Below are 72,089 nucleotides of genomic sequence, written 5' to 3'. Positions count from 1 at the left end.
AATTAACCAGGTGGGTCATAAAGGGTTAGCTGGACTCCCTGGGCCTACTCTCCACAAATCTTTTAGTGCTATTTCTCTTCAGGACCCCTGAAAATGCTTTTTTTCTTTTTAAATATTTTTTGTCAGATTTTTTTTCTTTTGACTCTGAATAGAACTTGAAGAGGATTCTTATTTGAAAAATATAATCTCTCTAGAACCTGAATAACCTGAGTAGTATCTGAGCTTCTTAGTTATTGCCAGGATCTATAAAAGAGAATAATGTATTTCTCACAATTTGAAAAATATGTCCAGTTGATCTAGTTGATCTAGTCTGCATAACTCCACAGATTGGGTTGGGCATTATATTTTAGCTGGATTCATCATCCAGTTTACCTTTGACATATAAGCAACTAAGGCTCTGAACTCTTTTCGAGCTGAGAATGCCATATCATCAACTGATTTCCATTTCATGAAAATGCAAATCGTACTTGGCTGTACTTCTAAATTAGAATGAAAAAGAGGGTCCTTGATGGCACATCACTTCTCCTTGACCTATTGTTCTTCCTATATAGATTTTTACTACACCAAGTATAGCCGAAGCAATAAGAACCATATTGTTTAATCTTTGATAGTCTACTATTAACCCCCAGATAGCATCTCCTTTATGTATTTACAGGAAAGAATATTATAAAGGGGCTTCAAGAAAAATCAAACTCCTACCTCAGCCATTTCTCTTGTTATCCTCTTAGAACTCTGTAGTTCCTAATGTTTACTACTGAGGAGGACTCAGGAATGCCAAATTTTCACTTAGCATGGCCAAAGAAAAATGGACTTAGTTAATATCTATGCAATTATCGAGGGCAACATGGATCTGCATTAGCACCTGCATTAGTTTCTGATTGCTGATACAAAAAAAAATGAACACAAATGCAGTGGCTTAAAATAGCACAAATGTCTTAGCTTACAGTTCTGGAGGTCGTTAAGGCCTAGTCAAGGCTCTGTTCCTTCTGAGGTGCTAGGGAAAAATCTGTTTTTTGCCTTTATTCAGCTTCTAGAAGCTACCTCATTCCTTGGATTCTGGCACTTTCCATCTTCTCAGTCTGTCATTGCATCAAAGACTCTGCTTCCCTGGTGACATCTCCTTCTTTGTAATATTCCTCCTTCCCTCTTATAAAGACCCTTGTGTTTACGTTGCCCTCCCACCTCCATCGCTCATGGGGGTGGGCCAGTCTGAGGACCCACAGGGAGGTCCCGCAAGACCAGCCAAGAGGGTCCTTGCCTTCACACAGGATGGAAATCAAACATGTGCCAGCGCGTGGGGAAAGCAGAGTTTACTGAAGGTACATATAGAGACGGTGAGACAGAGAGAGAGACAGACTGAGGATCCCAGAGATTCTGAAAAGAGCATGGGTCTAGTCTTTGCTTGGGGTCTGATGTTTTTATTGGTGACTGTGGTCTGGTGCACATGTCCTTTCAGCCATCCAGGAATTGGTCAGAACAAGGACAGGTAGGGATGTCCTACAAAGGTCACTCATTCCATGAAACCAGGGGTCATGGCATGGAGATATCTAGCCCCAGTGGTCTGGAATAGACACATGATGACTCTGCCAGGTTATTCCTTAAATACTGTGTTGGAAGCCTCCAAAGATATCATTATCTCTTTGTCCCTTACAAAGAGGACATATACTATTTGCATTATAAAGTATATGTAGAGTGGCATACCAGTTCAGGTCCTCTGCAAGAATAGAAGCTTGAAAAGAAGCAAAAATAGCTTTGTCTCTCATGGGGTCCCTTTGATTCCCCTGTCTCACCAACACCCCTGACAATGCAGAATAATCTCCCTACCCTAACATCCTTAACTATATCTGCAAAGTCCCTTTTGCCATGTAAGGTAAGATATTAACAAATGATTAAATGCCAAGTAAGACAAATACGAATCAGAATTCTTTAGTGTGTATGTATGTATGTGTATGTATATATACATAAACACATACAATATATACCATATATATATATATATACACATACATATTCACTAACAATTTTAATGACATAAAAACCAAGAGGTAGTAGAAAAGTGAAGAGAGGTGTAGGCTGTTAAACGTAACTCTTAAGTTTTCTTCCCCCATCAGACTTGCTCTGTAGCCCAGAGTAATAGACAAGATCTCTAACACACCATAGAGGGCATTTAAATAATGAAATATCTCACTTTAATACATAGGTTTTTATATATACCTCCCTTGAAATTTTCTGAAGAATCATACCTCATACATCCATAAATTCTAGAATTATTTATCATAAGCAATTATAAGCCAGGAATATTCTATTAAAAGGTTTCAACAGATAAGGATTCTTCTTCTAACAAATACTATTCGTCCAGCAGGAGGTGAGTTATTAGTATGTTTACAAGGATATTAGAATGGAACACTTTTTTGTTTCCCCAATATCATCACTCCTCCCATAATTAGAAAGAAATGGATTCTAAGCCAGCTGCTTTAATTCCTTATTCCCAAGGGCACTCTATTGTATTAGTAAGACTGGACACCCTAACATAAGAAGGACTTGAAATCATATTCCAGTTCTTTTATTTATTAGTTATCTAGCTAATAAGTTATTTATTTTTGTGGGGGTTCAGTTTTCTGATGTATAAAATATGAGTAATAATAATACAGAGGTCATACATTTAACTTATCTGAAATGCTTGACACAGTTTGAAAACATGTATATTCAAAGAGATTATAGCCTTTAAGAAATTATAACAAATAACCTCCTATATTTTGATTCTTTAAAATGTTCAAGGGGAAAGCAGTTTCTTAAACTGTTTAGGATCCCCAAAATGAAACCAGCAAAGTTAACCTTTTCTAATGATAAGTAAACACTGACTTACCCAGGGTACCTTCAATTTGAATAGAGAGATCCCTAATATAAAGTAAGAATTTAATTCCTAGAAGGACTTTGGAAGAGAGTAAGGGATATTTCTGAATTTATAGCTTCCTATGGAATGAAGTGTTTGTGGGCATGTGTTTGTTACACAGATATGTTGGATATTAAGTACACAATCATGCAAAGAAAATCGTGAGACAAGTCTTTTTTTGAGAGAGGTTACAGTTATCCGGAATCATCAAATCTACATACATTTTTCTCAGGGTATATTAGCATGTCTGTGGTCTAGTTAAAATTATCCATAGATTACACTCTAGGAATAGTAAATAACTGCTATAACCAAGGATAATTGGATAATACCTAACATATGATTGAAATACCAGAAGGGGATATAAGAAACAAAAAGGGGAGAGATGAAGTATAATTCAAGAAGGTCAACACCATCAAAGCACAATAAAAAATTAAATTCATCGGGGCGCCTGGGTGGCTGGCTCAGTGGTTTAAGCCTCTGCCTTCGGCTCAGGTCATGATCTCAGGGTCCTGGGATCGAGCCCTGCATCGGGCTCTCTGCTCGGTGGGGAGCCTGTTTCTCCCTCTCTCTCTGCCTGCCTCTCTGCCTACTTGTGACCTCTCTCTCTGTCAAATAAATAAATAAAATATTTAAAAAAAATTAAGTTCATCTAAACACACTCTAATCAAACTTCTGATAATCAAGGACAGAGAGGAAATCTTGAATGTGCCAAAGGGGAGAAAACACATTACCTATGTAGAAGTAATAGTATGAATGACAGTTGATGTCTCGTTAGAGACTTTTGGAAACTAAAACATCACTACATGACTTCTCTAAAGTGTAAAACAAAAGCAAAAACAGAAACAAAACAATCTAGAATATCCACTAAGATTATCCTTAAAATAAAAAGATATTTTAAGACAAATAAAACTTAAGGGAATTTGGTGTGGGCATGTCTACAAGAGCAAATGCTAAAGGTTTTGTGTAGACTGAAGTGGAAAGATACAAAATGGAAATTAGCTTTTACAAAAGGAATGAAGACAATGAGGAATGATAAGGAAATATAAACCATATATAGACTGTTTTACCATTACTCTCGTAGACGGTAACTGACTAAAGCAAAAGTAATGCCATCATTGTAATGCAACTTTTTATAAAGTATGTGTGAATAAAAGATATGATGAAAATCAATTTAAAGGATGAGGGAATGGTTAAAGTTTTTTTTTTTTTTAAGATTTTATTTATTTATTTGACAGATAGAGATCACAAGTAGGGAGAGAGGCAGGCAGAGAAAGAGAGAGGAGGAAGCAGGCTCCCTGCCAAGCAGAGAACCCGATGCGGGGCTCGATCCCAGGACCCTGGGATCATGACCTGAGCGAAAGGCAGAGGCTTTAACCCACTGAGCCACCCAGGCGCCCCGGGAATGGTTAACGTTTTTAAAATAAAAGTTTATTAAATTTCTGAAGATGGAAGTAGCAAATGGGAAGAATATATTTAAAAGTATTGTAAGTGAAGAAAGATACCTGTGAACATCAAAGAGGTTAGTATGCAACTATATTTCAATGCAATGACATTATTTTAGATTTAAAGGGTAACTACAGAATGAGAAATTGCAAATGAATATGTGACTTAAAATTTTATCCTAAAACACACTGATGGGGAGCCTGGATGGCTCAGTTGGTTAAGATTCCAACTGTTGGTTTGGCTCAGGTCATGATATCAGGGTCATGAGATCAAGTCCTATGATGGGTTCTGTGCCCAGCACAGAGTCTGCCTGAGATCCTATCTCCCTCCCTCTGCCCCTTCCCCTGCTCTCTTTCTCTCTCTCTAAAATAAAATCGGTAAGTAACATCTTGAAAAAAAAAAACACTGAAATGTCTGAAATGCTTGAACTGACATAATATTCCTGTAACATCTCATAAATTTTATTTTTAAAATGTGTAAATATTTAACATAACTACAAAAAATAAGAAGAATAAAAACAATTTATTCAGGAAAGGAAACACATGAATTGGTATAATAGGGAACACTACTAAACTAAGAGAAACTATTTCAAGTGACATTGAAATAGTAATTTGCTCAAACCTAGAGTACTTTGTAAAGCAGTACACACTAATTTAGGTTAAATAAAAGGAAATGCCTTTGTAACGACCTAAAACTCTGAAAATAATGCTAAATTACTGATTTTCTTAATATTACTGGTATTGTTATTTTGAAAATATGCATATATTTTATGTATATAAGCTACCAAAAATTGTTAAAATTATATGAAACAGATTCAGAAGCCCATTAGAAGAGGCTCTTATTGAATGTGATGGTCACAATTTTGGCACCAATAACAAGTACTCAAAGGTTAAAATATATGAAATGGATTAAAAGCCATGAGATCAGAAAGACATTGTTAAGTAATCAAATTTTATTATGTAATTTCCCCAAAGTGTTAGGAAACACACTCATTACTCTGAAATTTTGTAAACAAAAAGAGAAAATAAAGCATTTAACCTCCTTTTCTTATTTATCTAGTTGATGAGGAAAATTTTCTCCTTATGAAATTACATAATCTCCTAAAAATATCTATAAAATAATAATTAGGCTTTGCAAACTCCTAATGAAATGATATAGATAATAATTTCATTGTTTTAATTTTTAAAATTTTTTTTAAATTCAATTAGGCAACACATAGTACATCGTCAGTTTCAGATGTAGTGTTCAATACAGATAATAATTTTAATGGCTACTAATAATATAATAGGATGTAATGTGCCCCCAAGTACATATGGACCATTTATAAATATGCTTGACAAATGGTTAATCCTGTACCAGATCAAGTGTCCAGATCTAAAAACCAGGAAACACAGGAAATAAAGGGTACAAAAGACCATGTTCAACCCATCACTTGACAGGAAATATGAATTAAGAAACATATACATATATACATATCTAAATATGCATATGCATAAATATTTAAGTGTGTATGTATGGGCATGATTGTGTGTGAGTCTGTACGTGTGTAATCATGGGATATAGCGATTTTCTTTTCATTGGAAAATCTAAATACTTTAGTCTCCATTTGGCATTTTTATTATAAGAAGAATATACAAAGCTATAATAAAGCAGTGCAAGGTAGACTTTATTACTTATGTTAGCAATTTCATATACTCTTCCTCTATTAGGATTATACATTTCCCTGCGTATTGTCATGTGTCTTTCCCATCTCCATTGGGAAGAAAGTAGTCCCTAGTCTTACTGATTTTGCACAAGGACATGTGATATGCATTGGTCAATTGAATTTGAGTTGATTCTATGAATACCACATACAAGCAGAAATGCTACAAGTGGCATCTTGATTTTCTGCTTGCTCTCTTGCTCTTCGTATCTGTCACTGGGGTGAGCATTCCCATATATAGGAAGCTTCACTTTCCCTGTCTACATGGATAAGACGACCCAGAATTGCAACCTGGTGTAGAGCCATAGCTCACCTCCAGCCTACATTCAAGGTGAACAACACATACACTTTCTGTTGAAAACTACAGAATGTTGGGGCCATTTGTTATTACAGTAGTATTGAATAACATACCATTCCTATATAAATTTCAAAGCATATAAATAACAAAAGTTTAAACTTCCTCGGAACTAAAAGTTTTCTTGAATTATACTAATATATCAATTGCATTGGTAGATCATTTGTCTTACCTTCCTTGGTTATGATGATGCTAAATTTTCTATTGCTGCTATAAAACATAACCATAAACTTGATGACTTAAAAAAGCACACATTTATTATTTTACAGTTCTGTACATCAGAAGTCTGACAGAGATTTCTTAGGCTAAGATCTAGATATCAGTAGATTGTATTCTTTCCTGGAACCCTGAGGAAAAAATCAACTTCCTTGTGTTTTCCAACTTCTAAGGGCTCTCTACTTTTCCTGACTCATGGTCTCATTCTCCCATATTCAAAGTCAGCAATATTAAGTTGAGAAATTCTCATGCTGCCATTTCTCTGATTTTCTACCTTCCTCTTCTATTTTTAAGGGCCCTTGTGATTAAAGTGCAGCTTCCAGGGTAACTCAGGATAATATCCCCATCTAAATGTCATTAACTTAATCATACTTACAAAATCCCTTTTGCATGTAAGGGAACATAATCACAGGCTCCAGTGATTAGAATGTAGATATGCTTGAAGGATCAGTATTCTGCTTACCACAGTACCACTGTCTCACTGTTTTGTGGTGTCTCTTCCGATTGGATGGGGACCCCCAAATGTGGAGCGATAATTGAATGGAAGCTGGTGGTGTAAGTGGTGAAAGGATTCACCAAAAGCAGAACAGAGGAGAAAGAAATTTCTTGAACACACCTGGCAGGACAGCAGAGGAGAGACTGTCTGCCACAAGGCTGTGGGTATTGAATATACAGCACAGGAGATGGGGGCAGAAAGGAGAGACGGTCTCCAAGGAGACAGTAGATAGGGGCTGTTTTTAAAGAGGGAGGGTGAAGATGTATGGCTACCTATGGAATTTTCCTTTTTGTGGTAACCAGGCCTGCTTGTGAGTAGCCCATTGGTTAGCTAGGGCTGATGGATATTTTGAGGTTGGTTGCCTGATGGGCCTGTCTGTAGTTAGCCAGGTGGTTGCTAGGAGCCCTTTTACCCTGATCAAGTTTCCATTGCTCAAGCCTGTTGTCTAAAAGCAGCCTCTACATTTCTGTCTTTCTATTAGTGCAAAATGGTTATCAATGTAAAGATCCAAATCTTTCAGAGGATCAATTAATTATGTGAATTAAATGATTTTAAAATTTTATCTTCTATGCATAAGTCTGCTTCTTTGTCACATTTTTAAAAGATCCAATGAGCCAATCTAGTCCATTCTCTAGCTGGCAGACTCACAGACTCATCCTTGTTTGATTTCACATTTTGAACAATCTTTAATCATCAGTTTGCTTTTACTGTCCCAAAACAAATTTAAAAGCTTTTGAGTTAAAAAAACTCTATTTTTCAAGAAAAGTTCATTTTTTTCCTGAGTCTACGATAGTACGTATTAACATTTGACTAATCCATGAAATTTTAATGTTTTATATAATATTATATTATGCGTACATTTGTGAGTATCCACGACTCTCTGTTACTGACAATCTTTGTGTTGCTTCTCTGCTTTGAGCCTTTAATAATAATAAACCTTTATGAATTTATCCTTCAGCTTACTTAGCTAGTGACTTTGGCACTAAAGGCTTACCAATCAGCACAGGGAAACAACTGACACACTTGTACACTTGTGGAATGTGACTAATATAGATACTGCATGAAAGCCAAACTGCTAATAAAGTTGGCATTATGAGGTAATGCACAAATCTATTTATTGCAATGTAGCCTTTTGCATTTTAGATTGAGACAGAGGCTGCTGATGCCAGTGGAACGTCTTGAGAAACTCATTGAAGTTAGAAGGATTAAACACTAATTACTGGAAGGAAATGGAAAAGATTCATCATAATCACTTGCGGGTACCCCTTCTTTAAGCAAACTATCTTTTTTCCGCCTTAATTCAAATCCATATATACTTACAACATGGTTAAAATTATGCTTTTATGTACCTAAGAATTTTCTAGTGATTTGTAAATAGATCTGTGTTTTCCTTGATGCCCTGTTGGAAACTAGTTGGTGTGTATTGCATTAGCTGACCTCCTACATATTGAGTGCTAAAGAAATTAGTGCAGAAATTATTGCTACTCTCTCATCCTCTCCCAGTTCTTCTATGGTGTCACAATACAAATTACATTATATATTTTCTTCTTAGTGCTGTGATCAACTAAATCCTTTTTCTTCTCCCCATAAATGTCCATTCACTTCTCGAAAGACAATGGGAAGAAAGCAAGAGAGAGAAAAAGAGGCAGAATGGCAGAGAGGGAGTGAGAGAATGGCTTTTACTTCTGCCCACTAAGGGTTGGGGCGCCTGGGTGACTCAGTGGATTAAAAGGTTAACTACGATAAAACCTGCCCATTGGCCACAAGGAAATGGGAAAAAAACAAAACAAAAAACTTAAGCAAGCATTTTCAGACACTGGAGAATAGGCAGTGAAAAGCTGTCATCCCTGACAAAAAGGAAACAATGAAGTGAACCCTATTATTCCATCAGTCTCAGTCTCCAAGTTAGAACTTGGATAGGAAATTACAATAATCTGCGGGGCTTGCTGAATTAAACTGAGGGAAATCAGTTCGGAGAGGCTGGACCTGTCAGAATTCCCAACATGAGGACTGGAGAGGAGGGAGCTACACAGAAAGGGAAAGAGAGAGAGAGCACTGCAGATTTGTGGAGGCCTGCCTGAGTCTGGATGCTGATAGGTACATATGTGAAGTGACAGGATAGAAACCCTGCAAAGTTGTTGGCCAAATGGGGATGGAAGTTAGGTTCCTAAAACTGGAGACCCGGATCACACAGGGATAGGGGATAGCCCTCATAAAGTTTAGACCTTTGCAGAGAGACTAAAGTGGCCCTAGACTAGACTGTTCTGGATCTGCCATAGAAAAAAAGTTTTCAAAAGCCTCTAAAGGGACAAAATGATCCTCAAACTGCATAGTAGTATGCCAGGCAGAATTCAGAAGTATTTTATACAATTCAACAAAATGTAGCATTCAACAATGTAAAATCCACAATGTGAGCTACCCATCAAAGGGAAAACTGAAAAGTATTTTGAACTGAATAAAAATGGAAACACCAAACATAAAAATTTGTGGCATGCACTTAAGGCATTTGAAGACAAATGTAGAGAAATACATACTCATATTAAAAGGGAAGAACATCCCCAAATAAACGATACCTACTTTAACCTGGGGAAAAAAAAAAAAAAAACTAAGAAGAGGAAAGAGAATATAAAGAACCAAAGGAAGAAAATAATGAAGACTGAAAAAATAATTAAATGGAAAACATTTAAAAAAAAACAACAGTAAAACCAATGAAGACAAAAGCTGTTTCTTTGAAAAGATGATTAAATTTTAAGAATTTCTAGCCAGACATATCAAGATAAAATGAGAAGACAAAAATTATTGATATCAAGAATGAAAAAGACAGATCATGGAAGATCCTATAGACATTAGAAAGATAATAAGGAATTATTATGAGTAATTCTATTCAAAAACTTTATTATGAATGACAGTCATGGTCAAATTCCTTGAACTACACAAACTACCACAGCTCACTCAAGAAAAAAGGACCTGAAGTGGCCTATATATATATACACATATATATATACACACACACACACATATACACACACACACATACATACACATGCATATGTGTATACATATATATGTATTTATGTATTTTCTATATAAAAATATATTCCATATATAGACAAATAAAATTTTAATTAAAAACCTTCTTACAAAGAAAACTTCATGATCAGTCATTTTTACTGGTGAATTCTACCAAATTTCAAGAAGAAGAAATATCAATGACAAACACAATCTTCCAACAAATTAAAGATGGAACAACTGATTCTAACTGACCCAACTCATTATTTAGATACCAAAACCAGCCAAAACTTCCAAGGAAATAAAAATACTTTTCAAGAACTTCTATGAACGTGGAAACACAAACCTTAATAAAATATCGTCAAATTAAATCCAGCTACATAAAAAAAGGGAAATGTATCATAAATTAGTAGGATCTTTTGCAAGAATCTAAAATTGATTTAATTTTTGAAAATCACTCGACGTAATCCATTATGTAAATACATTAAGTAGAAGAATCTTGATTGTATCAAAAGAAGCAAAAAGTTGACAAAGTTTAATATTCAATTATAGCAAAACTTCTCAGTGAACTGGGTGGGGAAAAATCTTCTACCTGAAAAATGACAAGTAAGTAAGTAAAAACTTACACTATACTTCATGCTGAAAGAATAAATTTTCCTCTCAAGTTCCAAATCACAGTAAAAAATATTCATCTTCTTAAGGCAATTAAGATAAATATAAGGCATATAAATTGAAGATCTTGTTTGATTGGAGATGACAATCTTCTATGCAATAAGTTATAAAAAACTCTACTAGAACTAGTAGAGTTTATCAAGATCACAACTTCTGTTCTTTATTTTTTTATTTTTTAAAAAGATTTTATTTATTTCACAGAGAGAGAAAGAGAGAGCTATCACAAGTCGACTGAGAGGCAGGCAGAGAGGGGAAGCAGGCTCCCAGGTGAGCAGAGAGCCCAATGTGAGGCTCGATCCCAGGACCACGAGATCATGACCTAAGCTGAAGGCAGAGGCCCTACCCACTGAGGTACCCAGGTGCCCCACAACATCTGTTCTTTAAAAGACATTGTTAAGAAAATTAAAAACATTGAAGGGCAAGACACATACTGAACTAAATATTTATTAGAAATACACCTGAGAGTTTGTGTACAAAAACATACTGAACAATTCAATAGCAAAACAAACCACTCAATTAAAAATGGTAAAAATATTTGAATTTTATCAAAGAAGATATACCAATAACTAACAAAAAAAAACAAAATAAAAATGACAAATGAAAAGATGCACGATGTCTTATATGTATATATGTGTATATATATGTATATATCTACTTAGGTGTATATCTACTTAGTAGATATATACATATCTACAAATAATAAGACAACATTATACACCCAATATAATGGCTAAAAATCAGACTACCAATTGCCAATGAGAATAAGGACTAAATACTCTCACGCATTTCTCTCTTGGGCATTTATCACAAAGAATTGAAAGGATATGTCCATAAAAACACTTGAAAATTAGCGTCTTTATCAGTTTTATTAAATTAGCCCCAGAATGAAAACAAACCAAATATCTACCATAAAATAAATGTGTGAATAATTTTATAAAATGGAATACTACTGAGCAATAAAAATTAATGTGTTATTCACAAGATGAATGAACTGCAAAAGTTGTCATGAGGCAGCATCTATATAGAAAAGGCTGGTGAAGATTCCATGCATATACAAGTCAAGAAATACAAAAATTATGTGGAAAATGGGAATTACATACAATGTTTTAAGAAAGAATTTCTGAGGTGGTAAAATGTACTATAGTTTGATTATGCTGATATCACACAACTATACGTAAGATTCATCAAGCCATACTTTTAAAATCAGCAAGTTTTATAGTATATTACACATTCTACTCTTCAAAAGATACTATTATCAAATTTAATGAAAGTACACCTTAGTAAAGCAGAGAAAAGAAGAAAGAGACCAAGACAGAAGGTAAAAGAGGGAGAGAAAAAGGAAGGACCATGGCAATGCTATTCTCAGAGGCTAAAACCCAATTATATTTCTTCCCTTTACAAGAATAGTGAAAAAAATATTCTACCTTTTCTCTAAGATATCTAATGTTTACAATTTAATGAAATATGTCCTTGCCGGGGCGCCTGGGTGGCTCAGTGGGTTAAAGCCTCTGCCTTCGGCTCAGGTCATGATCACAGGGTCCTGGGATGGAGCCCCATATCGGGCTCTCTGCTCAGCAGGGAGCCTGCTTCCCTTCCTCTCTCTGTCTGCCTCTCTGCCTACCTGTGATCTCTTTCTGTCAAATAAATAAATAAAATCTTCAAAAAAAAAAAAAATATATATATAAATGCTTAGTCTGCTTTGGGTCCATCACAATAGGGTCTACATCTATTTTTCAAACTATCTTTCAGTGCTCCCTCTTTTGAAATTAAGCTTTGATTTTTTTGTATATATGTATACATGTGTATATTTTGTGTATATATATATATACATGTATAAACATGTATGTTTCCTCTAAAGGTGCCCTGTAAACTCACTGCTTAGTAACTACGATTCTGTTCTCTTTACAGATGTCCAGATACCAATGACTCTGACTTTAACAATCTCTAAGCACCCTTCATTCATCTTTGCAGATCCAGTAATCTCTTTTGTTTAATTCACTGTGGATTTCTACCTGTATCTCCATTATCATGCTAACATTCACTGCCTTATTTATTATTTGGAGATCTCTCTTTTCACGGCAATCTGTTTTACGTGTCAGTGTGCGTGTGAATCAACCTCACATTAGAGACTGAGTAACAATTATTTTACAAAAAAGCTACTTTAAAAATTAACATGTATTAAGCAACTGAATTCTTAGAACTGTTCAGTTTATCAGGCATTATTGACCATTTGCTTTTTTCTCACTGAATTAACTTTTGACTAAAACTCCTCTGAATTTTATATTATTTCCACTGATACAACATCATGAATTGGCTCCATTTTTTGGTGTATAACTGTGAGTTATTCAAGCTGAAATGTGTTACTTCTACTTTATCACTAAACATCATTTTAATTCTAAGTTTCTCCATTTGTAAAACTAATAATTAAGTGACAGGGTACAAAGTACAAAGTAGTACAAAGTACTAGATATTACAAAGTAGTAGATATTAAGATGGACTTTGGAGAAAGATTCTATGAGTAAAAATCCTGACTTTAAAATTTCCTATCTATAAAGAAATGATACTTCATAGGGTTGTTTTTATTTTATTTTTAAAGATTTTATTAATTTGTCAGAGAGAGAGCATGCAAGCAGGGGCAGCAGCAGGCAGAGTGAGAAGCGGGCTCCCAGCTGAGCAAGGAGCCCAATGCGGGACTTGAGCACAGGACCCAGGGATCATGACCTGAGCTGAAGGTAGATGAAAGAAGATGCTTAACTGACTGAGCCACCTACACATCTCTATAGGGTTGTTTTTAAAGAATAGATTGTTCATCGAATGTTATGTAATTAAACATTTTAAGTAGTTAGATGATTAAATTTAAATTACATAAGATCTCCAAAATTCATGGAAAGGGTCTGGCCCAGGACAAGTATTGAAGAAATGGTTACAATTAGTTTTGGAGACATTAAAGAATTTGAAAGTACAAAAACATTTTTAGAGGAATATTAAAATTATCTGCATCCCCATCATTCTTTGATTTTTTTTACAGTTTAATGCATTTAATTCCAGGGCTTTTTAAAAAATCATAAAATTAACTATGGATTTAAAAAATATGTAATATGAAAATTATTTGATTTTATGTATCCTATGAATTTTATACATGGGCAAACTTCTCCATGTAATTAAGTAATCTTTAAATTTCAAATCCCCAAACTTCATTTATTATGACTATTATACTTCTCAAAAAACTTTGAATTTCTTAAGTTTTCTTAAATCATAAGGCACCTGCGTGGCTCAGTCAGTTAAGCATCTGCCTTCAGCTCAGGTCATGATCCTAGGGTTCTGAGATTGAGCCCCACAGTGGGCTCCCTGCTCAGTGAGGAGTAGCTTCTCCCTCTTCCTTTGCCCCTCCACCTGCTTGTGTGCTCTCTTTCTCAAGCAAAATCTTTAAAAGAATAAAAAGTTATGAAAATATCTCTAAACTTTAAGTCATTTTCTAAATAAAAAATTGTTTAATCCTTTGTAATCTATTGTTGGAAGGAAAAATAGGTGTGATTGAATGTTATTAAACGGAATATACTAAAAAATTACAGTTGGACAGTAAACTTTACTTATAGCTAGTAAGAAATAGAAAATTATTAAACTCAGTGGCATTTTATTTATTGACTTTATGCCATCTTTAAAAATCAGTTTGTAGAGAAAAACTGTAAATTATAAAATGAGAATACACTAAAATGGAAATATTTGATTGCAAAAACAAATCAGCATCAGGAAAAAAATTCAGAAAAATTACATTTAGTATTAAATTAATACATACTACTATTTATGTAATATAGTAATTAATGTATTTCCAAACCTGATACATGGAGGAAACGGGGACATCTTCCTAGCACCTGGAAGCACAACTTCTTTTTAACTTTCTGCCTAGAATAGCAAAATCAAAGTCAGCACATAATAGATCTGACTAGAAGTTTATACAATAGATCTGATTTATATAATAGATCTGATTAGAAGTTTATACAATGACAAAGACTGAAACAGTCAGTGGCTTCCAAGTAGGCAATACTAGGCTGTAAAGTAAATGATGGTATCAAATTTTAAGGAACTGTGTGTCCATGAAAATATCAGAATCAAATTGACAGTGTCTTCACTCAGCAGTGTTCACCTAAGCACCCTCCAACAGAAAGATTTCAACGCTTACAGACTTAAAGATTCAAAATTCTGGACAAGTATTTCCCTTTTATGAAAATTATATTTATAAGCTTTATAATGTGTTGTTACTACATTTTGAGACAATCAGTGTATATTTTCTTCAGTAGAATATAATTTCTGGGAGTGTAAGATTTTTGTCTGTTTTGTTAACTGCCAAATTCCCAGTGTCCAGACTAGGGTCTGACCTCCATTATGTTCTCAGTGGGTATGTGTTGACTGTTGACTGACTGAAAGAAAGAATTCCATGCACATGTCAAGGGTGGTTGATTGTTTTTACAAGGAGACAGTACTTTAATCTGCTTTCATTAATATTTCAATTTGGTTGATAATAACATTTCTCAATGGCCATGATATGAGAAAGGTGACATATAAATGTGCCCTTAAAAAATATGCCAGGCTTATACTAAATAGCTAAATAAACATTTATTTCTAATCTATCAGAACAGATAGTTAAAATTATCCCTAAATAATGCTAAAACTATTGAAAAATGAAAGCTTCAAGTCCAGGGTTATCATAAGTAAAGAAATGAAAACTTCTATAATGGATATTTCTTTTTTTTTTAATAATTTATTTATTTTTTTAAAGATTTTATTTATTTATTTGACAGAGAGAGATCACAAGTAGACAGAGAGGCAGGCAGAGAGAGTGAGAGGGAAGCAGGCTCCCCGCGGAGCAGAGAGCCCGATGCGGGGCTCGATCCCAGGACCCTGAGATCATGACCTGAGCCGAAGGCAGCGGCTTAAACCACTGAACCACCCAGGCGCCCCTATAATGGATATTTCTTAAATATTAGTTTGGCAAATACTTAAAATATTTTTAATAGCCAGGAATAGGAGGTGAGAAAACTAGTTTTCTCTTAGACTGCTGGCATGAATTTTATGATTACAAACTTCTTGAATATATATGCATATGTATTTATACACACACATACACACATGCACTAAGATATTGATTGCAGCATATCTGTTACATTAAAATTTGTAACAAACCCAATAATTTCAACTGTACTGATTACATATGTATAACAAAGTATTTAACATCTGGGAGAAAACAGTGTGAATTATGTGTGTGATTACCTAGAAAATACAAATAGCATATTTCAGAAAAATATATATTATAAATTCCTTTTTGGGAGAATATATGTGTGCATGCATAAAAATACATGCACACATACATACATATATGTATATATTTATTTTTATTATGTTTCATACATATATTTGTGTGTATGGATGCATGTGTGAGATACATGTGCATATCCATTCACACATATATTTGTGTGTGTGTTTTTGTTTACTTACATAGGTGTTCATTAGAAAGCTGCTGCCTCTGGGAAACCGAATGAGGAAAGATATGCATGTAAGTCATTTTTACAAAAAAAAATTCGTTATAAATGAAAAAAATTTTAAAAAGACTGACTTGAATATGAAGTCCATTTATGAAGAACAAAGAAAAGGCAAAATCAATTTATCAACTACTCAACTATTTTATGTTAGTTGGCCTGACCTTATCAAGATAGAAAGAGATTGGAAAAACTGTGTATAAATGAACTTGTACTTTTGTATTTATACTTCCATTTGAATTTCCACAAACTCAATTGTAGAAATAGTTTCCTTTAACAAGTAAACTCCTTTGCTGTCCATCTTCTTTTAAACAATCTCGAACTTACAGAAAAATTGAATGAATAGTAAAAATAAGTTTTTGAACCACTTGAAAGTATTTGCTGATCCGATGCCTTATCTTTCTCCTGACTTCGGTCTTCCCATCACAATTAATAAGTATTTTTCTGGGAGAGAGACTGTAATTATGTAATTCTTCATGCTCCATTAAAATTTTGAACTGTTCCAGATTTGGGAAAGGAAATTCTATTATTTTGTATCCTTTTATAATATACTTTTTTATTAAGCATTCTTTCTGGCAGAAGATACTCCACGTCTTTTATATTTCCTTTGCCCCAGCCCATGAATAGCAATTTCTCCAATTGGTTCTGCTTTGTTTTGTTTTGAGGGAAAAATGTTAAGTAGAAACTAAGGTACAGTACTAGACGTGCTGATTTTTATTCCATGCCCCAAGCCATCTCAGGGGATATAATTAGGCTGTACATGTATGCATCCATGAACACATATACTCACTCGTATTAATATCTATATTTCTACATCTATCTTTATATGTTAAAAGCCAGGACTTTACACTGAAATACTCCATTTAGATCTAAACTACAAGGTTCATTGTAGTTTTTCCTCTTTTTGAGTTTCTTCTCCCAAACTCAGTTTTTCTCACTGCATGTGAGTTTCAGCACTTCATCTCAGGATGTCCTCCTCACCCAACTTGAGCTCTGTCATCCCATAACAGAGCGCTCCCCTTTGAGATTTGTTTTCTGACACCCCATACAAAGATGCCCCCATGCATGCACGACTCTGTCACCATGATTATGCCCCAGTAGCTCATATTCACTGTTACTTTCCTCATTACAACAGGCTCTGTTTGCCTTCTAGGTGAATGCCCTCCTCACTCTACTTATAAACTCTCTTAGTGAGCATACCTTACTGATTAGGCCTATTGCACAGTTGCTCTGCTTACCCTTTTTCTGTTACTCACTCTAAATGTCATGACCTCCACTGATCAGATTCTGACATCCCACGGCATTCTAATTCTCTGCATATATATGCTCTTCTCACCCTTGCTCTTGTTATAACTTCCCAAGCCTAGCTTTTGCTTCTCTCCTGGAAACTTGCCTTGGCTCATCTAGACTCTGACATTGTACTTTGAGCTCCCATTCACCTCCCTCTCCAAACTCCATGGTGGCTACCTTTCTTGCTTTGTTGCACCTAATAGTTTTATGCCTCAGTTTCTCAGTCAAGGAAGGTAAGAAAGCAAATAGAAAAAGAGAAAGATGAAGATGAAGACTGAATCTTCAACTCCTCATTCTTTGTACTACTATTTCTAAGAAAGTTGGTATAGTCTTCCGTTTCCCAGGAGCCCATTTGTCTGTTCAGTAAAGACATACTTAGCCTTTATCACTTGCACATTTTACATTAGCCTTTAAATTCATGGATCTGTTCATTTGAACAAAGAAAACTCTTTCCCTCAGATACGCTATTTAGACTCTCATGTTAAACTCAAAAATTCAGTAGGTAATATACTGAGATTAAGATGTGCTATTTCATTGATAACTAATCACTATGAATAATATTACACTAACATCCATTCATTGTATTTCACTTTGCCTTGAGTATGTACATATTTTAAAAAATCAGTTGTTAGTAATTTGGAAGCTAATTGTGAGCTAGAAGCCATTTGAAATAATATGATTTGTTACATATCCTTTCATTGAATAACTTTTTCTTTTAGATTAAAATTGACTTTAAATATCATGATAGTAATTTTATACATACATTATATATAGAAATATCTATATATACATAGATATGTATCTATACATATATACACATATATGTATACATATATACAGATAGATACGTATCTATCTATCTATATAGATAGATACGTATCTATCTATATATATACGTATATATAGATAGATATATCTATACATATATAGATATATCTATATATATAGATAGATACGTATCTATCTATATATATATATATAGCACTGTATGCCAGCAATGATAACAGAATTTATATACTAATCCTATTAAGTAGGTGTTGTTATCATCACAATTAACATATGGGAAATCCAAAGTGTTAAGGTTAAGTGGTTTTTCTAAGCTCACTGATCTTGTAGCAAGGGGGCATGGAATTAAACCTGAGTTATTATAGTTACTTATTTGATATTCCTAATCTTTATTTTTCATGTTCTGACACCCAACCCAATTCTCATCAGAAACCCTATTCCATCACTTTATTATATACCTAAAACATAGCAAATGGCATACATAATTTATTTTATAGGTAGCTCCTCCTATGGTTTTAGAGCTTTCACACTGTGTACCCCTACCTCCATGATTCCTGTTAATTCATTTTTATTCTTGCAGAACTAGGACAGGAATAACCACTTCATTTTGAAAACCAGTATTGACCACTTGCCCACCTCTAGACTGGTAAATTACACTTCCTATATATTCAAGTGTAAAATATTCTAATAAAGTTGAATCTTTTAAATGTATTTATTATTGAGTTTTTATAAAGCGTAGTTTTTTTTTAATATTTTATTTATTTGACAGAGAGAAATCACAACTAGGTAGAGAGGCAGGCAGAGAGAGAGGAGGAAGCAGGCTCCCCGCGGAGCAGAGAGCCCGATGTGGGGCTCGATCTCAGGACCCTGGGATCATGACCCGAGCCGAAGGCAGAGGCTTTAACCCACTGAGCCACCCAGGTGCCCCTATTATTGAGTTTTTATAAATTATCTTTTTATATTTTTTGTAAATCTACAATCTGATCCTTATTATTTTGAGGTAATTTCCAGTTCACCTTAACCTTGTCTAGGTTAAGTCAATGAGAGTATTTTAGAAAGAGTAGATGGTTATTCATTGTAGAGTAAAAAATGAGTTGGTTTAATTTTTGGAGGGACACAGTCTCTAAACCTGTACAACAGAGTAGTTATTCCATAAGACTTAATATTAGCAGTTAGAAGAAAACATTTGCTCCAAGATAAATGTTACTGATACAGTTTAGATTATAGTTAGCTACAAAGAGTGAATGTCTTGCTCATTTTCTTCTTAGAATTTTGACACACATATTCTGTATCTGAGGACCATAGTTCCTCTTTTTGGACTACTACTTGAAAGAGAGAAATCCAGCCTGTGGGTGAATCAGTTTTTGTGCACTGTAGAATACAAAATAGTCTATGGTGTGTGATAAATGCTGATATGAAGCTGAGCTATTAATGCACACAAAAATGACATCATGATGCATTAAATCTGTGTTCCCTCCACTCCAGAACAATTAACTTGTCCTTTGCTTGTGAACACACTCCAGAACATTAACTTGTCCTTGGTATATCAGATTCAGGAAAAGAGTACCAGCTTGAAGGAGTAAAAAATATTCCAAAATAGGGGCACCTGTGGTTCAGTTGGTAAAGCATCTGCCTTAGGCTCAGACCAATATCCTGGGGCCTTGGGATCCAGCCCTGAATCCTCTACCTGCTCAGCAGGGAGCTGCTTCTCCCTCTTGCGCCTCTCTATCCTTCTCCTCTCCCCTACTCCGCTCATGCTCTACTTCTCTCTCCAATAAATGAAATATTTTAAAAACTTATAAAGTAATAACGGACTACACTGATGATCCATATGGATGGCCAGACTGCTTCAAATATTTTCTCAAGTGACTCTATGTCTTCATGATCAAGAAAGGAAAATCCCCATTTGTTTACATATATCTCAAAGGAATTTTTTTCCACAACCTAGATTAGAAATTGTTCTAATAACCACTGTAGCAATTACAGAATATCTGTTTCCATGCAATTTTTCAAGTAAGTGCAGAAAATATGGTAATATTGTTGATAGCAATGTAATATGCAGTAATTTGTATTCTATATGCATAAGCTATTCATAAATGGAAGTTGATATATATATTTGGCATTTCACTTTCTGTATGTCACTGGATTTTCAATATGAACACCACCTTTACTTGTTTCTGAATTTACCTTTTTCCTTCCGAAGTAATAAATGCTGCTTATGGGTTTGCTTCAAAATGACAACGACATATTAATGAAAGTGAGGTTCTGTATGTATAATTATATACCATGTGAGTATCTTATTTATACTGCTTAAATAGACACATTTTTAAATGTTTGACATTAATTTTAGGATTAGGATGATCATCTTTTTACATTCTGAAATAAACATGTTTTAGTCACAACTGGCCTAGAAACAGACCCATACAGCCTACTCCCATGTACAGATCACTTCTAAGATTAAGAAATAAGATTTGTAGAAATCTCTTATGCCGTATTATATAAAAGAGATTAACTGAAGGAAGGTATATGAGGTATTTTGGATTAGCAGTTCTCAAATTTTGGTATTTGGACCAGCAGTATTGGCATAACCCATGAGTTTGTTAGAAATGCAAATTTCTAACATCCCAAAAGACTGAATTAGAATCTCTGGGAATGGGACCTAGAAAATTGTTTTAGTAAGCTTTCCATGTTATTCTGTTTATCATTAAAGTCTGAGAAAAAGCAGCAAAAATCAATCTACCTAATCTCATCTAACAATGATTAAATGAATAAAATGTAGATGAATATTTTAATATCTAAATAAATATTCATATATAAATGTCAATGCTAGATCTAAATGTATGGCTCTAGTTGCTGGGTCATTTGTGTGCTCTAGGTCATATAGTCATGGGGGGTATCTCTTAGGAAGATAAAAGATGAGCGTTAGTGATAGCACCAAATCATGTTGGGGGGAAACGTGGAGCACATATGTTTCTCATGACCAGGAGTCTAACAGTAACTGGGGAGAGGGCATCAGTAATAAGTTGTAAAAAATTCAGGCCCTCATAGTATTAAAGATGAGAATCAAAGGATCACATATAAGAACAGCCCTATTACTAATGAATCTCCTGTAATTTTTCTCAGGAAACACAAACAAATATAACCACTTTATAAGAGAACCTTGTAAAATGGCTATTTAAAATTTTTAAGGATAATCTGTATATTACTTAGAAATGTTTAAAGCATTCACTAAGCTTTTACATTTATCTTTGTTATATTTTTAAAGACTTTGTGTTTTTAGAGCACTTTTAGGTTCATAGTAAAATTGAGAAGCTATAGCGATTCCTATACTCCTTGCCCTGCCCCACACATGCATAATTTCCCTCATTATCAACATCCCCCACCAGAGTGATAGATTTATTACTACTGGTAAATCTACATTCTCATAGTCCTTAGCTTGCCTTAGGGTTCACTCTTGGTGTTGGACATTCTATGGGCCTGGACAAGTACATAATGACATGTAACCATCATTATAGTATCACACAATAATCTAATCAAAACCTGTTTTCAAATGTTACCTAGTTCTGCTCCTTTTTTTTCATGTCTTTAAGTGAGGCATATAACAATTAATTATAATTAGTTTGTAGGGGGCTGCATTTCATCTTGGATTTTCCTAATATCCTGATTGATGTCTTTACTATTATTATTGCTGTTTGCTTTTTAAAGTTCCCTCTTTGAGATGCACAATCCTATGGGGTTTAGGAAATACATATGCTATTTGTACCACTGAATAGTTCCATTACCCTAAATATTCCATTGGACAACCCCTTTTTAGTCACATATTTCTCCTTCCACAACCCCTGATAGGTATTTGTCCCAATGGTTTTGTTTTCCATAATCATGTATAGATGGAATCATACAATGTGCAGGTTTTTGGATCCTTGAAAATGTTTTTAAAATTCATCCATGTTGATGCATGAAACAATAGTTCATTTCTTTCTATTACTGCATAGTATTATATCGTATGAATAGACAAAGACTATTCCCCTGCTGAAGGGCAAATGAGTTGTTTTCTGGTGAATTTGAATAAATCTTCTATAAACTTCAATATACAGGCTTTTATTTGAACAAAAGTATTCAATTTGCTTGGGTAAATATCTAGAAGTGATGTAATTGGTTCAAATGGTAAATGACTTTTCAACTTTAAAAAAAAAAAATGCTCAACTGTTTTTCAAAGTGACCATAACATTTTACATTCTAAGCAGCAGTGAATGAGAGTTCCTGTTGCCCTGCATTCTCTGTGATGTTTGGTATTCTTAAGATTTTTTCCCCCATTTGCATTGTTGATCTTTATTTTAGCTATTCTAATAGATGTATAGTAGTATTCTATGCTTTTCACTTCCATTTCCTTAATGATTGATGTTGGGCATTTTTTTCATATGCTTGTCAACTATATTTTATTCATTGAAGATTGAGTTCCATCTTTGACCACTAAGTTGGGGGATTTTTTTTTTTTTAAGATTTTAAGAGTTCTTTAAATGTTACAAATACATAACTTTATCATACTTTTCTGACTGAAGAGTCTTTTTTAGATTTATTTTAGAGCTAGTCTGTTGACACCAAATTTCTGTTGTTTCTTCCCCTCCTTAATTTTAAAGGATATTTTCACTGGATACAGAATTCTGGGGTGAATATGATAAGCCTCAATGGTGCTTCCCTCCACCCCATTTCTGTGTCTTCAGTCTTCTTAGATCAGTAGTTTGTGGTCTTAATTTTGGTAAAATCTGACCATTATTTCCTCAAAAGTATCTTCTTCCCGCTCTTTTCTCACTTCTCTTTCTGGGATTCTCATCACACCCATGTTAGTTTCATAACTGTCCAAGAACTCTAGATAGTTTGTTCTGTTTTACTGATTTATTTTTCTTTGCATATCATTTTGGATATTTTCCAGTGGTTTATCTTCAATTGGATTGTTTGTTTTCTCACCTGCATCAAGTTTTCTGACACTCCCATCAGAAATATTCTTCATTTCCACATCACTTTTTTTTATTTCTAGCATTTCCATATGCTTCTTTCGTATGGTTTCCTTCCGTCTGATGAAATTAACTATTTCCTCATGCATGTCTTACCTTCGAAATCGGAGCCTTTAACACATTATTCATGGTTATTTTAAATTCCCCAAGTGTTTAAACATCTGTGTCATAATAGATTCTTGCTTACACTGTTTTTTGCCTTTCGTATGCCTTGTAATGTTCTTATTGAAATTCAACATATTTTGCAAAGCGGTAAATACTGAGATAAACACTTTTCTACTTAGAGATGAACTCATCATTTTTCAGCTATGTCTTAATGTGGGGATTTGTGTTAATCTAGTTAGGAACTGGATGCGTTTTAAGTATCTGTTTCTGTGCTCATCCTCAGTGCCCCACAGTGATACCTTACATTTCTCTAGTGATATGTTGTGTTCATGATGTGGAATAATAAATCAGAGGATTCATCTCACTAAATGCTCTCTGCATCATTTTGGGTCTCTCCTCTAGACTTTAGATCTTCCCTTTGTGTTTCTCTGCCAAAGGAGCTATCTCTTACAGCAACTTCAGCTGTTGATATCTTATTTTCACTTGATTCTTACTAGGGTGGCTGTGAGGACATACAAGCATGTTTTTTAAAACCCTCTCATGTGTAAAACCTGAGTCATGGGTAGGTACTGTGAAAATGGGTAAATGTCTAGGAGCATCCCTCCCCTCAGTTATCCTTAACCTTACTCCAAATTAATGCAAGTCTGGACCTAATATCCCTGCTCTTCCCCAGGAACAGATATTCCCCATCTCGCCCCTTATTTGTCTCTCCTATCTGCAATGGGTTTTCCATGAGTGCTCTATGTCTACATTTTTTGTATATTGTGTTTTGTTTGTCCTGCTCCCTATGGATTAAGGTTTTCTATAGAAGTGTTCTGTGTATAGTTTCTGCAGGGCCTTCTGTCCCCTTCTCCCAGCCCAGCACCACAGGGAGATTTCTCAGTAGTCTCTCTACCTTCCCCATGAGTGAGTGGTGGGGGTCCAAGAGAAAAAGCAACAGGGTGATTACTCCTCCATATTTGCATGCCTTTGGAGTTTTACACCCTTATGCTACTCCACATTAATTTTCAGCAATTTTTTAAAAAGGTTCTGTCCAGGGAGGAGTCAAGATGGCGGAGAAGTAGCAGGCTGAGACTAGGCAGGTAGCAGAGATCAGCTCAATAGCTTATCTAAACATTGCAAACACCTACAAATCCAACGGGAGATCGAAGAGAAGAAGAACAGCAATTCTAGAAACAGAAAATCAACCACTTTCTGAAAGGTAGGACTGGCGGAGAAGTGACTCTAAAACAACGGGAAGATAGACCGTGGGGGAGGGGCTGGCTCCCGGCAAGCGGCGGAGCAATGGAGCACAAAATCAGGACTTTTAAAAGTCTGTTCCACTGAGGGATATTGCACCAGAGGCTAAACTGAGGTGAAGCCCACACGGGGTCAGCGTGGCCCCAGGTCCCGCAGGGTCACAGAAGGATCGGGGGTGTCGGAGTGTCGCAGAGCTCGCAGGTATTAGAGCAGAAAAGCCGGCTACGGAGACAGAGCCGAGGACTGAACTCTCAGCTCGGGGTTACCTTGAACTGGTCGCGGGATGGGTGAGCTCGGACGGTGGCTACAGTCTGGGGATACGGGAGTGATTGGGTGCTGTCCTCTGGGGGTGCACGGAGGAGTGGGGCCCCGGGCTCTCGGCTCCTCCGGGCCGGAGACCAGGAGGCCGCCATTTTCATTCCCGTCCTCCGGAACTCTACGGAAAGCATTCAGGGAACAGAAGCTCCCAAAAGTGAACCCGAGCGGATTACTTAGTCCAGCCCCCCCGTAAGGGTGATGCAATTCCGCCTCGGGAGAAGACACTTGAGAGTCACTACAACAGGCCCCTCCCCCAAAAGATCAACAAAATATCTAGCCAGGACAAAGTTCATCTATCAAGGAAAGCAGGTTCAATTCCTAAGACAGCAGCGGAATTCCAGAGGAGGAGAAAGCAAAGCACGGAACTCATGGCTTTCTCCCCATGATTCTTTAGTCTTGCGGTTAATTCAATTTTTTTTTCTTTTTCAATTTTTCTTTCTTTTTTCTTCTTCTGCTAAATTTTTTAAAACTTTTACCCTTTTCTTTTTTAACCTTTTTTGACTAGTTTATCTACATATATATATTTTTGCTTTTTCTTTATATTTTTTCTTTATTTGTTTTATTTTTTTAATTTTTTTATTTTTCTGAACCTCTTTGTATCCCCTTTCTCCCCCCCACAATTTGGAGTCTCTTCTGATTTGGTTACAGCGCATTTTTCTGGGGTCTTTGCCACCCTGTCAGTAGTTTATTTGCTCCTTCATATCCTCTTATCTGGACAAAATGACAAGGCGGAAAAAATCACCACAAACAAAAGAACAAGAGGCAGTACCGAAGGCTAGGGACCTAATCAACACAGACATTGGTAATATGTCAGATCAAGAGTTCAGAATGACGATTCTGAACGTTCTAGCCGGGCTCGAAAAAGGCATGGAAGATATTAGAGAAACCCTCTCTGGAGATATAAAAGCCCTTTCTGGAGAAATTTAACCAAGTTGAAATCAAAAAAGCTATTAAGGAGATGCAATCAAAAATGAAGGCTCTCACTGCTAGGATAAATGAGGCAGAAGAAAGAATTAGTGATATAGAAGACCAAATGACAGAGAATAAAGAAGCTGAGCAAAAGAGGGACATACAGCTGCTGGACCATGAGGGGAGAATTCGAGAGATGAGTGACACCATAAGACGAAACAACATTAGAATAATTGGGATTCCAGAAGAAGAAGAAAGAGAGAGGGGAGCAGGAGGTATATTGGAGAGAATTTCCCTAATATGGCAAAGGGAACAAGCATCAAAATCCAGGAGATGCAGAGAACCCCCCTCAAAGTCAACAAGAATAGGTCCACACCCTGTCACCTAATAGTAAAATTTACAAGTCTTAGTGACAAAGAGAAAATCCTGAAAGCAGCCCGGAAAAAGAAGTCTGTAACATACAATGGTAAAAATAGTAGATTGGCAGCAGACTTATCCACAGAGACCTGGCAGGCCAGAAAGAGCTGGCATGATATATTCAGAGCACTAAACGAGAAAAACATGCAGCCAAGAATACTCTATCCAGCTAGGCTATCATTGAAAATAGAAGGAGAGATAAAAAGCTTCCAGGACAAACAAAAACTGAAAGAATTTGCAAACACCAAACCAGCTCTACAAGAAATATTGAAAGGGGTCCTTTAAGCAAAGAGAGAGCCTAAAAGTAGTAGATCAGAAAGGTACAGAACAGTACAGTATCAGTCATCTTACAGGCTAATAATGGCACTAAATTCATATCTCTCAATAGTTACCCTGAATGTTAATGGGCTAAATGCCCCAATCAAAAGACACAGGGCATCAAAACGGATAAAAAAACAAAACCCATCAGTATGTTGCCTACAAGAAACTCATTTTAGACGCGAAGACACCTCCAGATTTAAAGTGAGGGGGTGGAAAACAATTTACCATGCTAATGGGCATCAGAAGAAAGCTGGGGTGGCAATCCTTGATGAAGACAGATGCATACTAGCCAATAGGATTCAACAGTCCTTTAAAAGGATTATTCACCACGATCAAGTGGGATTTATTCCAGGGATGCAGGGTTGGTTCGACCTCCACAAATCAATCAATGTGATACAACACATTAATAAAAGAAAGAACAAGAACCAAATGATACTCTCAATAGATGCTGAAAAAGCATTTGACAAATTACAGCATCCCTTCCTGATCAAAACTCTTCAAAGTGTGGGGATAGAGGGCACATACCTCAATATTATCAAAGCCATCTATGAAAAACCCACCACAAATATCATTCTCAATGGAGAAAAACTGAAAGCTTTTCCGCTAAGGTCAGGAACACGGCAGGGATGTCCATTATCACCACTGCTATTCAACATAGTACTAGAAGTCCTAGCCTCAGCAATCAGACTACAAAAAGAAATTAAAGGCATCCAAATTGGCAAAGAAGAAGTCAAACTATCACTCTTCACAGATGATATGATACTATATGTGGAAAACCCAAAAGACTCCACTCCAAAACTGCTAGAACTTGTACAGGAATTCAGTAACATGTCAAGCTATAAAATCAATGCACAGAAATCAGTTGCATTTCTGTACACCAAAAACAAGACAGAAGAAGGAGAAATTAAGGAGTCAATCCCATTTACAATTGTACCCAAAACTATAAGACACCTAGGAATAAACCTAACCAAAGAGGCTAAGAATCTATACGCAGAAAATTATAAAGTACTCATGAAAGAAATTGAGGAAGACACAAAGAAATGGAAAAATTTTCCATGCTCCTGGATTGGAAGAATAAATATTGTGAAAATGTCCATGCTACCTAAAGCAATCTACACATTTAATGCAATCCCTATCAAAATACCATCCATTGTTTTCAAAGAAATGGAACAAATCATCGTAAAATTTATATCGAACCAGAAAAGACCTCGAATAGCCAAAGGAATATTGAAAAAGAAAGCCAAAGTTGGTGGCATCACAATTCCGGACTTCAAGCTCTATTACAAAGCTGTCATCATCAAGACAGCATGTTACTGGCACAAAAACAGACACATAGATCAGTGGAACAGAATAGAGAGCCCAGAAATAGACCCTCAACTCTATGGTAACTAATCTTCGACAAAGCAGGAAAGAATGTCCAATGGAAAAAAGACAGCCTCTTCAATAAATGGTGCTGGGAAAATTGGACAACCACATGCAGAAAAATGAAATTGGTCCACTTCCTTACACCACACATGAAAATAGACTCAAAATGGATGAAGGACCTCAGTGTGAGAAAGGAATCCATCCAAATCCTTGAGGAGAACGCAGGCAGCAACCTCTTCGACCTCAGCCGCAGCAACATCTTCCTAGGAACAACGGCAAAGGCAAGGGAAGCAAGGGCAATAACGAACTATTGGGATTTCATCAAGATCAAAAGCTTTTTCACAGCAAAGGAAACAGTTAACAAAACCGAAAGACAACTGACAGAATGGGAGAAGATATTTGCAAATGACATATCAGATAAAGGGCTAGTATCCAAAATCTATAAGGAACTTAGCAAACTCAACACCCAAAGAACAAACAATCCAATCAAGAAATGGGCAGAGGACATGAACAGACATTTCTGCAAAGAAGACATCCAGATGGCCAACAGACACATGAAAAAGTGCTCCACATCGCTCGGCATCAGGGCAATACAAATCAAAACCACAATGAGATATCACCTCACACCAGTCAGAATGGCTAAAATTAACAAGTCAGGAAATGACAGATGCTGGCGAGGATGCGGAGAAAGGGGAACCCTCCTCCACTGTTGGTGGGAATGCAAGCTGATGCAACCACTCTGGAAAACAGCATGGAGGTTCCTCAAAATGTTGAAAATAGAACTACCCTATGACCCAGCAATTGCACTACTGGGTATTTACCCTAAAGATACAAACATAGTGATCCGAAGGGGCACGTGTACCTAAATGTTTATAGCAGCAATGTCTACAATAGCCAAACTATGGAAAGAACCTAGATGTCCATCAACAGATGAATGGATAAAGAAGAGTGGTATATATACACAATGGAATACTATGAAGCCATCAAAAGAAATGAAATCTTGCCCTTTGTGATGACGTGGATGGAACTAGAGCGCGTCATGCTTAGTGAAATAAGTCAATCGGAGAAAGACAACTATCATATGATCTCCCTGATATGAGGACATGGAGAAGCAACATGGGGGGTTGGGGGATAGGAGAAGAATAAATGAAACTAGATGGGATTGGGAGGGAGACAAACCATAAATGACTCTTAATCTCACAAAACAAACTGGGGGTTGCTGGGGGAGGTGGGGTTGGGAGAGGGGGAGGGGTTATGGACATTAGGAAGGGTATGTGCTATCGTGAGTGCTGTGAAGTGTGTAAACCTGGCGATTCACAGACCTGTACCCCTGGGGATAAAAATACATTATATGTTTATAAAAAAAAAAAAATTGGAGGGGGAGGCGAACCATGAGAGACTATGGACTCTGAAAGAGACCTGACTTTTTTGAAGGGGCAGGGGTTTGAGGTTGGGGGAAGCAGTGGTTGGGTAATAGGGCACGTATTGCATGGAGCACTGGGTGTTGTGCAAAAACAATGAATACTGCTACGCTGGAAAAAATAAATAAATTTAAAAAAAAAATGTTCTCTCCAAAACTTCTTACCATTGAAACGGTTATCTGGTATATGCCCCAGGCAAAGCTCAGGTCCTGTTTTTTTCCTTCAGATTGTTGGGGAAGATCATTGAAAAAATGTGACCCCCAGTTACCCATGAGCTGGATCCAGTAATTCCAAGGCTCCTCGCTTCCTCTCCTGTCCTTGGAATGTGAGTTCTGCTTGCCTTTCCCACTCCCAGAGGCTGCTCCAAGGACATAGTCTTGAGATAGTCATGTGGTGTGGAGAACAGCTGCCTCATCTACATGACGACTGTAGTTAATGTCTCTGCATAAACTTTTAAGATGTGGTGGCCAGGTGCAAGGGTGCTAGGGTCAACTTGCTTCACTCACTGCAAGCCTTCAATGTAACTTCCTTTTGTTTATCAAAACTGCCCTCTGCGGGGTGCCTGGGTGGCTCAGCGGGTTAAAGCCTCTGCCTTCAGCTCGGGTCATGATCCCAGGGTCCTGGGATCGAGCCCCGCATCGGGCTCTCTGCTTGGCTGGGAGCCTGCTTCCTTCTCTCTCTCTCTCTGCCTGCCTCTCTGCCTACTTGTAATCTCTATCTGTCAAATAAATAAATCTTTAAAAAAAAAAAAAAACTGCCCTCTGGGTGTGGTGCGTAAACAATGAATCTTGGAACACTGAAAAAATAAAATAGAATTAAACAATACAAAACAGCCCTCTCCCAAGCAGGAATGGCCTGTTTCCTAGGTCTCTCCCCGTCCTCTGAGTACAAAGGCCAGTTTCAGATTACACTTGGGAAGCTCTGATTGCAAACCTACACAGACTCCCCCTTAAAAGTTACATCTGTGGTCACAGAAGTCTTGTTTGAAACTATGTTTCTTTAAAGAAAAAAAAATGGTTTTGCCTTTTTTCTGTTTGTAAATTTAAAGATAATGGATTGTGGTGTGGCATCCCAGCTACTGCTTCTGATTTTCCAATGGCAAGGGGGACACTAATGTATGGAGCAGGGTGGGGATGGCCACAGAGTTGACAGCTCTAGTGGTGGGAGGCAGCTATTGGCACAGAGACATCCAGGTGGCCCAAGACATAGGGGTTGCAGGGGGGCACGAAGATCTCTTCCAGCTAGTGCCCAGGAATATGGAATGTGATCTCAGCTGCAGTGGCTGCCAGCGCCCTCTCACAGCCTGTGATAAGCACCTCCACGTGGATGCTCTCACCTCTTCGTGCAACTTTTGCGGAGCCTACCCACAGCCAATAGGAATGGGAGCAGGCCTCGGCCCCACTGAGGGCTACTTATTCCCTCCCTGTCACCTGATCATCTTGTTCTAGGATGAGAAGCCTGGGATGGTTGGAAGGGCTACTCCTCTTTCCTTCCATTGGGGCTCAGTGCGGTGGGCTAAAAAAATGACTCAGGCAGGGCCTGAGTGGCAGGGGGCAGTCATGGTGCAAGTCTTAGTGTTCAGCGGTTGAGGAACGTAACTGGACTCAGGCAGCAGCTGCAAGGAGCGGGCAGGATTTTCGAGTGGCCTGGAACCTGAGGCTGAGGGCTATGGTCTGGAAGTCCTCTCAAAGTGGAGTTGGGAAGTAAGAAAGTGGGAAGGGCAGAAGACAGGGCCAAGGAGGGAGGCAGGGGAACCCGTGAGAGTTAACTTACTTGGAGGTGTCTGGGTACTGGAAGTCCACTGCTCTGCACTCATCCACCTGTGCTTGCGGGGCGTCGGCTGCCGTAAAGTAGGTGATGGGCTGGGACTTCTTGCGCAATCCTGTGCAGCAGTGGCGTGAATAGCCGCCACACCTCCGAGAGCAAGTCACTGAATGTAAATGCATCTGCATCCCACAGAAGTCTTCCGGGATGAGGGCTAGCATGCGTTTGGGAGCTTCCCACGCCTTTATTCACTACCATAAGCCAGGTCCAGTGCCTACACCTCGGGATTGAAGACCATGCTGGACTTTTTGGCCATCGTTTTGGTGTGAGTGGCCTCATTGGGCTGCACGCACATCACTAGCTCCTTGGGCTTGCATTGCTGCTAGAAGCTTGTGGCTACCTTGGGAACAGCCGCATCTCAGGCTTGTGATCTTTCGGGACTCTGCCACAGAGCGGGAAGAAGGGCACCCATTCTACCTTTTTGTTTTCTACACGGTGATGGTGGCAATGGTGGACCCACGGGACACCGTAGTGTCATTCAGGTACGCTTTGGTGGCCTCATCCTCTCCCTTGGGGTTTCGCACACATTGGTCGAAGATCACATTGTTCTCTGGTACTTCTGAGATACATTTTGATACCTTGACTTTCTTATTGCGGATGTCCTCCGAGTTGATGGAGGCAGGCTTCTACACAACTACCAGACACAGCATCTATAGGAGGTAGTTCTGCATCACATCAAGGATGATAACAAATTCATCAAAGTAGCCCCCTGTGGCCCTCAGTAGCCAACGTTTCCTTGAAGGTAAGAGTGATGTTATCCTACTTACAGATGGAGCCAAAATCCTAGTGGCAAACATTGGTACCATGAGGTTCTGGGCCACCTCCTTGACCATGTAGGGGTTAATGTGATAGATTCCTTCCTCCTGAAATAGGAAAGAGATGTGCTTGAATTGTTGGCAGCCCCTCAGGAAGGGTTAGCTCCATGCTGAGGTAGTTCCAGCCTTTCTAGATCATCTGGGTCTGGCAGATGTTCTTGGTGACAGTCTGAGTGACAGTTCTTGGTGATAGATGGCATGGAGTAAGGTCAAGTAGTAGTGACATGTTGGCCTGTGGCCCTTGGTGGAGGGTGCTCATGTTGCTGTTGGTATACTTGTAGGAGACCACATTATTGTACTTGCCAATCATGGAGTTTTGGGCAAGGAATGCCTCCAGCTTAGTTTCTTCTCTAGAGTGGCTCTGAGGAAGGACTCATACTGTTATGCAAAGAGATTTAATTCTTGGGAATCACTGACAATGGCACATTGTCACATTTGTCCAAAATGCACAAGGGTACATTTTGGAGTCCTTATTTTCCCTGTGACCTCAGTTCCCTGGTTGATTAAATTAAAATTATTAATTTGTGTATCTCTAGCTTTTTCCTTCTTCTAAAGGTGGAAACTGTGCTCATTCTTACTTAGTACTGTATAAGCTGAAACCGGTAGCCTTATTCTTTTATTTGCAATAAGCCTTTAATGATTTTTAGGTACCAAGTATCATGTAGTCAGATTGTTAGTGAAATTCTGAAATATTTATACTATATATGCTATAATTCTGGCAGTTGGCATGTTTGTATTTTTATAGTTTTCAATTAATATTTGTAACAGAGAATTTATGCCACTTTTATTCTCTTAATACCAAGAAAGATTGGAGTTCAAAATTATTTCTGATATTTTGAATGTGTCAAGTTTAGTGTTAGATTGTGTTTGGCCTGTGAGAGAAAACTTGGCCTTACACGTCTTGTGGCATTAGTTGAGAAAATGAGAAGAAATTTGAGAGGTGATAGAGCAGTTACAAAAGCAGAAAATGTAACTGGCAAATGATGACTGAAATTGTGAAAATTGAGGTGGGTATGGTTCTTATGTGGAAGGGATAAGTTGTAAAACTAACTTGGACCAGGTCAAGCGTTTGCACTGGAGAAGCCTGAATATTTTTATCTTAAGAAAAGGAAATAACTGGAAAGAATGCTGGAGAGTGTTGAATGTTAATAACACCCAAGTCCCATGGAATTACCTTCTATAGGGAGGAGAAATTGTTGGCAGATGCTGAATATATATTGAATGAGAGTTTAAAGTAAGCTTGTTAAAGTAACAACACTGTGTGGAAAACAGGCAATTTTGGGGGGTTGCATAAAGACACTTGGACATAAATAAGCCTTTGAATAAAACTAAACAGTTTTGGATATACTATGATTTTTGTCTAGTATTAGAGTTTTTCTTATTACAGGTTTTAGTGGATCCCAGACTAAGCAATCGTTTGCCATATTATTCTAAAGTACATTGACAGCTTTCTAATTTTGGTTTAGCGACAGTTTGCCTCATTTTACAATCATGAGCTGGTATATTACTCAAACTGTGGAAGCTATTTTATTTGTATAGAAAGTAAATACTCTAACCTAAAATATATCAAGAAAATTAATTTGTTTAATATTTAATTGTCATTCTAGAGTTATCTGTTGGTATATTCTGAGTTAAAATAACATAATAGGGATGCCTCGGTGGAGCAGTTGGTTGATACTTTTTTTTTTTCTTTTTAAGATTTTATTTATTTGAGAGAGAGTGCTTGAGCAAGGGGAGGGACATAGAGAGAGGGATAAACAGATTCCCCTCTTAACAGGGAGCCTGTTTTGGGGCTCCATCTGAGGACCCTGAGATCGTGACCTTAGCCAAGTCAAACACTACACTTATCCAACTGAGCCACCCAGGCCCCCCAAGTGAGTGAATCTTGGTTTCAGCTCAGCTTATGATCTCAGGGTTGTGAGATCAAGCCCTGCATTGGGCTTCACATTGAGCATGGAGCCTGCTGAAGATACTCTCTCTCCCTCTCCCTCTGCTCTCAGCTTGGGTGCTTTCCCTCTCTCTAAAGAAAAGCAAACAAAAAACATTAAACACTTCATGTGACTAGATGTTACTTTTTCTAAACTTTTTCACTTGTTTTAAAAAAATACTAGATATAGTAAATGCATTAGGCATAAAATGATGCCTTACACATTCAATTTTAGAAAAAAATTATATTGGAATTAACATTTCAAAACAGTTTTATAAACCAAGAAGATACCCTTTCTTTCTACTCTCCCAGAAGATAATTTGTCTGTAATAGGTCAAAAGTCCATCACACTCTTTTAATAAGTCTTAAAAGAGAGAGATACTAATCAAGAAAAGATATTTTTGGTAGAACAACAAATATTAGAAATCATTTGCCATTGAGGGATGAAGTATTAATTCCAGAGCTTGTCTTGGTCCACAGTCATTTTTCTTCGAGTTTTTATACTGATTATTGCTAATTCTTAGGAAAAATTATTCTCTGCACCTCCATTTAAACATCTATTTTTCTTTGACCTATGGATCAACTAGCACAGAAATATTTCTGAAAACTCTGCTGTATCAAGCCAAATGGTGGTTACTGACTTGGCCATTTTCCACTCACTTCTTACAGATGTTAGCTGGCAACAAGCCACATGTTGGGGTTTTGTGATGGGGAGGCAATGATTATGACATTGAAGAAAAGTATGTAGGAGTATTTAGGAATATGTCAATACTCATGTATTGGATCTGCATTGTATACATGGATCTATGTTGTTGGGGAGTGGATTAGTTTTGCTGTAATAAACATCACAGAACAGGTGATTGAAGCAACAGAAATATATTTTTCACAGTTCTGGAGGTTAGAACTCCTAGATCAAGGCATCAGCATGATTGGTTTCTTCTTCCTTTCCCCTTTTTATAGATAGCTGTCTTCTCTCTGTGTCTTCCAGGGCCTTCCTCTGTGTTTCTGTGTCCTAATCTCCTCTTCCAATGACACCAGGCATATTGGATTAGGGCTCACACTTAGGACCTCATTATAATTTATTTTTTTAATGGCCTATCTCCAAATACAGTCACATTCTGAGGTACTAGGGGTTAAGGACTTCTTCATATGAAGTTTGGGGAGACATAATTCAATGCATTACAGGAAGATAGATGAAGTGGCTAGAAAACAGGTATAGATCTGTTACTATTTAGACTGATTATCATAAAGTGACTATCATTAATTTGTAGAACACATAGGTGTTACAAATATTTACTTTCCAAAGATAAAGTTGTGTCATAAAATACATTTATTTACTTATGCAGAACATTTCCACACTGAATACCAGATAATTTCGTTCAGAAAAGAGGGTCTGAAGAGGAAAATTAATCTATATCACTGGTAAGAAAGCATTTTCTATGGGCAAAACTACATGTACTTTTCAAAGGTTGCTGCACAAGTTGTCTCTTATCCTTTGCACTTGAAATACATGTGAAGTCTGGCATTTCTAAAATTTTCTCACTTAGCAGCTGGTAAAAACAACCATCCTTAATAGTAGGTTTAGAAATAATCCGTGTAGTGAAAAGAACAAAAATCTGATGATTTTACTTAGTAATTGTGTAACTGTAGGTCATGAGTTAACTTCACATAGCCTTGGTTTAATTACCCCTAAGTGAAGAAGAATTGTATCACCCTTGGAAGACTCTAGGTCATGATATCTCAACTTGAGTATGATTGACATTTTGGAAGGGATGTATCTTTGTTGTGGGGGCTGGCCTTTTATATTATGATGCTTAGCAGCATCTCTATCCTCCACCCACTATAAGCCACTAGTACAGTCACTCTTATCTTACCATTATTACCACTCTTACCACTATAAGCCACTAGCATAGTCCTCTTACCCTTACCCTATCTCCAGATATGGCTAAATGTTCCTCTGGAAGACACAATTACCTCTAGTTGAAAACCACTATCTAGCTATATAGAAACAAATATTTGTGTCTGATGAGAATGACAAAGATTGCAAAAGAAGTCGTACAGTTAAAGGTAGCCCCACTAAAGCTTTAAAAAAAAAATTTCCCCTAAATCCTCTCTAACCAAGAGAAAAGCCTAAAATTTTCAAGAAAATTATTAGAGAGTATATTTAGAAAGCATTCAAGATTTTGACCAAAAATCTTTAGAGTACCATAGATACTATAAGCCCATAGATATGGGCTCATGGAGAGGACTAGATATGTCATCCTACTTTCACATTCTCCTTATTTGGCAGAGATGCCGTCAATGCAGTAAGTTTAAGAAAAGTATAGGAAAAAGAAACACAGGAGAAAAAAAAATCACAGGCAGAGGTATTTATTATACATATAAGAACTTTAGTATAGGAAAGAAGAGGTTTATACAACTTTTACAAGTGCTGAACGGCCAGCTACCAATGATACCAGCCAGAAGCATTAAAGCAGGTTGTTCTCAACAGCTATCTGGAAACCCCCTAAAACTACAGTAATTGTTTATTCCACTGAGGATAAACTTCTCCTTTTGTTATGAAGAACTTCAGTTTAATAAATTTGCCAGTGTTGACTGCTGTTTGCCTATGCTGCCATCTTGGGGGCTCATGTTGTCTACATGATTAGCAAGAGCTACCTCTTCAGGTTGTCAGTTTGAGAGGATTCATAAGGTACTCATATTTTAAAAATCTATGAAAATATCTCTTTCTCAGATCTACTTGTTACCAAATTTTCAAATATGTCACTTACAGGTCTCTGACTCTGATGGTTACTTTTGTGTGTCAGATTGGCTAGGCCATAGTGCCCAGATATTTGGAAAAACATTATTGTAGATGTTTCTGGCAGGGAGTTTTTGGGAGTAAGATTAACATTTAAACAGATTAAATAGGATTTTGAGGAAAGTAGATTCCCTTTGTAATGTAGGTGGGCCTTATCCAATGAGTTGAAGGCCTTAATAGAACAAAGACTTCTCTTCCCCCAAAAGAGGAGGAATTCTGCAAAATTGACTTCCTGGGTCTCCAGCCTGTCCAATCTCCCTGAATTGTCAACCTCCGTAATCAAGTGAGCCAATTCCTTAAAATAAATCTTTTTTTCTCTCTCTCCATATATATGTGTGTATACACACACACATACACACACACATCTGTCCTATTGGTTCTGTTTTTTTAAAGAACCCTGACTAAATATAGTTACCGTCTAATGAATCAGTATAAATCTGTACTTCTAACCATTTTGTCTTAAAGGCATACTTAACCTCAATACCTGTAAATTTGTCAAATTTCTGCACACAGGAAGGATTTCTCTTCTCCATTATCCTTCAGAGAGACCCTCAGTGGGGCTGTAAAATTACAACTGTTCTCTTTCTTGTCGTCCCACCATACTAGGCAGAACTACATTTGAATAAGTCCTTGGCTGGATATGTTGCACGTATCTTCTTTTAGTCTCTTAATGATATCTATTAATGAACAAAAATTACTCAATTTAAAATAGTGGAAGTGGGGCAAATCCCTCAAAACAAGTATAAAACGGTACAAAATTATTTTTAAAAAACAGTGCACTAGAAATCAACCAAACATGATAAGAAGCACTAACACCTGAAAACTGCCAGTGAGAAGTTTGTGACTTTCTTGTCTTGATACTTTTCCATCTTGCTACCTCACCCTTATTCCCAGCTCAGGTTACAGAAACCTGACCTCTTTCTAAGTGGAGGGGATAGACTCATTTCACTGTGTCTGATGGGGCAGCTAAAACATTATTTTGGAAGTGAGAGGGCTATAGAAAGTGAGTTAATAATTTCTCTATGCATTTCTGGCTGACTAATAACTGGATATATGCTGGAGACACCAGATAACATAGAGAAAATTGGAAGCCTAAGGAAATTTGCAAACGTGTTGAACTATTGAATGTGACCCTCAACCACAATCAACTCAGAGGGCAGATGGGGGAAGCTTTATTGACATAAATGTTTTAGCATAAATACTGTCCAAAATACTGTCTGCTAAGCTGTATAGGCACAGAGGAGATACCTGGGAGTATAAGACTTAAACAAATAAAAAACAGAATAGTGATATCTGTAGTTGTACATTATGGGTAACAAAATTTCATATTTGAAATCCAGGCAAGATAATTGTTTACTAAAATCAATAATATTAAAAAAACCCCCACAATCTAGAGATTTTATAAAACAAAGGTTTTATAAAATGATTCTATGCAGTGATTTACATAGAAATCTTAGGTAGTGCAATAAGATAAAGAGGGAAAAGACAGATTGGAAAGGAGAAAAAAAAAAAACAACTTTACCTGTAGGTGGTATAATTATGAAAGTAGTCACTCCTAAGACATTTATAAAATAGCTATTAGAATTTTGGGTGACTTTAGCAAGGTCATATATATTTGTAAAAGATATAGGTTGATATGTAAAATATCAATTGTATTTGTTATAAACAAAAAAAAAAAATCCAAGGACACATTTTTAAATGTTTTATTTACATGGTATGAAATATTTAGAAATAAAATTTGACATAATGGAAACACAAGATCTGGGGGTGCCTGGGTGGCTCCAGTTGGTTAAGCATCTGCCTTTAGCTCAGGTCATGATTCCAGGACCCTGGGACTGAATGGGATGGAGCCCAGCATGGGGCTTCCTGCCCAGGAGGGAACCTGCTTTTCCCTCTTCCTCTGCTGCTCCCCCTACTGTGTTCTCTTGATCTTTCTGTCAAATGAATAAATAAAGTCTTAAAACACACACACACACACACAAGATCTGTATTCCAAAAAGTACAAATCAGTACTGAAAGATACTGTGCAGAAGAATACGAGAAAAAAAAAAATACCAGAAGCTTAAAAGATTCATTAAGCCTACAGAGAGTTGGTGGAATGAGATGGAAATAGTGGAGAAATAAGAATGAGATTACAGGCATGAGAAGTGGAAGACACTTCTTGGCATTTCTTTTTTATGCCTCTGGTTGTTACAATCATGGCATTGTGTTATACATCCGAAAATAAATAATGAAAATCAACAAGGTTATGGAAGTCAGTAACACATAAATCTATCTTATAAATGAGTAACATAATTATACCCATGGATTGGGGGAGGAAGGAACTAACTTAACTAATGTTGGAAAATATTTTTACTGTATATTGTAAAGTCAAAGAAAAATGAACCAAAAACAGTATGAATTATAGTTAGTAAATTTGATTTTCACAGAGATATGAGCATATCTGAAACCAATTTATGCATATACTAGGAAAATTAGAAATTATTAAGAAAATGTATTGTGGATAATGAGAGCCAGTTTTCTCACTGCCAGGGAACAAGCAGAAAGATGGAAAATTAGAATAAACCCTGTGGAGTTAGATTGGTATTGGGGGTACTGGTATGAATTCCTGGAATGCAAGTTTGTTTGTTTTTTAATATATAGATATTAGTTAAGGGGATGAAATAGATGTATAAATCTATACATCTATTACATGTATCTATGTATGTTAGGATACATAGATATTTCGCTTTACCTGTTGAGACTAAATGCAGTGACACCTGAAGGGCAATAAATAAATCTAAGACCCAGGTTGTATTTGTAAATGCCATTATCTAATTAAGTGCTATGATTCTTCGAAGAGATGCTTAATTTCAGTTCTGGGGCAGGGAAAGTCCAAGATACGCCTGGGATATCTTATGGGGTCAGCAAGTAAGAAAGTATTTAGAAACAATGGAGACATTTTGAAAGGACACAGGGGCCAACCTGAAAGAGTTTCTAATTACCAAAGCTGGAATAATATGAGAAAAAAAAATAATTATAATATTAGATTATAACTTATAAAATAAGATAAATATCATTTAATTATGCTGACATAAATTAAAAAATGGGGAAGAAAGCGTCTCTCTTCCCTAAAGTAAAATTCTAATTATTAAATGTAGAAGTAATGAGGTTAATAAGAAAATCACCAAGGAGAACACTTCAGTAATATATGCTATAGGCAAGATTGATGGACGGATTTTAAAATTAATTGGGGGAAGTGTGATGAGAAATGAGATACTTGCATAGCCTTGAAATATATCCCCAAAAGGTATTTATTAAAGGCAAACCTATACAACTTTTCAGGAAGAAACTCAGGCAGACCCTACTCACATTGATTGATTAAGGTAGTCAGATGTGTTGACACTGTATACTCCCTAACAGGATGCACTGAGGAAGGCACAACTCCACTTCCGTGGTGTTGCTGCCCATATGCATAACTCCATCTGAACCGTGAGAAAAACTGCAGGCCACCCTAAATGAAACATTCAGATATTCCAAAACTATTTATTGAAAAGAATGTTTTCTGTATTAAATTACCTTGATTCTGTCAAAAATTTGTTGACCACATAGCTGTGTATATATGTATTTCTGGACCTGTTCTACTCCTTTGATGTAAATGTCTGTCCATATCCATACCACATTATTCTAATTATCATAACTTTTTAAAGTCTTGAAATCAGGGTAAGTACTTCATATTTGCTCATTATTTTGAACATTTTACTAACTAATCTCAGTCCTTTGGATTTCCATGTAAATTGTAGAATCGGCTTGTCAGTCTCCATGAAATATTTGGATAGACGTATGATTGGGATTACATTGAAACTATAGAGAAATTTAAAGAGAGAAAATCTTTAAAATACTGTTTTTCAATGTATACAAGGTAACTATCATTTTTTTCTTTTTTTAGGTTTTTTAATTGTTCACAATGATTTGCTGTTTTCATTGTGCAGCTCTTGAAAATACTGTGTTAACTTATTGCAAAGCATATCATAGTTTTGATGTTGCTATAAATTGCATTTTTAAATTTGAGATTGTTTGCTGCCAGTATATAGGAATCAAGTTGATTAATATATTGGTCTTGATTTTGGCACCCACAGTAGGATCGCTTGTTAGTTCTAGTAGCTTTTTTTTGAGCAACATTGGGTGACAATTGAGTCTTTTCTAAGACTTATAGCTACAATGGTGGCTAAAATACTGCAGTAAACCCCACAGTCCAGGAGGCTTTTGTCTTAATGCAATACAGTGTTGCCTTTATTCCAGGAGAGGAAGGAATCAGGCTGCTTCTCCAACTGCTTGTTTCTCCATTACTTTTAACTAAAGGAGTGTCTTCAGAATTAAAACTCGGGGCACCTGGGTGGCTCAGTGGGTTAAAGCCTCTGCCTTCGGCTCAGGTCATAATCCCTGGGTCCTGGGATCGAACCCCGCATCAGGCTCTCTACTTGACCGGGACCCTGCTTCCCTTCATCCCTCTCTGCCTGTGTCTCTGCCTGCTAGTGATCTCTGTCTGTCAAATAAATAAATAAAATGTTTAAAAAAACAAACAAAAAAACTCCCAGTAAGATTTGCCGGCAGATTTCTTCTTATTTCTGCCAAAAAGAATTGTGTTCATCAGAAAGAGTATGACTTTATAATGTGTGACTCAGTGTGTTATCATGATGAAAATGAGGGTGGAACCAGGGTGAGTGAATCTGCCTTAAACAGTGGCATCATCCTGAAAGAGACCTGGCTATAACTTTTCTATTTGAAGTAGACCAAACATCTGACTTAAAAATCGGGCACACCAGGCTGCCTGGGGAGCTCAGTGGGTTAGGTCATGATCCCAGCGTCTTGGGATTGAGTCATGCATCAGGCTCCTTGCTCAGCAGGGAGCCTGCTTCTTTCTCTGCCTGACACTCCCTCTCTATTTTCTCTCTCTGGCAAATAAAGAAATAAAATACTGAAAAAAATCAGGCACACCATAAGGATGATATTGATACATTTCTCTGTTTTTAATTTGGTCCCAGTCTATTGATAATTATAATTACTGGATACTCCTTACAAATTCTGAAAGGGTATTTTTATTAGAATTTCAGTTTTTCATTATGTTGGGAGTTTAAGTTTTTAACCTTTTTTTTTTTAACTGAAGAGGGGGTAGAGCTTCCATCAAGAGAGCTGATTTCTAGTTTAGACGTGTATGTGGTGCTTGGTACAAGGCAAGTTACTAAACCTCACCTATAACCTGAAGGATTGAATAGAAGTTAAAGGTATGAGTAGGGCAAAGAGTATATCAGGATGAGGGAAATATATATACAAAATAAAAATTTTAGATAAAAATTTCTATCTCCTTGTTAGTTCTCGTGCTATATTCTATGTATCTTTAAGCCTCTTAAATAACTTTTATGAGAAAAAGATAAATTAAAAATTGAATGAAATTATAGTATATAGATTTTATCCTTTAAATTGAAATAATAATTCATTTTTATTTTATTAGAATTTTGACAGATAAATTTTCATATAAAATATTAAATAATGACTTACTGGTCAGTTAATATTGTATATAAAATATAAGTTACTTAAAAATAAACCATAAAATAAAAACAAATAATATTATTGTTGATATATGACATTTCAATTTTTTTATGGATTAAACATGTTTTTATATATTCATCTGGAGACCTAAGCACTATAATATGTTTTCAGGGAGAAAGATGAGTTTTTTTGTTTGTTTGTTTGTTTGTTTGTTTTAACTTACCAGCAGAGCATGCAAGTAGCACATTTCCCTGTGACAGACTCACTATTAAGATAATGTAAATGTCTTTGCCGTTGTTATGTTGGTTCTGGGATGAGGAGAGAGCCTTGTCTTAGTAGTTCTTAATCTGAAAAAGTACACTGATAAATTCTTTAGGCATTTGTTAGAGACCCTACATGGGTTGTATAAAAGTTTATTATTTTGTTTTTAAAACAAAAAGCAAGCATAAAAATACAATGGGATGCATCTTGATCATGTTTCCCTCTGAAATAATTATCTTTGTATGAATGAACAGCCTAAACATTAGGCCTAAACCACCCTGTTGAGGTCCACAGTCCACCTGATGGCCTCTATTTGCAAGCATGGCCATGTACTAATGGCAGCAGTGACCATTTGAACTGTGCCTCCTACCCATCTAACCCTGCTGAAAGTCCTGTGTGGTAGTGCTATATCCTTATTTTATAGGCTATAGAGAATGTGAAACCAGGGAGGTTAATGACTAACCCTGATGTCTATGAATCTCAGTTAAGAACCCTCTTAGTGGGGATCTAGTGCCTACAATTGTAACCTCTGCACTTCATTGCCTCCAGCACCACAATATGAAGCTTCTTAAGGGTCTTCTGATGTTTTCAGCCCCCTATCAGTAAAAGCAAATATATTTTTCCAAGAAGCTTATTATTTTCAGCTCACATGCTAGTCTACTTTCAAGGATAATTAACTTATATTGAAGTTTATAAGTTTCCACTGATTGTTTCAGGTGTGACATGCCTCAGAGAATTCATAGAGTTATATTATCTGCATGTTGAGAAAGAGCTTTTTTTTTGGGTAAACACTGTAAGTTTTAAAGAGACTCCTAACATTTTTCAACTAGAGAATTTCAGTCTTAGAACATAAAATCTGAATCAAATTTTAATTTATCTATTTTTCTTTCTTTCTTTCCTTAATTAATAGTTAAGAAATAACTAGTGCTTTTTAAAATTGGGAGAATTTGTTCTTTTTTTCTTGTTCCCAGTGATTAAGAAATACTTTGGCAGAGTGCTCTAGAAGTCTTATATCTCATAATCTTCTGACAATTAGATCACAGATGGAATGTTCTTTGCTAGATGTCTTATTTAACAAAAAATACTCTATTCCTATGTTCTTGTTTTTTATGGCATCTATTTTTCTATGATGGATAATAAACTTCTCTAATAATTTTTATAGTTTGATAAGAAACTATTTGGAGAAAGAAAATTTTAAGTGAAATATATTTGACAGACATATTTGGTTATATTGGCTTTCTTTGAATTTCACACACCTGACTTATTAACTTCCTGTATATGTGTAGACAACTGCAGTGCCACTGCTGGTTGTGCTGAAGATTTTGATGTTGATCTCCACCACATACCCCAAATGAATGGTGAAATTTGATGGCAAAAAAGGGGAAAATATCTTATTTATCCCTTCCTTTTACATCTTCTTTTTTAAAAGATTTTATTTATTTATTTGACAGACAGAGATCACAAGTAGGCAGAGAGGCAGGCAGGGGAAGCAGGCCCCCTGCTGGGCAGAGAGCCCGATGCAGGGCTCGATCCCAGGATCCTGAGATCACAACCTGAGCCAAAGGCAGAGACCTAACCCACTGAGCCACCCAGGCACCCTGCTTCCTTTTACTTCTTAAAGATTAACTCATTGTGTGACTAGTAGGTACAAGACTTTATGCTAAACAAACAAAAAAATCATGTCTGATGACTAGTTAATTATGTGTACTCCAAAGTAAGTTTAGTACAAGACAAAATGTGATTCATGTGTGTGCAGTTCAAGGAGTTGTAAGTTGTGAGTATATGTTTAATAAGAAAATGATAAAAATTTAAGGAAATGATAGCATGCCAGATGGGGCTTGGGAAAAAAGTATGATTTGTACAATCCATTTAATTAAAAGAAAATATTTTCAAAAAAAAGGAAAAGAAGAAAAAAAATATTTTCCATATAAATGAGTCACAGTCGTTATCTAAAGAAATTGTCAACTTATGGGAAGAAACAGAAACATAGACAGAAAAATGCAGTGCAGTGTGTTAGTTTCTGGTTTAAAGAGATATGTGGTAAGCTCTCACAAGGTTGAGGTACCAAGTATTGATAAGAACCTGAGGATGAATAGAAGTTAAAGATAAGAGTGGGTCAGAAAGTATACCAGTATGAGGTATTACACATACAAAAAACCAAAATGTGAAAGAAAACATATACTCAGCTAGCTGAAATAAGATACATATTACTTCAGAACATGAAGTGCAAGATTTGAATGGAAGGAGATGAGGCTCGTGAGGCAGAATATAAATAATGGTGTCAAAAATGCCAAGGATGCTATACTTTATTCTAAGAACAGGTGAGTCTGTCAACTGAAGGGTAACATAATTAAATTTGTACTTCAGCAGAATCACTGATTAAAAGAACCCAAAATAAACGAGAGGAGGATAAAGTCTGTTTTGAGAATTCAGGTTCATGAAGAAAGTATTCAGAAAGTATGCAGAAAACAAAATGGCATATTAAAATGGAGCAGAAAAGAGGATAATTGCATTAAATTTCTAGGAAAATTATTGTCAACCCGGTGTCATATACCAAGCAAAAATTTCTGTTAGGTTTTGGGTAGGAACATGGTTTTTCAAAAGCAGAACACCTCAAAAATTACCCTACATATGTAGGGAAGTTACCATATAAAGTGATCCAAAAATGAGAGTTAGTAATAGAAAGGAAGGAAGAAGGGGAGACACAGTAAGGGAAGAGTGGAAGAAGGAAAAAATAAGATAGGCATAGGATCTAGGAAAAGGAGACATGATAGAGAACAAAAGAAATGCCCACTGTTAACAGTGAAGAGAATGGCCAAGATGAGAGAAAGGCAAGTCATACAACTCAGGTAAGAAGATAAAGGCTCCTCAAGATTGCTCTAGGGAGGGGAAAAAAAAAAAAAAAAGCAATGATTACCTTTTGTGCCTGACCATATTAGGTAAGTCCCGCAACTGTTGATTGGTATTTAAACAAAACAAAACAAAACTAAACTAAATTTAAAAATGAAGCAGTTAGTAACTTCAGAAAAAAAGATGATGGGCAGGAAGGAAAATGTAATGATATTGTACAATGTAAGTTATTAATTGGATAACATTTACTAGTAAAATGATGCAAATCCTGAAGTTTGATTTAACTATATATTTTAAACTAGCAGGAAGAACAGAGGGGTCATGTGTTTGGGGAAAAGGGGACAATGATATGAAAGAATGGAATTTCCCTCTTTTATATTTGGAAGACATTAGATACTCTATAATATTAGAAAACCAAATGGCATTTATTATTTAGCATTAAGAAGTGAATAATAGGAGAAACGTCCAGAGAATGCACAGTGGTTGACGATGAAAGTGGACTTCGCAGGTGGAAGTAGTAGGTAAGGTATTGATAATTTTTAAATTTTAGGCCATATAGAACTATCTGACTTCTTGAACTATGTATTACAATGATAAAATGAAAAATAAACAAATTTTAAGATAAAAGACATATAAAGAATTAAAAGTAAAGGACTTATAGGCTTATATGGTAACTATCATTCTGAAAGTTTGAGCAGTGAAGGATCAGAAATGGAGAAAATAGCTTGAAATGATTACCAGTTACTTTTAAACTTTTTAAGGACTTGAATATCTGAGCATATGTGGAGGCAGAGGAAAAGGAAACATTGTTTTGGAAATACTAAGATAGAAAAGAAAATCCCCCTAATTGAACCACATCCCCTGGAAGGCATTTAAGACTATAATATGCATACACATCCTTTTAATTTGTTCTCTTTGTTTTCTTCAACTGTTGTTTAATTTTTTTCCATTCCACCTTGTTTATAAATAATAACCTTAAGCATGCCATTGGTTTTAAATGTAGTACTGGTCTATATCTAGCTAAAGAAAAGTTACCAATTGAAGTGAAAATAGTTGTAAGACCCAAGAGTATCATTTGATGTGTGTAAAAGATTTAGAAGACAAATCTAAATGCGGTATGTAGGGTGAACATGAAAGAGAAAAGTAGTTCAAAGAGATGGTTCTGACTCCTGGGAAGAGGCGCTCCCTGAAATCATTGAGGAGAGACTTGGAAGAAACTAAGGAGGACAGATAATGACTTCATATTATAGGAGAAAGGTAAAAGATTGTAGAAGAGAGAACTTTTCCAAATGAATTTTATGCTGTATTTTCCCCCTAAATTCTTGCAACTTTAATGTTCCTATAAAGGCTTCACATTTTGGTTATAAGAAAGGGGGTTCCCTTGAGGTTTAGCTTTTCAGTTTTCCTACAGAAGCTCTTCATTTTGTGAAGAAAGATTGGAGGCTTTGTTTTTATTTTTGTTTTTGTTTTTTTAAGAGTTTTTATTTATTTATTTGACAGAGAGAGATCACAAGCAGGCAGAGAGGCAGACTGAGAGAGAGAGGAGAAAGCAGGCTCCCCGTGGAGCAGAGAGCCTGATGCGGGGCTCGATCCCAGGACCCTGAGATCATGACCTGGGCCTAAGGCAGAAGATTTAACCCACTGAGCCACCCAGGCACCCTGGATTGGAGGCTTTGTATATCCTTTCTTTTATCACTTCCCTTGAGAAAACCATCTTTTACCTTCTGTTCTTCTCCAGAAGTACTGAAAGAGTCTATTTCTGCATGTCTTGTGATTTCCTTCTTTCAAAGTAAAACTGACTATCCCCAACATCATTCTCAAAACAAAGAAAATGGATATACTTTTAAGTCAAAATAAATCTTACATACTTTCTTCAGAAATCTTCACTGCTAATTAATCCTAGTTATTTTTCACAGGCCCACGCTGCTTATTTGAACAAAACTTTCATTACTTCCTGTTACCTAAGAATCAAGTTAGAAGTTGTCTTGTTTTCTCTCAGAAGAGTCCTAATAGATAAACCAGAGCAGATTCATCTGTTAGCACATTTCTCTAGGGTACAGGAAGATGACCTGCAAAACACAGGTTTGTTGACACCAAGAGATGTGGGTTCCCGTCATGGCCTTTCCTTTTATTAAATGTGGCCTCAAGGATGTCATTTATTTTCTGTGAGGACATAATATTACCTGCCTCAAAGGAGGTGTTGGTGTTGTGACAACTGTGTTCTTCTTGAGGGTTGATGTGCAGTCTCTTTTATTTTTATTATTTTTGTTTCTTGCATCTACCATGAGACTTAATACCTACTAGTTAACTCAACAAATGGCTTTTCCCCTTGACATGCCATGTCAGGCATGAATGATCATGCCTGTCACATATAAATGTGGTGTCTGGCACAAGTTGAAAGTTCCATGAGAAACATGCCTTCCTTTCCTTCTTGAATTATCTATGAAAAGGCTAATGGATAGTTTACTGTTTTACGTCTTTGAAAAATTATATTATCCCTTTTTGGCCTAGCCTGACAGGCTTTTGAGATGATATTCTTCATATGAAAAAGTACAAGTAAGGGTTTTCAAGGATTTTCATTTTGTATTGTTTAAAAAGCATATGATTGTGTTATAAACTGGAGACTGCCCCAATTATTAATAAATAACCAGATACCTGTTCTTTTCACTTGACTTTGTATATTATATACATAAAGACAATATTACAGAAAGGAGATTCAGAGTCATGCTTCTCCCCTTCCAGTGTCCAAACCCAGGCCAATGTTGAAGAACTAGATAATAAGGATGAAGGAGAAGATTTGTACAAACTTGAGAAATCTCAAATCTTAACCTTTGAAGGCTGGATTGTTGTAACCGTGAAATCTGATACGCTAAACTAGAAGCAAGCAAAGGCCAAGGGATAGGGTGGAGAATGTGGCATAATTGTAAGGTTAGGACAGGGTTGTGTGAGAGGGCAAATGAAAAGCATAACATAATGGATGAGGGATATAGATACAATTTATTTAAAGTATTTGATAGCAGGCACTATGCTGATTATTAGAGAAAAAAGCAATCCTTGATTCAGTGAGCTTACATTTATTTAGGGGACAATGCATTACAATGAGTTCTTCTATAGAAAATGTGTTTTTTAAAAAGTTCTATTTGAGGAAATCACCAGTCTTAAGGAATGAAAAACAATTTCACTGGGTAACAAAATCACTGGAAGAAGGAAGAACACTTGCAACTATATAGGGGCTTCAAAAGACAAAGCAAGAAATATAAGCAGTGCTCAGATGACAAGTAACCCTAGGTGCCATGCAGAGGAGTTTGGATTTGAATTTACTGAAAATAGGATCAGGGAGAAAATTGTTATGTTCCTTTTCCTTTAAGAACTAACACTGGCAAAAGGGTGGTGTATGGATCTGTGGGTGGTAAGACTAGAGTCATGAAGATAAACTACTTTGCTTTAATGTTATTAATCAATTCTTTTGTCAAACAGTTATTGATTGCTTACATAGTGCCAGTTACCAGGTAAGCTGAATTTCTTTTTAAAAGGGACTTTAATAAAGGCAGTTACAGTAGATCACAGAGTTGCTGAATATTTAGAAGGTTGAATTAATAAGACTGTCATCTTTTTTGTAGGAGGAAGATCAAATTTTCAGAGGTCTGAGCCTGGCTAGTTAGGATGGTGGTAGTGTTCATGGTGAGATCTAGAAGCTGTCACCCGAAATCTTAGGTTAATTGAGAGAAGGAAGAAACTCATACAGCCTGAGTAGGCAAGCCAAGATAGATAGGTGAAGAACACAACCAGGAAATTCAGTCAGAATAATATATGGTTCCAGTTTCCAGTCTGAGATCAGTCCTAATAGAGCCAGAGTGACCTGAGTATAATAAATAGAACTGAAGTCCTGCTATACGACAAAAGAAGTACTCCCGCATTCATCTAGGATAAGGGGCCATTTAGGGATCAGAGCAGAGAGGAAATTAGGAAAGAGCATGTTAGAATTTAGGTGCCATATTACCACCACATGGTAGAACACAGCTTTCTCTTTAAGCATCCTTTCCTAACAAATTGGATGAGAGCTGCCCTGTGTAGGAGTTTAGTGTGTGTGTGTGCGTGCATGATGATGATGATAGCACAGACAAAAGGCTAAGTCTAAATCATCTAAAGTGTTCTTGCGATTCTTAGGCCAGGTGTCCACCGTGGTGCAGTGGGGTCAGAGTGATGCTCAGTAGATTAAAAGAAAAAATTCTGGCCAGGGCATTCCTTCAGTGTGTACAGTGAGCCTTAGTTCCTAGCTGTCTGCTGTTCCATTAATCCCTGTCATGGGATGGAGGCTAGAATTTCTGGTGCTAAGCATCTCTTTGTGTTTCTATTGTGTGGAGAATTTGGAAAATGCAGAGGGTAACCGTCTTTACCTGTAAGGCCAGAAGGATGTTTTGTGTGACCTTCTATGAAAAAAATCGGAAGATTTAAAAATGTGTGTGAATGGGGTACCCACATATGTAATTACATCTGTGACCTTTGAGTGTTCATGGGGAAGCTTATGGACTTTAGCTTTTCATTTTCTCTCTCCTTCTGTTCCCTTCCTGCTTTCCTAGGTCACTCACTTCCTTCTTCCTTTCCTTCCTTTTTTATCAAGAAATGCATTTTTCCTATGAGTTAGCATAATGTTGAGGATATAAGGATAAATGTGTCCTGGCCTCAGAAAGTTCTCAGACTTGTGGAAAAATGGCTTGTGAGTACCACAGAGACTTACATGAGACTTAGCAATGGCATAGGTCTGTTGCTATGTCTCTTCCTAAAGAGATAAGAAGGGAACACTTCACAAAATAGCTTTTAACCTATATATTTTTTAGCAGTGGTTATCACCATAAGAAGAGAGAAGAAAGCATCCTAGGCAGTGAATAGCAAGGAAAAGAAGTGTAAAAATATATGATGTGTTCAAAAGGTTTTGCTCATTTTGTGGTGTTGGAACATAGGGTGTTGGAATATGATTTGAGGGGATGTTATAGGTTATCCCCAGTTTGTGAATGAGCTCATTTATCATGCAAGGTACTGAAAATTAAAAGGAGCATACAGAGTATTTTACAGAAGGGTGACGTGATCCAATTCTGTGTATATGATTTTGTTTTCTATTTTTTTTTCTCATTTTAGATTTGGTGGTAAATCCAAACAGCATGTCAGGGCATGTACTACAAGGTGATAAAAGGAAGAAGATTGACTGGGTAGGTGTTTCTTAAGTAGAATTGCTAGGAATGGGAGTATATAAGAAAGGAATATTTTAGATATTTGGGATTAAGATCAAAGACTTCACTTGTGTGTTTTTTCAAGACTTAACTGTCTGTCAAATCCCCCAAACTAGAAGACAGTAAGGATAAAATGTTGAATAAGAAACCGTACTACTGCTCTATTAACCAAGCAACCTAGAAAGCCTTGATAAATTATAAATGCAACCACAAAAGGCCATTCCTGACTAATTGAATGCCTCTGGTGGTCTCACACACACCATTTGACCTTACTTTTAATTTCAGAGATGGCTGTAGGAGATAGTTTTTAAGCATTTCACTTCAAGCATATGCCACTTACAACTTCACCTCCCCCCGTGAGATGTCTTATATGGTACAGAAATTTTCAGGAGTCCTCCCATCAAACATCCGTGACCAAAGGTGAGGAAAATCCAGAATAAGTGGCAGAAGATGATGATGAATATCAAAGCCTTAGGACCAGTTACAGCCAGATTATTTCATAAATCTTACATTACTAAGTGTTTTAAAGAGACCCAACTTGCCTCTTGCCTGTACTTTTATTCTGTACATGCAAGCTTGAGTTAACATCTCAGAAGGAAAAGCTCAATAAGAGGGAAAAGGCCCTGGTGAGTAAATACTTGTCAAGGTCAGTCTTCAGGTTGATAATTCTGAGAAGCATCTTACTTGCTGAAGCTCCCAAACAGGAATTAAACACCAGTTGGCTTCAGTGTTGACTCCGGGATTCACTCATATAGTAGCTTTTCATTCTTTATCTTTTTTTTCTTCATTTATTCTCAGGCTCTGGTTTCATGCGGGTCCCTAAAACCACCAAATATAAAAATCAGTAAATTGAGGCAATAAACGATATTGAATAGAGGGAATTTTATGAGCAATGCAAGCTAACAGTGAGTGTATGCAGTTGCTTGTTGTTTTGGTACCCAGAGCAAGCTTTTCAGATAGCCTTATCTCTAGACACCTTCCAACCTAGATGTTTATACTTCCAGTTTAACTCTACTCCTAATTTAACATCATCACACTTTTTCACTGCTAAAAATAAAGATTCTACACTTAAACTGTTTAATTGACTTCCATTTACTAGTCATGTACTTATGACTTTGGACCATATAAATATCAAGATTTTTATCAGACTGGTTGAACTGGAATAAGCAATTTTGTTGTCCAAAAAAGTGACATTGACAATCTTTACCCACCCTGAATGATATGAGAACAACTTTATAGAGAATTTTCCCAGATATGCAAATTTCTTTGGAACTTTTCAAGAAGTATGAGTATCAAAAAAGTATTGAGATATATTTCCCCACATATTTAGCCTATTTGATAAGCCTATAACATTAAAAGTAAACAAATAAAACACAGTATACTGAAATTCAGAGTGAAACTATTAAAGCTATTCAGCGAATTTTAAATCACTGGGTTATATTTGTTTGCTTTTTCTCTTTGAGTATTTCAGAGATTAGAAGAAGAAAGGAAAATTGATATTTTCACACATTTTCTGTTATTGAAGAAAATAATGGTATTACAGACCATGAAAAATGATTTTCATATGGATGATTTTTATGGTGATACTTGATAAGATTTGAGAGCCTAATGCTGAGTTATTACACAGTAAATTCCATGGAAAATGCATTGAATTGTGAGACTATAAATGGACCATATTTAGCAGGCAAGGCAATCATCATATCCACATTATTTTCATACTGTGCATATTCCATCATGCTTTGGAAGCCACATTTAAAATGCATAGCAGAAATGAGATATAATATTTGGAAGCAGTAAAAGACCTTTATACAATTTAGTCATTAGATTTCTGGTCCTATTTAAAGGAACATGACTGTATTTTATAACAAGAATTATTACTTCCAGTAGAATTTACAGTTATAAAATCTGTGCCAATTATAGAGTTAAAATTTTATCAATTCAAATAGAGTCAAAATTTTTAAAAGCACTAAAAATATATATGGGATTATTAGTGTGAAAATATTAAGGTTTGCCTACCCACTGTGTCATCATCTTTTGTTTCTTCACATTCCTGTATAAAGCAATTTTTGTAATAATGTGTTTTATTTAATAGGTAACAAGTATATTTGGGGAGAAATTTAGGATGTTTTTCTACATTGAGTTGTATCATACTGAATGCCATTGAAATGCAGAAATACAGTTTAAAATTTAAAAAAAAATGGTTTTCTAGCTAAGTTGTTCAAAAATACAGTTAGTCTAATACTTTATATTGGAATATATTCAGAACAAATACTACTATGGGGGGTTTCATACCAACATTAGAGAAGAGGTTATTTCCAATACATATATCTGCAATCCTCATTTTTATTAAGAACTCTGATGAATTTATCTATCTGTATATTTGCCATTTCTAATTTGATATATAGTAGACATATTAAAATTAACATGGCCAAAACTTGATTATTCCCTGACCTGCCAGTCCCGTAGTCACCCCATTTTAACAAATAGTGTCACTGGCCAGTCTCCTACATCAAAACCAGATGAGATATCTCTGATTAAATTCTTTTATTAGCACAGTATTCATTCTATCTTCAAACCTTTATGATTAAAAACTCTCAACAAATGAGTATAGCAGGAATGTATCTCCCCATAATAAACACCATATCTGATATGTCCACAGCTGACATCATACTCCATGTGGAAAAGCTGAAAGCTTTTCTTCTAAGATCAGGAACAAGACAAGAATGTTCATTCTTGCTACTTTTATTCCAACATAGTACTGGAAGTCCTCGCCAGAGCAGTTAGGCAAGAAAAAGAAATAAAATTTATCCAAATCAGAAAGGAAGAAGTACAATTTTCTTTGTTTACAAGTGACATGATATTATGTATAGAAAACTCTAAAGTCTCCACCAAAAACTTTTAAAACTAATAGATTCAGTAAAATTGAAGGATATAAAATTAATATACAAAAGTCTGTTGTTTTTCTATACACTAATAATGATCTATCAGAATGAAAAATTCTGATCTATCAGAAGGGTAAATTAAGAAAAACAGTACCATTCACAATAGCATAAAAAATCAAAATAGACAGTAATTTAAAATTTAACTGAGGTGAAAATCCTCTGCTCTGAAAATTATGACATTAATGGATGATATTGAAGAAGACAAAAATAAATGAAAATATATTTCATAATCATGGATGAAAAAAATAATATTGTTAAAATGTCCATACTGCCCGAAGCAATCTACAGATTCAGTGAAATTGCTGCCAAAATTCTGAGTGGTATTTTTCTCAGAAGTAGAACAAAAATCCTAAAATTTGAATGGGACCATAAAGGTATGCAAATAGCTAAAGCAGTTCTGAGAAAGAAGAACAACGTTGGGAGCATCACACTCCCTGAAACCCAAGTGTATTGCAAAGCTGTAGTGATCAAAGCTGTCTAAAATTGATATGAAAGCAGATACACAGAGTAATGGAACAGAGCAAAGAGTCCAGAAATAAACCCACATATATATGGTTATTTAATTTATGACAACAGAGTTAAGAATATACAATGGAAAAAGGAAAATCTCTTCAATAAATTGTTTTGGGAAAACTGGACAGCCACATTTCAAAGAACGAAATTGGATCCCATCATACACCATACACAAAAATAAATCCAGTGTGTACTAAAGAGTTGAACATAAGACCTGAAATCATAAAACTTCTAGAAGAAAATAGTGGGTAAGCCTTTTGGCATCAGTCCTGGAAATGCTTTTTTGGATTTGAAACCAAAAGCAAAGGCAATAAAAGCAAAAATAAACAAGAAGGACTACATGAAACTGAAAAGTTTCTGCACAGCAAATAGAGCTATCAACAAAATGAAAAGGAAACCTACAGAAGGGGAGAAAATACTTGCAAACCATATGTCCAATAAGGGGTTAGTATTTAAAATACATAAGGACCTCATACAGCTCAATAGCAAAAACAATCTGATTAAAAAATGTAGAGGAGGAATAAACTTTTTTTAAAAAGATGTATAAATGGCCAGCAAGTACATGGAAATGTTCTCAGTATCTTCAGTCATCAGGGAAATGCAAGCCAAAACCACAGTGTGATATCTCCCTTCTGTTGAATGGCTATCAAAAAAGGCAAGAGATAACAAGTTTTGGCATGGCTGTGGAAAAAGGGCAACTTTGTGCATTGGGCATGGGTTTGTAAATTGGGGCAGGCACAATGGGGCAGTATAGAGTCCCCAAAAACCTAAAAATAGAATTACCGTATTTTCTAGCAATGCCATTTCTGGGTAGAAGTCCAGAGGAAATGGAAATAGAGTCTCAGAGATATTTGAACTCCTGTATTCATTGCAGCATTATTCACAATACCAAGATACAGAAACAACCTAAGTTTCCTTCAGTGGATGAATGGATAAAGAAAGTAAAAAAGATGTGGAATGTTTACACACACACATACACACACACACACACACACACACACACTCTGCAATATTATTCAACCATGAGAATGAAGGAAATCCAGCCATTCGTGACATGGGTGAATCTTGAGGGCATTATGCTAAGTGAAATAAGTCAGACATAGAAAAACAAATACTGTATGATATCACTTACATGTGGAATATAAAAAAGCTTAACTCACAGAAACAGAGACTGGAATTAGAATTGGGGGACATGGGGAGATGTAGATTAAAGATCACAAATTTCCAGTTTAAGATTAATTAGTTCTGGGATCTTATGTTCAGCATGGTGATTATAGTTAGTAATACTGTATTCTATATTTGAAATTTGTTAGAGAGATCTTAAACGTTCTCACCACAAAAATGAAATTATAATTTTGTGACATGATGGAGGTGTTTAGCTAATGTTATGGTGGTAATCATTTGCAATATGTATGAGTTTCTATCTAATCAACATATATACACACATTAGGCTAACAGAATATTATTTTTCAATTATATCTCAATAAAGCTAGGATAAATACTTTATGATGTATTAGTGCTTATTAAAATGCTGCACCCCAATTTTTACAGCCTGATCTGACCTGTCTATTTTATCAATTAATTAAGGAGGCACTCTGAGAAAGAAAACTTGTTTGTATTACATACCACTGTATCGCTAGTACATAATAAGGATGTACAAATATTTGTAGATAGAGTTTATGAATACATTTTTGTATAGCTTTTATCCTCATTAAATTCCTTCCTTCATAGAAAATAATTCTATTATGTTTCATGGTATGGAAGACTGTTCACTAAGAAATATTAAATTTTGGGATGCCTGGGTGGCTTCGTGGGTTAAGCATCTGCCTTTAGCTCAGGTCATGATCCCAGAGTCCTGGGATCAAGTCCCACATCAGGCTCTTTGCTCAGCGGGGAGCCTGCTTCTTCTGCATGTGGCTCCCCCTGCTTGTGCTCTCTCTTTCTCTTTCTCTCTGTCTCTGACAAATAAATAAATAAAATCATTAAAAAAAAAAAAAAAAAGGAATACTAAATTTCTGGGTGCCAGGGTGGCTCAGTCAGTTAAGCATCTTCCTTCGGCTCAGGTCATGATCTTGAGGTCCTGGGATGGAGCCCAGGTCAGGCTCCCTGCTCATCAGGGAGTCGCTTCCCTCTCTCCCTCTGCCCATCTTCCCTGCTTGTGCACTCTCTTGCTTTCTCTCATTCCTCTCTCTCTCTCTCAAATAAATAAATAAATACATAACTGAATCTTAAAAAAAAAACAGAAATACTAAATTTCTTTGTATTCCTAGTACTCAAAGTGATACTCAGTATTGAAGGATAAAATAAATTTTTGTTTTTTAAGTTAATTAAATTTAAAACACGTTACTCTAGTTTAATAAAGATGATCAAAACACCACTAGTGTATCATTGCTTCCATTTGTTTACACCCCTGAGGAAAAAAAAAACTATTTTTTTAAGATGTAAAAGGCATAATTGTCAAGATTCATGAGTTAATTAAGCTGGCACTAATTCAAATATGTATCTGTATCCATAAAATTCTAATTAATAATTCGTGTATGAAAGTTAAATTTTAAATTCAAATTCATAAATTGATATAGAGGTTGTAGTATTTATAAGATATTTTTTCTAATTCAGAAAAAATTCTGACTCTGATATAGATAAGACCATAGGCAGTGGGAAACTGAATTTTCTTTCAGTAATAACAAAGATATCACTTGCCTTGCCCCTATTTTCAGTAGGGAGATGGTAAGTATTCTTTGTCCACATTGTAGAATTTAATATTTCAGTAGGTTAGGTTATACATGACATTATCTAAAAATTCATAAAATGAATTAATTGTTGGGAAGAATAGTTTGAAGATGAAGATAAATTAATATTTGTTTTAGAGTTGTATGTAAGATACACATACACACACACACACACACACACATAAAATACTTACATAAGGTATTGGTGTGTCTTTTACATATCTTCCCATGTTAAGACTTTAATTGTGTTTTGTTCCTTAGCACAGATTACCATGCTAACCATAATATGTTGCTCTCAAATGTATAACTTTGTATAGGGATGGAGTGTTGTTAATGCAACATAAATCCTATCATGACTGGAATTTTTTTCCAAAATATCTAAAATTTCTTCAGAAATGAAGAAATAAAGACTGTCCTAGGAAGGCAGAACCTCTTACATTTTTATATAGTTGTTAAAGTCAGATTTTCTTAGGAGTGTTTTTATAAACAAAATACTTTGTATGAAGTTGGAATTTCATAAAATTTAAAATGATTTAATCTCCAAATCAATTATTTGTTATGACTGAGTCACATGCCATTCATTACTTGCAGAGTAATGGTACTTTTGAAGTTAAATGCTTAAAATACTAGAAAGAGAAAGATAGTTTGAAATTTAGATATAAAGAGAGGTCAAAGGAGAATAAAATGATCAAGGCATAAAACCTCATCCAGGGATCAGACTTTGGGGAAATAGGTAACAGCCGAACATAACAACATAAGGAGGCTGTGAAGTGGGAACTGTTACTTTTCTCACTTAGCATGTTTTCCTTCCTCTAAATAACCCAGGATCTCTTAACTTCCAGTGGAGGCCTTTCAATGCTACGACATCAGAAGGACACATATTATGGCTTGCTTTGACTTAGGATAGAGCATTATATAACTTTATGAATCAAATGACAATGAACATGCCATGATCCATTAAAGTAGGCTTTCGTTAATTTTCTGCCTCTAAATTTTAAATAAGCAAATAAATGGACAGAAGCCCTTCAAAGACTACCTCTATATGTTATTCATTAATTTTTTCATCTTTCTTGAACAGAATACGTCTTCCATCTTTGTACCAAGCTAGTACTTGGACTGTTTCTTTGGCAAATATCTTTCTTTTGCATTTATTTACTTGTGTAATTCTTTCATTTTGCAATTAGACAATAAGTCCCCTAAGGTCTTCGTATTCAGCATTTTCTCTCCATATTATGTCCTGTGTTTAGCAATTGCTCAGGAAATAAATCTGTTTAGTCATATTGGTTAAATAAGATTCAAACTGTAAGAGTTTTAAACAAGGTAAATATATTAATATTTTCATTATTTAACTTGCCTTGATACAAATGAATACCAGAAAAGAAAAATTTATCATGATTTCAACTATTTTCTAAACAACTATCATTCTGATTTTAGTTAGTATGATAAATGTAAGCAACAGACATAACCATTTGTCATATAACATTATTATTTACATTTTTATAATTAAGGTGAATAAGAGACAAAGTCAGATTCATTTAATATCAAAATGCCATTAATCTATTATTTAATTTATAGACTTTTAAAAGCATTTATGCTTTCCTTCTTTTGATTGCATATGAGATAACAAAATCTTAACGTCATTTTGGGTTAGTATTTGCTATTTCAGGGAGAAACATGAAATACTTAATTTTTGTAAAATACAGAATAACTGCTTGTCAAATAAAAGAAATATTATAAAGGATGGAATTTATTTCTAGATAAATTATTTACATTCAGCTATCATATTGCTTTGTATCTTACCTTAGTATTTAACAAACACAGAGGACACAAGATATATTAAGTAAATTTTGTATTTTAGCTAACTTTTTATGAAAGGACACTGTTTTATCATTTTCACTTACCAAAGTATTTTGTGTCCTCTTGCACTAATGTGCCATGCAACTCAAAGCAATTGTATCTTCACTGATGATGATTTAAATCTTTACCTTGCTCCCCTGCACTTGAAAATGTCTAAATATAAGGGTAGCAATTAGCAGTAATTTACTGAACACATACATATATGCAAGCAGGACAGCTAGAGGCCATAAAGTTTGATCTCATTGATTTGTATAATTGAAAAAATTAGGAATGTCTGAACAAGGTAGCAGAGTAATTTAGCTTCTTGTGACATTTTTTATCCTGCAATAAGAAGATTATTCAGTTAGTTACATATGAAATCACTGTATGGGAATATCTATGTCATTAGTTTATGTGGTGACAGCTTCCAGGTGCAATGAAGATCTACCACATTTTATTTATCCATTTATCAGTTGATGAATATTTGAGTTGTTTCCACCTTTTAGCTATTGTGAACAGTGCTGTAGTAAATATTTATGTACCAATTTTTGTGTGGATATATGTTTTAACTTGCATAATGTAGTGAGTTTGTGGGTTAATAAGGTAATTCTGTTTAACACCTTGAGAAATTTTCAAATTATTTTTATTTTTTGTTGTTTATTTTTAAAAGATTTTATATATTTATCTGACAGAGACAGTGAGAACAGGAACTCAGGCAAGTGGATTGGGAGAGGGAAAATCAGGCTCTCCGCTGAGCAGGGAGCCAGATGTGGGGGTTCAGTCCCAGGACTCTGAGATCCTGACCTGAGTCTAAGGCAGACACTTAACTAAGCCACCCAGGTGCCCCATGTCAAATTATTGTTAAAGTGACTGCACAATTGTATATCCTTGCCAACATTGTATGAGGGTCTCAATTTCCACACATCATCATCAATGCTTGTCATTGTCTTTTTAATTATAGTCATCCTACTGGGTGGGAAGGGGTCTATCCTTGTTTTCACTTGAATTTCCCTGATTACAAATGTTGAATATATTTCACATGGTCATTGTATATCATATTTGGAGAGGTGTCTGTTCAAATTTTTTGCCTATTTTAAATTATGTGTTTTTACTTTTAAGTGATAGGAGTATTTTTTTTATATATATATTCTAGATAAAAATCATATATGGGGGGCGCCTAGGTGGCTCAATCATTAAGTGTCTGCCTTTGGCTCAGGTCATGATTCCAGGGTCCTGGGATCAAGCCCTGCAATGGGCTCCCTAATTGGCGGGAAGCCTGCTTCTATCCTCTCCCGCTCCTCCTGCTGTGTTCCCTCTCTCACTGTGTCTCTATCCAATAAATAAATAAAATCTTTAAAAAAAAAAGTCATATATGGTTTACAAATATTTTCTTCTGTTCCAATGACTTGTGTTTTCACTTTTTTGACAGTATTGTTTGCATCACAAAATTATTAAATTTCATTGTAGTTCATTCATTTTATCTATTTTGTGTCATTTGTGTTTTCCTCATTGTATTTAATTAAGAAGGCTTTGTGTAACCCCAAATCACAAAGATTTATTCCTATATTTTCTTCTAAAAGCTTTCTGGTTCTAACTCTTACATTTAGTCTATATTTTAAACTCTTTTTGTGTTTCCTGTAAGGAAGGGGGAATGCCTTTATTTGGCATATTGATGTACAGTTGTCCAAGTAACATTTCTTGAAAAGCCTATCCTTTCTCCATGAAATTTTCCTGACATCCCATCAAAAATCAGTTGACCAAAAATCTATAGGTTTATTTCTGGACTCACAAGTCTACACTTTATTGTGGAAAATAAATAGTGGTGAGGCACCTGGGTAGCTTAGTCAGTTAAGTGCCATCCAACTCTTGGTTTCACCTCAGGTCATGATCTCAGGGTCATGAGATCAATCCTAGCTCCACGCTGAGTGGGGAGTCCACTGGAGATTCTCTCTTCCCCCTGCCCCGCCTCCCATCACGTGCACATACTCTCTCTCTCAAATAAATAAATAGATAAATAAAATCTTAAAAATAAATAATGACGGACGGAACATTCAGATTAGCCTGTTTGATTGAATATACTATGTAAAGCATAACAGAAAGCACATCATTTAAAAATCTGTCATGGGCACCTGGGTGGCTCAGTGGGTTAAGCCGCTGCCTTCGGCTCAGGTCATGATCTCGGGGTCCAGGGATCAAGTCCCGCATCCGGCTCTCTGCTCAGCAGGGAGCCTGCTTCCCTCTCTCTCTCTGCCTGCCTCTCTATCTACTTGTGATCTCTCTCTGTCAAATAAATAAATAAAATCTTAAAAAAAAAATCTGTCATTTAATGTTAATTACATAAATTACCTATGTAGTTGGACAAGTCGGACTAGATTCATTCATAAGGAAAATTCCAAAAATGTCTTTAGTTGGCTATTCTTCAGTCTTTGTGAAAAAAACTAACCATTTAGCCCCTGCCTCATCCTGGCTAATCACAGAATACTGCCCCAAAGTATTTAGCCACATTAAAACTGTAGATTCCATATGTTTTCTCCCCCTGTAAAAACAAAAATGCAAAACAGAAGCATTAATGAAAGAAAACAGTGCTTAGAAATCTGATTATTTTCCCTTACTTTACTAGCTAATATCCCTGCCGCTTTCTTAGGCCTGCTTATGCCTTCTTAAATCTGCTGAACTTTTGAACTCAATTTGCCTGTATTCTGGACACAGAACCTATCAGGAGTAACCTTAAAGCCAATTTTCATTCCTGCTTTAGTAAGGTAAAGAATGTTCCTTGGCCTTACAAAATCAAGGAGGCCATATTTAAGCTATAAGAGAATTCTCTTCAGGAAAATGCCTTATCCTAGTCTCTCACAGCCCACTTGGCTCTGCACTGTTTAGTATTCCAGTGAATGCCCTGATTATCCCATCATTAGCCAGTTTTCCATCTTTCTCAAAATCTCAAATTGTTCTAAATCTTTTGTTTCTCCCAGCTTCTAGAATCTCTCACCTTGAATATGCCTAGCAGCATCCCCAGAGTCCATCAGCATCTCAGTGTACTCTGAGACCCCTTGAATTTGAATTTACTTATAAGCTTACCTATTTGTTTAATGTTCTTCTTTATGGAATTTTCCAATATCTGCCAAAAAAAAAAAAAATCCATTAGCATTCTTTAGAAAGTACATGCTTTGAAAGTTGTTTTCAGTATTTTTAGTAGATTTATGATATTTAAAGATAATTTGTTTTCTTCTCCCACCTTCACCCCTTACTGCCAAAATCAGAATCAAAATCAGACCACTTAAATGTAAAAATTACTAAAGAAAATAAGAAAAGAATACATTAACATTTAGTGAAGACTAGCAAAGGAAATTGGACTACAAATTCATCTTTTTCTATACATTATGGAATATCTATCGAGAAGTATGTAAAAGTAAAGTAGAAGTTGTAAAATGACAGTTTATCCACATGTTATGCTGGAAGACCTAACCTTCCATCATTCCTTTAAAAAAGTGAAGGCTAATATTAAGAAGTATTGAGAGAGTATCCCTGAGAAATAAGAATCTAAAGTTGATACCAAAAACTGTCAGCCACTAAACTATGATTAAATATATTAGGTCAAGCACTGTTTTATTAGCTGTATTACAAGGGAGATGACATATTGAAAATCTTTAACACTGGTTTCCTGTCAGTAGTGAAAAATCTTATGTTAATATGAAATCTACCTCTCCATTCCAAGAATTATTTGTCACGTAAAATAGATTGAAGCTGGTGACCAGATGACCAGTAAAATAGATTGATTTTGACAGAAAACTGCCTGGATAAAAAATGAGTCAGACAAGCCGGTGAATTGTCACCTAGGCTGAAGCCTGGTTCTAGGAACTGAAAAGGTTTAGCTAGCTAGAGAGAGTGGTGTGGAGTCCTCTGAGGATTTTCATTGCGCAGTTTGATCAGTGCAAAAGGACAGCCAGCTCGTGGAGCAGGGCGGAGTCTGAAGAGCGGAAATCTCTGATAGTCAACAAAGGCTTGTGAAGCCAATCCGTAAACCGGGGTTCATCAATCTGTCGGTGGAGGAAATAGATCCTTTCGGTATTATGTTTGTTCAGAAAGCCTTAGTGACCTTTTCTACAGAGAGAGGTGGCCATTATTAATTGGCGTGCATAGAAGATGTTGATATTTGTGACCAAATGTCCCAGATCATTTATAAGCAACACAGGCATATTCCACGTAAAGTTCCATTCCTGGAAAAGATTATTTTTTTCTTGATATAAACATGATAAACATGTCATATCTGGCCCCTGTTATATTGACCTTAAACCTCTGACCTTTGGTTCTGCTTTTAGACAGAAGACACCAGATTTGAATCCCTTTGACACTGATTCACAATGACCCTTTTCTCCTCTCCAGTTACAATGGATGTAGAGTCTTAATATCGAAGACTGATCTTTTTATTTGTGCTTTGTGCAGTATACTCTTCCATCCTTAAAGATTTTTCTCCACCCTTCCTTCTTTCTTCTGTGCATTCATCTTCCACCTCTTTACTGGCCATATATAAACCCCATTTTGTTTTATTTTTTAAAAATATTTTGTTTATTTACTTACCAGAGAGAGTGAGCGAGAGCAATCACGAGCAGGGAGAGCAGCAGCAGAGAGAGAAGCAGGTTCCCTGATGAAAAAGGACCCTGAAATGGAACTCCATCCCAGGACTCTGGGATCATGACTTGAGCCAAAGGCAGATGCTTAAACAACTGAGCCACCCAGGCATCCCTAATCCCTATTAAAAAAAAAAAAGATATACAAGCCTCTTAAATCTGTAAAATATATTAAACATAGAATATTATTTCTTCCCATTTGTTCCCATTTCTGGAGTCACACTAATTTTGCTTACCAAAACACTCACAAGGAATTACCTAGATTTAGAGTCTTGATTTCCTCATTTTCCATACATTTCTCAACCTGTCTGTCAGCTTTCTATCCCTCACCCCCAACCTGATGGAAACTGCTCTTTCCAAAGTCACCAAGCTTGTTGGTTTTTTTTTTTTTTAATTTTCAAATAAGTTTAATGCCTATTTCTCACTCCTCACCTTTTACTAATTTTTTCTAACATTTTAAACTATGATTTCACCATGCTTCAGAAGTTTCTCATCCTTTACCACCCACTCTTTGGCTTGCTACATTTCTACTTGCATGACCACTAACCTTATTCTTTCACTTAGATTTTTGTTTTTCTTGATGTTCTGACCCAAGCTTCCCTCTTTTACCCCTTACTCTTCATATATTTTATAAAGATGTTCTTACACTTCTCTGGCTGTAGTTACTGTCTCCTTCCTGTTGATTTCCTTTCTCAATCTCTAATAAAGATCCCACTTCAGGGATATAAAGTAGCATATGTGACTACTTTAGAACATATCCACTAAGATACCCTAGAGATATACCCAATGCATATTTAAAAGCAAAATCATAGACCTGTGCCATTCAAATCTGCTCTTCTTATCACAGTGAGTAGTATACCACAATAGCTAACATTTAGCGAACACTATTTACCAGGCACTAGGTTAAGTGCTATAAACACATTAGCATATTTGATCCTTTAATTTTCGAGATAGGTGCAGTTATTAACCTCTTTTCCAAATGACAGAACTGATGTACAGGCAACACTTAATCAAAATCGCACATGTGGTAAGTAGTGAGGCCTTGACTTACACACCCAGAGTCTGGTTTCAGAACCCATCCTTACCACTGCTTTCTTTTGCATTGTTCAGTTTAGAAACTTAGTTACATACCTGGTGCTTCACTATGTTTTAACCAAAATAAAGAAATTACCAGTCATATAGAACTACTTACAGATAACTAAAAGTCCTAAAAGTTTTCCCTTTCTTTCTTTTTCTTTTTCTTTCTCTCTCTCTTTTTTTTTAACCTGAATATGCTCGTATTTCTGTCTCTTTAATATCTCGCACATCCATTGGTTCTGTCTTAATTCTGTCTCTTTAAATATCTTATTTCTGTCTCCTTAAATATCTTCCAAATCCATTGGTTCCCTCCAACTGTCATTGTTAGGAATCTACTTCCTGCTTCTTACATCTCTTATGGAGTTCACTCTAACAGCCTCTTAACTCTGGTTTCTGTATTTGTTTTTTGCCATGCCAATCTGTGATTTTCTATCCTATAGTTAGAGTGAGCTTGGAAAAAAAAAGTATATCTATAGTTAGAGTGAGCTTGGGAAATAAAAATGTATATACTATACATTTGTGTAAAATAATTCAATTAAATTTTGAACAAATTTTGAAATCTTAACAGTTTATATTATTAGTCATCACATGTCCCCTAGAAGTAGAGTAAAGCATAAGCCAAAAAGCTGTCTGGCAAGTGAATTTCACAAATAGACTGATTTTTTTTTAAGTATTCATTAGAATCAATTTTAGAGGATTAACTTTCATAATTTAATTATATTAATCCACTTAAAAATCTACTTAGTTCATTTTTATTCCATAGAATAAAAGATTTTTGTTTGTTTAGAGACTATTTAAATGAACAATAATTTCATAGTTGTGTATTTTTTTGGTATTTAAAGTAGAATTCTCTTGAGACTTTGTCTTTGATTGAGTTCCTCAATTAGGAATCTGCCTTTCTTAGAAATCTAAAGGAATTAATATTATTGGTACTGATAAAGAAAGTGTTTAAAATATATTCTTTTGCTTTTCCATTTCCTGGTTCATTCAGTTTGGAAATTTATATTAATATTTCGAACAATAAAATTGATAAACTATAAACTTAGAATAGTGCTTTATTAAAAACAATTACTAAGTAACTGAAATTTGAAATGGTGACAATAATTAAATTGAAAGTAAAATTTTAAGTTACAAGAACCATAGTTGCTTGTTAATATGATAAATCAGGATACATTTCTTACAGTTATCAATAAGAGTTAATACATTAAATAATAAACCCCCATTTCAACTTTGTGTGTGTGTGTGTGTATTTATGTGTTTCTTCAGCTAAATAAATATGGAATTTCTGAGAGAAGAAATATTTTCTGGTTTAAATCCCCTTTTACATTATTGCTGGAGTTGATTTACAAATCACATTCTTTGTCCCACAATTATATCTACTATGGACATAATTTATCAAAAATGCAAGAAGGAATTGTATTGCTGAATAAGCCTGGTAAATTTTAAAATACAGTTTTCAAACAACATGTATACTATAAATTCTGAATACTTTTTATTTAGGATTGCTCTAAGATGCATTTGATGATACTATATTTGAAATTTAGAATTAATCACTCAGTATGTATATGTTTAGATTTTGATAGTTTTGAGTAGAACATGAAAGTGTTTTTGAGATCAGTTGTAGGGCCCTGTTAGTATTCCTTTGCCAAAAGGTACCTATGAGGCTGAAATTACCAAAATTTTGAAAATTATATACTAAGGATTGTGTGCTTGATTGTGACAGTCACCAAACAAAAGCTGGTGATTTTGCATAGCTCCAACTGTTAACTATCATATTAACCGGGCACCTGAGTGGCTCAGTGGGTTAAGCCGCTGCCTTCGGCTCAGGTCATGATCTCAGGGTCCTGGGATCGAGTCCCACTTCGGGCTCTCTGCTCAGCAGGGAGCCTGCTTCCCTCTCTCTCTCTCTGCCTGCTTCTCTGCTACTTGTGATGTCTCTCTGTCAAATAAATAAATAAAAATCTTTAAAAAAAAAACAACTATCATATTAACCTCCTTAGTATTCTGAAACAGCTCTTTTAGTGTGAAAATGTTCTTCCTTTATTACACTAGATCTTAATGTCTCAAATTTCAGGATGCTATTTTGAGATATAAGTAGAAGCATGTCTTAGTCCATTTAGGTTGCTAAAACAAAACACCAGAGACTGGGTGGCTTATAAACAACAGAAATTCATTTGACACAGTTCTGGAGGCTGAAAAGTCCAAGATGAAAGCCCCAGTAGATGCAGGGTCTGATGAGAACCTATTTTCTGTTTCTTGAATATCTGTCTCTTCCCAGTGTCCTCATGTCTCAGAAGCACCAGGGAGTACTCTGGGCCTCTTTATAGGGGTCCTAATCTCTTTCATGAGGGCTTTCCCTTCATGACTTAATCATCTCCTAGGCTCCACCTCTGAATACCATCATATTGGGAATTATATTTTATGACATGATTTAGAAGACATATGTATTTTTTCACTGAGATGATTATATTTATATAAATTATAATTTGATCATTCCCATATATATTTCTCAGATATATCTGTTCTTCATTCACAGTTAGGGCTTCAACATATGTATCTTTTATTTGGTTATTGATTCATATCCTTTATCATATCCCATAATAAACTGGTAAACATGTTACCCTGAGTTCTGTGAGCCTCTCTAGCAAACTAAAAGAACCTAAGGAGGAGGTTTTTAGAATCTCCAGTCTGTAGCAGGTTGTTCTGAAACACATATAATAGCCTGGGGCTTGAAGTGGCATCTGAAGTAGGGATTGGTGGATAGTCTCATAGGACTTGTAGGACTGGGCTCTTAACCCATGTAATCTGATGCTATCTCCAGATACATCATGTCAGAATTGAGTTAAATTCCCAGACATCCTGCTGGTGCCTCAAAATTGCATCATGTTATATATGGGCAACATCCTCCCACACACACATTGGGGAATTAGTAAGGGAATGCCAAAAGAGGTTTCAACATAGGAATTTTGGGAACACAAATATTTAGTTCATTGCAAAAGAGATAGTTTTACGCACACACACACGCGCACACACACACGTGTATTAATCTACTCAGGCTGCCATAACAAAATGCCATTGACTGGGTAGCATAAATGACAGAAATTAATTTCTCACAGTTCTATAGGCTGGGAAATCCAACATCAGGGTGCGAGAATGATCAAGTTCTGGTGAGAGCTCTTCTGGCTCATAGACAGCTGCCTATTCACTGTGTTCTCATACAGCGGGAAGAAAAATTAAGCTCTCTGGTCTGTTAAGATGTACTAATCCCATCATGAGGGCACTACCCCTCATGACCTCATCTAAACCTAATTATTTCCCAAAGGCCCTATCTTCAAAATCATCATACTGGGAGTTTAGGCTTCAACACAATGAATTGTAGGTAGGGGAGCACATTTCAGTCCATAGTGATAAAAATGGGTATCTGTGTGTGTATGAAAATATATAATACATTTTTTTTAAAATATCTCTTCCACTAGATGGAGGAGAGAATGCATCTTTTCAGATTTTCAATTTTTTCAAGTTTAAGGACAGACTGAAAAGGAAGTAAACCTGTCTTTATTACAGGTTACAACTGACATGATTCTAAAATCTGCAAAAAAAGCTATTAGAAGTAACAGGATACAAACCTGATGAAAAAATTAATTATATTTCTGTATGTTAGCAACAAATAATTAGAAATTAAAAATAAGACCATTTATAATAACTTTAAAATGTGAAATACAGATAAATCCAACAAAAAAATCTACAACCTATACATATTACACACTACAAATATTGCTAAAAGAAATTAAAGAAGACCTAGATAAATGGAGGTTTGGTGGGCTTATTATTATAATGACGTTGCTCCCCAAATTTATTTATAGATTCAGTGCAATTCCAGTAAGAGTTAAGCAGACTCTTTTTGTATAACCAACTGGTTTTATAATTCGCATAGAAATGCAAATGAACTATAATAGCCAAAACAATTTTGAAAAATAAGAACTAGTCTGGAAGATTTAAAGCATCTAACTTCAAAATTAAAAGACCACAGAAATCAAGACAATTAATAATATACAAATAGAGAGTCCAGAACAAAATATAGAGTCTAAGTAGACACATATATATGTGGTCAACTGATTTGCAACCAAACTACAAAAGTAAATCAGTGGAAAAAGGATGGTCTTCAAAAAAATGGATGGTATTTTGATAGGGATTGCATTAAATGTGTAGATTGCTTTAGGTAGCAGTCATGGGTTTTAGAAAAATTAGACACCAACATGCAAAAAGTAAAGTGTGATTCGTACTGCATGCTGTTCATCTCAAAAATGGACCATAGATCTAAATGTAAAACCTAAAACTATAAAACTTCCGGAAGAAAATATAAAAGAAAATCTTTGTGACCTTTGGCTAAGTGAAGTTCCTTTGACTAGAATATCAAAAGCACAATCCATTAAGATTCATTAATTAATTAATTAGACTATCAAAATCAAGAAACTGCTACTCTTTGAAAGACATCTTAGGAGAATAAAAAGACAAGCCACTGACTGGGTGAAAATAATCACAAATCACATATCTGATAAAGGACTTATATTTAGGATTTATATAAAAAGTGCTCTCAAAACTCAGTAATTTGTAAACAAACTGCAATTTTAAGAAGTGGGCGGACAAGTCATGGAAACATTCTAAATGTGAATGGATGGATGAATGGATAAATAAAATGTCACACACACACACCCAGTGGATATTATTCAGCCATACAAAGGAAATCCTGCTATTTGCAACAACATTTATGGACCCTGAGGGCATTATATGTTAAGTGAGATAAGTCACAGAAAGACAAATAATCTATGATACGACTTATATGTGGAATCAGAAACATAGAACTCTGTTTTTTTTAATTTTATTTATTTATTTGACAGAGAGAGAGAGAGAGATCACAAGTAGGCAGAGAGAGAGGAGGGAAGCAGGCTCCCTGCTGAGCAGAGAGCCAGATGCAGGGCTAGATCCCAGGACCCTGAGATCCTGACCTAGGCTGAAGGCAGAGCTTAACGCACAGAGCTTAACACACTGTCACCCAGGTGCCCCAGGACCATAGAACTCTTTTTTTTTTTTTTTTTTTTTTTTTTTGTGGGGATTTGCTGTTTAATGAAGAGAGTTCTGCAGGTGGATAGTTGTGGTGACTGTCCAACACTATGGATATACTTAATGCAACAGAACTACACAGTTAAAAATGGTTAAAAGGACAAATTGTGTGCTATGTTACCACAACAAAAAATGAAAAACTCCCTCAGGCAAATCACTTTAGTCATTGGAAATGTTTAGGCTCATTTGTTACTGTTTCTTTTAGTTTGAGATTTTCTCTCATTCTTGTTAATATTATTAGATACTAGAACATTAATATGAATTCAGAGGTCAAAATTGTATAGAAAGGTATACTCAGGGAAGGGTCACTCCTTTCCCTATTCCTACAACCCCTTCATCTCCATTGCTCTGTGTGAGCAATTTTTTTTTTTCACATTCAATTTATTTATTTATTTTTTCAGCGTAACAGTATTCATTGTTTTTGCACAACACCCAGTGCTCCATGCAATACGTGCCCTTCCTATTACCCACCACCTGGTCAGAACCATAGAACTCTTAAAGAGTAGTTGTCAAGAGCCCAGGGGTGGAAGAAATGGGGAGATGTTAGTCAAAGGATACAAGCTTACAAACTTTGTATATATAACATTATCCAAAATTATAAAATGAGTAAGCTCCAGGGCTAAGGGACACAGGGCAGCTATAGATAACAACATTGTATTGTATATGTGAAAGTTGGTACGAGAATAGAACTTTTTTTTTTTTTGAGAATAGAACTTTTTAATGCTCTCACAGAACAACAAAAACAATATTGTAATTATGTAAAGTGAAGACTATGTTAACTAACATTATTGTGGTGAACATTTTGCAGTATATATGTGTACCAAATCATCACATTAAGCACCTTAAACTTACACATTGTTATGTCAGTTATATCAATAAATCTGGGAAAAAATTAAAAATTAAAAATGGGCAAAAATTTAAACAGGCACTCTACCAAAGAAAGTATAACAATGGCAGATAAGCACATGAAAATATGATTAACATGAGTAGTCAATAGGGACATGCAAATTAAATCATAATGAGATATCACTTCACCTCTAAGAATGGCTGAAATTAAAAATGATTAATCATACCGAGTGTTGGTAAAGATGCTAAGCAACTCGAACTCTATCTCATACTGCTGATGAGAATGCAAAATAGTATAAATACTTCAGAAAACAGTTTAGCAATTTTTTAAATAGTTAAAAGTGTACCTTCTGTTTGACCAAGCCATTTCACTCCTAGGTATTTAGTATTTATCCCAAAGAAATAAAAGCATATAGTCTGTATATGACTTGTATATAAATGCAGGCTTATTTTTAAGAGTAAAAATAGGAAATACCCCAAATGTCCCATACCAGGTAAATGGATATACAAACTGTGGTATAGCCACACAATTCAGTACTACTCAGCAATTTAAAAAATGCACTGTTTATTCATGCAACATGCATTAATGCCAGAATACATACACCAAATGAAATAAGCCAGCCTCTATCCTCCTCAAAAAAGAGTACATACTGTTATGATTCTATTTAAAACTAATTCTAGAAAATACAAACTAATTTGTAATGAAAGAAAGCAGATCTGATTGCCTGAGGGTTGGGTGTGTTATGTATAGAGAGGTGCTGTTAGTTGAAAGGGGTAGAGAAGAACAGAGTAAGAGATTCCAGAGGGCGCAAAGAAACTTTTGGTGGTGATTCATTATCTTAATTGTGATGAAAGTTTTAAAGTCAAAATTTATCAAAGTATAGATTTGAAAAATATCATTGCATGTCAATTAAACCTCAGTAAAACTGTTACACAAAACTTTAAAACATGATTTTAATTTATTCAGTTAAGGAAAATCTAAATTATTTCTATGTCCTCTATTTTAAAACATATTTCTTTTTAAAGAGGGCATGTTTTCGGAAATTGATTTTGTTGTTGTTACCTCCTGGGACTTAAAGTCTGTGGTAGTGTAGCTTTGGGTCAAGGAATCTGAGCTGCAAAATTTTCTTAGCTTATTTCACAACCGAAGGAAAAAATACATAGAAATAAGCTGTATGTGTGTGTGTGTGTTTTAAGATTCTTTGCTTCAAAACCACTCGAATCATGGCATTTTGTTTAAAATGACCTTTAGATTACTTCGAAAACATTGCTGTAGAAGCATTTTTCATGATTACTGAGGTGATAGTAAGAACGATAAAAAAGAAAATCTGGACCACTCTGATTTCCTTTGGAACAAAGGGTATTTCAGTTTGGAAAAGAAATGAAGAAAGCAGTTTTTCTGTGCTGGGATCAGATTAAGTTCACATTCAAGCTGTAATCCTTTCTTAACTGCTCCCAGAAATATCTTACAAAAATGTAGTCATTTAGAAGAAGTGGTTTCATATGAATTATTTCCCTTACACCCAGGCTTTTAATTGTTTTCCTTTAAAGAGTAGTTCTACTTCACTGCTACTTTAGTTCAGAAATGAAAACTAGCTGAAAGTTTTATCAGAGCAGTGAAGACACTCCCTCACAGATAATTTGAAATGTGAATAATGAA

The sequence above is a fragment of the Meles meles genome, chromosome 2, assembly GCF_922984935.1.
Source record: "Meles meles chromosome 2, mMelMel3.1 paternal haplotype, whole genome shotgun sequence".
In the NCBI taxonomy this organism is placed as follows: Eukaryota; Metazoa; Chordata; class Mammalia; order Carnivora; family Mustelidae; genus Meles; species Meles meles.
Note: the sequence above shows the minus strand (reverse complement) of the source record.